We start from the raw sequence: 72,089 nt of genomic DNA, 5'->3' as shown, positions 1-72,089 counted from the left end.
TCATGTCCCTCGACTCTTATAACTGCCATCTGGTTTCTGTACAAATTGTAAATAGCCTTTCGCTCCCTGTATTTTACCCCTGCCACCTTTAGAATTTGAAAGAGAGTATTCCAGTCAACATTGTCAAAAGCTTTCTCTAAGTCTACAAATGCTAGAAACGTAGGTTTGCCTTTCCTTAATCTTTCTTCTAAGATAAGTCGTAAGGTCAGTATTGCCTCACATGTTCCAGTGTTTCTACGGAATCCAAACTGATCTTCCCCGAGGTTGGCTTCTACTAGTTTTTCCATTCGTCTGTAAAGAATTCGTGTTAGTATTTTGCAGCTGTGACTTATTAAGCTGATAGTTCGGTAATTTTCACATCTGTCAACACCTGCTTTCTTTGGGATTGGAATTATTATATTCTTCTTGAAGTCTGAGGGTATTTCGCCTGTTTCATACATCTTGCTCACCAGATGGTAGAGTTTTGTCAGGACTGGCTCTCCCACGGCCGTCAGTAGTTCCAATGGAATATTGTCTACTCCGGGGGCCTTGTTTCGACTCAGGTCTTTCAGTGCTCTGTCAAACTCTTCACGCAGTATCGTATCTCCCATTTCATCTTCATCTACATCCTCTTCCATTTCCATAATATTGTCCTCAAGTACATCGCCCTTGTATAGACCCTCTATATACTCCTTCCACCTTTCTGCTTTCCCTTCTTTGCTTAGCACTGGGTTTCCATCTGAGCTCTTGATATTCATACAAGTCGTTCTCTTATCTCCAAAGGTCTCTTTAATTTTCCTGTAGGCGGTATCTATCTTACCCCTAGTGAGATAGGCCTCTACATCCTTACATTTGTCCTCTAGCCATCCCTGCTTAGCCATTTTGCACTTCCTGTCAATCTCATTTTTGAGACGTTTGTATTCCTTTTTGCCTGTTTCACTTACTGCATTTTTATATTTTCTCCTTTCATCAATTAAATTCAATATTTCTTCTGTTACCCAAGGATTTCTACTAGCCCTCGTCTTTTTACCTACTTGATCCTCTGCTGCCTTCACTACTTCATCCCTCAAAGCTACCCATTCTTCTTCTACTGTATTTATTTCCCCCATTCCTGTCAATTGCTCCCTTATGCTCTCCCTGAATCTCTGTACAGCCTCTGGTTCTTTTAGTTTATCCAGGTCCCATCTCCTTAAATTCCCACCTTTTTGCAGTTTCTTCAGTTTTAATCTACAGGTCATAACCAATAGATTGTGGTCAGAGTCCACATCTGCCCCTGGAAATGTCTTACAATTTAAAACCTGGTTCCTAAATCTCTGTCTTACCATTATATAATCTATCTGATACCTTTTAGTATCTCCAGGGTTCTTCCATGTATACAACCTTCTTTCATGATTCTTAAACCAAGTGTTAGTTATGATTATGCTGTGCTCTGTGCAAAATTCTACCAGGCGGCTTCCTCTTTCATTTCTGTCCCCCAATCCATATTCACCTACTATGTTTCCTTCTCTCCCTTTTCCTACACTCGAATTCCAGTCACCCATGACTATTAAATTTTCGTCTCCCTTCACAATCTGAATAATTTCTTTTATTTCATCATACATTTCTTCAATTTCTTCGTCATCTGCAGAGCTAGTTGGCATATAAACTTGTACTACTGTAGTAGGTGTGGGCTTCGTATCTATCTTGGCCACAATAATGCGTTCACTATGCTGTTTGTAGTAGCTTACCCGCATTCCTATTTTCCTATTCATTATTAAACCTACTCCTGCATTACCCCTATTTGATTTTGTGTTTATAACCCTGTAGTCACCTGACCAGAAGTCTTGTTCCTCCTGCCACCGAACTTCACTAATTCCCACTATATCTAACTTCAACCTATCCATTTCCCTTTTTAAATTTTCTAACCTACCTGCCCGATTAAGGGATCTGACATTCCACGCTCCGATCCGTAGAACACCAGTTTTCTTTCTCCTGATAACGACATCCTCTTGAGTAGTCCCCGCCCGGAGATCCGAATGGGGGACTATTTTACCTCCGGAATATTTTACCCAAGAGGACGCCATCATCATGTAATCATACAGTAAAGCTGCATGCCCTCGGGAAAAATGCATAGTCACCCTTAAAAATTCCATCGTTGTTTGCGAACATGAAGTACACGAACGGCTGCAAATGGTCTCCAAGTAGCCGAAAGTAACCATTTTAAGTCATATGAACGGCTGCAAATGGTCTCCAAGTAGCCGAAAGTAACCATTTTAAGTCAATGACAGATTCAGATGGACCAGAGGATCCAGTCCATTCCATGAAAACACAGCCTACACCGTTATGGAGCAACAGCCATCTTGCACAGTGTCCTGTTGGCAACTTGAGTTCATGGCTTCGTGGGGTCTGTTCCACACCCGAACCCCAGCGTCAGCTCTTACCAACTGATATCAGGACTCATGTGACCGGGCCACGGTTTTCCATTCGTGTAGAGTCCAACCGATATCATCACGAGCCCCGGAGAGGCTCTGCAGGCACTCGCTTCGGTCGTCTACTACCACACACTATTAACGCCAAATTTCGCCGCACTGCCCTAATGATTGTTCGTCGTACGTACCACATTGATTTTTCCGGTTAGGCCACTGTGTTGTCCTTCGTGAGAAGTAGTGCCTGTAATCTGGCATTCTCAACAAACTGTTGACACCATGGATCTCGGATTACTGAATTCCCTAACGATTTCCGAAATGCAATGACCTATACGTCTAGCTCCAACTACCAATCCGCGTTCAAAGTCTGATAATTCCCGCCGCGCTCCCATAATCTTGCGTACGCGGTATTACCGCCATCTTTGTATGTGCTTATCGGTATCCCATGACTTCTGTCACATCAGTGCACTTTCTGTTGTGTTAATCTATATTGAGAAGATATTTAAGAATGTGGAACATATCCAGCTATGCCACAACTATTGCATCTTCCTTGCAAGGTACACGAGACAGTCGAAATAGCCTCTGACTTCAAGAAGAATGTAATAATTCCACTGCCAAAGAAGGTAGATCTTTGCCTTTCGCTGGCAAGTTGGTAGAGCACTTGCCCACGAAAGGCAATGGTCCCGAGTTCGAGTCTCGGCCCGGCACACAGTTTTAATCTACCAGGAAGTTTCATATTAGCGCTCACTCCACTGCAGAGTGAAAGTTTCATTCTGGAAGGTAGACACTGACAAGTGTGAGTATTACTAAACAGTTAGTTTAATAAGTCAAGAATGGAAAACGTGGTGCAAACCAACTTCGTTTAAGACCAGTTTGGGTTCCAGAGAAATGTAGGAACACACAAGGTCGTACTGAGCTTACTAGTTATCATGCATGCACAATGTCGGCACTAGTACAGTGTATATCCACCTTTCGCAGCAATGCAGGCTGCTATTCTCCCATGGAGACGATCGTAGAGATGCTGGATGTAGTCCTGTGGAACGGCTTGCCATGCCATTTCCACCTGGCGCCTCAGTTGGACCAGCGTTCGTGCTGGACGTGCAGACCGCGTGAGACGACGCTTCATCCAGTCCCAAACATGCTCAATGGGGGACAGATCTGGAGATCTTGCTGGCCAGGGTAGTTGACTTACACCTTCTAGAGCACGTTGGGTGGCACGGGATACATGCGGACGTGCATTGTCCTGTTGGAACAGCAAGTTCCCTTGCCGGTCTAGGAATGGTGGAACGATGGGTTCGATGACGGTTTGGATGTACCGTGCACTATTCAGTGTCCCCTCGACGATCACCAGTGGTGTACGGCCAGTGTAGGAGATCGCTCCCCACACCATGATGCCGGGTGTTGGCCCTGTGTGCCTCGGTCGTATGCAGTCCTGATTGTGGCGCTCACCTGCACGGCGCCAAACACGCATACGACCATCATTGGCACCAAGGCAGAAGCGACTCTCATCGCTGAAGACGACACGTCTCCATTCGTCCCATTCACGCCTGTCGCGACACCACTGGAGGCCGGCTTGCACGATGTTGGGGCGTGAGCGGAAGACGGCCTAACGGTGTGCGGGACCGTAGCCCAGCTTCATGGTGACGGTTGCGAATGGTCCTCGCCGATACCCCAGGAGCAACAGTGTCCCTAATTTGCTGGGAAGTGGCGGTGCGGTCCCCTACGGCACTGCGTAGGATCCTACGGTCTTGGCGGGCATCCGTGCGTCGCTGCGGTCCGGTCCCAGGTCGACGGGCACGTGCACCTTCCGCCGACCACTGGCGACAACATCGATGTACTGTGGAGACCTCACGCCCCACGTGTTGAGCAATTCGGCGGTACGTCCACCCGGCCTCTCGCATGCCCATTATACGCCCTCGCTCAAAGTCCGTCAACTGCACATACGGTTCACGTCCACGCTGTCGCGGCATGCTACCAGTGTTAAAGACTGCGATGGAGCTCCGTATGCCACGGCAAACTGGCTGACACTGACGGCGGCGGTGCACAAATGCTGCGCAGCTAGCGCCATTCGACGGCCAACACCGCGGTTCCTGGTGTGTCCGCTGTGCCGTGCGTGTGATCATTGCTTGTACAGCCCTCTCGCAGTGTCCGGAGCAAGTATGGTGGGTCTGACACACCGGTGTCAATGTGTTCTTTTTTCCATTTCCAGGAGTGTATTTATGTGTTGTGTCTGTTCCGTCGGATATTTCTTACAGAGGATACACTACACATGTATAGTATATCAGGAAGCTTGAATTCTATGACATCCTCAGTGGGGATGCAGAATAGGGTCCGAACCTCTTGCGGGAATACAGGAAATGCTGATAGCAAATGTGGTACATGGACAGGGATGCCATATCGTAGTGCGTGATGAGTTTGAAAATTTTGGTCAGGGAAAGCGTGCTCGGACATCCGAGGCGCTTAAGGTGACCGCTCGCATTAAGTGGGAAATCCGGGTTCGAGTCTCGGTCCAGCACAAATCCTCAACCTTCGTCGTTGAATTATTTCATTGCCAATTGCTGGTAACGTCGGTACATCTCTCGAAATATAGTTGATTCTTAGTTTCTGATAAATTAGATACTGCTCCCAACATGCTTAAAAGTATGTGCCTCTACTTAAATTTATTAACTCAACCGCAATGTATTAAGAATATCTACTCATATACATTTCTGGTCAATACATATCTTCAAAGCCACTTACTTTGCGATCAGTTCAAAAGACGTTATGTAGTAGTCCAAGCTGTGTTGTAATAACACAGAAGTCGTTTGACCTAAATCTGTGTCTCAGTTCTGTAACTGTCGTGTTGCTGAATACAATTTGTCCTTGATAAGGAATATTATACACGGTGCTTCAAATAGGTTTATCCGATCTCACAAGACTACATCTTCTTCATGAATGAAGTTGAAAATGAGGTGATGGTGTGGCATTATTGTCCGGGAGACCCCGTATGGCGTTGCTCTGCCGCCATATGCACATCTTCTGTATGTCCACTCTCTGGAACGACGGTCGTTTACTATCATGACGAAAAATAAAAACACCTGCAGCCGTCCTTATGATTTTATTTTATTTAATTTTGTCGCTACCAGCATCAAAAAGAGCCTGAAAACGACGCAATGAAACGTTGAAACTGATAGTGACAAAATAAAATAAAATCATAAGGACGGCTGTAGGTGTTTTTATTTTTTGTCACGATATGCTCATCTTTCTATATGACGACCACTTGGGCGACTTGCGCGTCTTTATAATGAAGATAGCATAAACAGCCAATCCACGAGCGGATAAAATCTGCGACTCAGTCGAGAATCGAATCTGGAACCTCGCGTTCTAGGGCCAGCAACCCTAGCCACTACACGTCGCCCTGCGAACGTCAGTGAAACTACTTGCAACCATATTAACTAGCAACATTCAACAGGCGTGTAGGTAAACTTTTAATTTCGATGTGTAATTTAAAATTCATCCTAAGTTTGTTTCATTCATAGAGACTTCGGATGAATTTAAGTTGCAAATCGAAATTAAAATTCATCCCAAGTTGTACCTTTATTCATAGAAACTTGGGATGAATTTTAAATTACAAGCCGAAATTAAAAGTTTACCTTCGCACCTGTGTAAGTTGCCGGGACTCAGTGCACCAGTTTGCAGGTCGCTCTCTGGTTCGCTAGTTTATTACCCGCACCTCCCACATCTCAGAGCATTCGAGGATGGCATCAGCAGTTTCAATAGACTGGTTGCGCAGCATTCCACATAAATGGACCTTAGCTTAGTCACTGGAAACACTAAACCTTAGAGGAAAATTTTTATCTTCCATCTCCACGTCTCGAATAAATTCAGATAAGTCTACACGATGTTGTCATCATCATGAAGGGCTTGTTCCAACTAAATGCTGTACGACCATTTGATTTTAAAATTCCAATTATATCCGTATTTGTAGATTAAGTGATGGGTATTCAGTGGCTCCTATTACGCAAAAAACTATTCATTTTAATGCCCAAACCTGTTTGGACACTTGGGCCTAAGAAGATTTTATATAATTTTAGTTTAGTCTCTAAACCTCAACGTGTTGTAACACCCCCTTTTCATTATTCTGTTACTTTCAGTTTAAGGTAGCAATACAGGAAATATACACGCTGCCTGACAAAAAGTGTGAAGCACCCAGCAGGGGAGGAAGAAACGAAATAGAACACGGATTGAGGAGATGTGTGTGATGTTGTTTCAGTGATAAGAAAATCGATCAAATTTACAAAGACATTGGCAATATGAACCTACTTATCACTATACTTTGCCCCTAGTTTGGCCTGCGTGTATGCTCTGATTCAGTTGGGGAGTGTGTCATAAAGTTGCTGTATCCTCTCCTGAGACAAACTGGACCACAACTCTTGCAACTGGACTTTCGTGTCGTGGACGCTGGCTCTGAAACGCAGTTGACGTCCCGCACGTGTTTTATCGAGGACAGGTCTCTGGGACTTGCTGGACACAGGAGGATCTCATCATGCAAATAGTTCTCAGAGAGATGTACCGTCTGTGGACGAGCACTGTCCTGCTAAAAAACGGCACGTCGATGCTGGCGCATGAGAGGTAAGACATGATGACGCAGGATGTCCATGACGTACCATTGTCCTGTCAGAGTTCTCTCAATCTCTGCCAGCGGTGACCTGAAATCATACACGACGGCTGGCCAGAACATGACGGAAGAGTAACTACGGTGGTTCTCCATAACATTGGAAGAATTGGACGTTAAGTCACTACTGTACTCACCGACGATAGTCAAGCGGAGTAGTGCGGAACTACGATTCATCACTGAACAGAATTCGACGCTATTCATCACCGGTCCATGCTGCCTTGTCGTGGTCCACTCCGACCGTGGCCGTTTGCGTTGTGATATTAACCGCAACCTGCACAAGGGACAGCAATTTCCTAGTCTGCCTACCGATCGTCTCCACCCAATGGTGTGAGCTAACACAGAATGTTGCAGGGAGTCCATTACTTGTTCTCGGACGGCAGGCGCAGATGTGAAGGGCTTACGATGCCCTTGGTGCACAACACAACGATACCTCCATGTGGTGGCCAGACGTGGTCGAGTGGAATCTTGACGACCAGTACGCCTCTTCTCACGCTCCCATGCAGCCCACGGGCCACTGTCACATCCCAATACCCCACAAATACACCACGAACACACCAGATGACCAAATGGACATGCCCAATGGGACCCCTTTCAACAGTCAGGTGCTGATAACGTTATCTCATACGAATACATGGCATCTCCGTATACTTCACAGTGTTCACCCCAACATCTGATTCTTTCCACGTCTCTTATACGCTCTTCTTGTCCTGTTAACAACGTTAAACACAAACAGAGATATGCACTCTGGTGGCCGTTCTAACTGTCACAGAGAATTGCAACACTAATTGTTAATACGAGTATAACCACAGATAGTGTGTGCATATACGAAGTTACACTGACATCGGGCCACGTCTTTTGGGTTCTTCATTTTTTATGCCAGGCAGTGCAGAAATACTTGTATATTACAGTAGCGGGTCTACTGATCTGCAGAAGTAATGTTGCTACCATTACAACAAATGTAAGATGGTTATTTTCTCAAGATATTATTGGATGTTTTAATATTCGTAAAGGAAAATGATATATTTGAAGAACTGTGGTCAGAGAAACAGTTGTTAGGCAATAGTATCTGTGTCTGCGATGGCAGTACTGTGGAGTCGTAGAACCTTTGACGGTCAGTAGCGGATAACTGCGATGAGCAGCAAGCTGGGTTCGTTGAGTGTACAGTGTAATGCGTGGACGCACTTTTGGAACTATGTGAGTTGCAGATTTATTAGGAATGATTGCTCAGAACAATGGCTGGGTAGCATACGGACATAAAAAAGATTTTGAAATGAAGAACAAGGTATTATTTGACGAGGTAAAATGTTTATTTTTATTTTTGTAGACGTGTATTGTCCACTTCACCCTCGCCACAGTCAACTTTTTGATAATGATTCTATTGATTGATCTTGTGAGTTAATTTACTGTAACATGGGAGTTATTAGATTAAATAAATTTTGATATTAGAGTGTATATTTGTTGTCTTTTATAAGTTCTTTCTTAACTGAAATTTCAATATTCATATGTTGAGTCAAGTGTTTCATTGGCATACTGTGTCAGGATTATGAACCCAGTTTCCCTCGATAAACTGTAGTTAGTTTTTAACAGCATTTTTTTAGTTGTTGCGGAGTCTTTCTGTGTTCCTGTTTGTGCCAGTACATTTTGCAGATGAGACGTATAATAAGTGATTGTTTCGTTTCCTTTGTTCACTGTAGGCTGTGTCAGTTTCTTTATTTTACTCGGGCCTTATGTCAGCGCAGAAATTTTCGTGTGTTTCAGGTTACATTCTCATACAGGTCGACATTGCAGTATTTTTATATAGTTACGTTTTTATCAGACATTTCACACTGACGAAGTCTACCGAGCGTGAAATTGTTGGTTTGCTTATGAGTGAGATCGGTTTTCACACACAGAATTCTTTTCAGATTCATGTAACTGATGTGACTTTGTGCTCACTAGGACATTAAATTTGTCAGTTCACATTCCTAGGTATGTATTTGCGATAACACACACACACACAGTTAAAGGCTACTCACTTACACAAAGCAAAAACTATCTAAAGTAGATGTTTAAACCGTGTACTTAAATTTACGGTGAAAACACAGAATAAAAATCTCAAGCTGTCACAATTTTTCCCACAATCAGCTTCTGATAAATTGCATGATAAATAAATTAAACGTTTTGCATTATCAATTCACACAGTTCCTTAAATTTAATCATAAGCGATACAGAGAAATGAAAACGTGAGTGCTGTTAAATACTAAGTATTTTACCTATACTCTACAGGGAATCTATAAAGGCGAATGTCTTTAGTGAACAAAATAAAAGACGAGTATTGAGGGTGATGGTATCCAGTACTCATTAATATCTTAAAAACGTCGATATTTCACAGTCAGATTTGAGTTACGAAAACAACATGTGTTTTCTATCAGCTTCTGACTCAGAATCATACTCATATTCGAGAGAACCGTAAATGTTTCATCTGATTGGATGGAAAGATAAAGAGGGATGGTTAAAGCGGAGTCGAATGATGGTGAAAATGTTGATCGGTTCAAATGAGCCCTCGTAAAAAACTGCTTTGTGGGAATTTGAGATTGTAATACTGCGTAATAATCGCCTTTCGCGTACTGTGAGGCGTTTCACATCTCTTCTCCATGGCACTTGACCTCACGTAAGTAGACTGTACACTGAAATTTCAAATCGCAGGTAAGTCCTCCGCTAAGACGTCAGCTTCCTCTTTACAGCGCGTGTCAGCGAGGGAATGCAGCCACAGCAGATGGATTGCTTGCTGCCTCGGTTTACTGTGAACTTGTCAGTTTTCGTGAGCGGAGCCGCTACTTCTCAATCAAGTAACTCCTCATTCGGCCTCAACAAGGGCTAAGTGCACCCCGCTTGCCAGCAGCGCTTGGTAGATCCGAACGGTCACCCCTCCAAGTGCTAGCCGAGCCCGACAATGCTTAACTTCGGTGGTCTGATGGGAACCGATGTTACAACTGTGACAAAGTATTACATCTCCGATGTTGAATACTTTCAAGGATACTCCGGGGACCGGACGCGACATCCGTGCTCAAAAGCAAGATACAAACTTGAGCGCTTCTAAAATTGTCAATGTGTCCGCCGTAAACGCTGAAGCGCCTTTGCGGAGTTTTAAGGCCATACTGGATTGGATTTGAGGTCACTGAAAAGCATATCCAGTATACTCCTCTCGCTCAATTTCGGAGTCGTCTGTATGCATACGGATATAACCAGTCCACTGAACTTCCAAGAGACGAGTAAATCTGCGATCATGTTGTATTAAAATACACTACCGTGATATGTGTTCGCTTTAGTACATGTTTTTAGAGGTTTCCGGCTCATTTAAGATTTACTGTAGCAACAGTGCACATGGAGTACACGAAATTATTATATTTACATATCAATAGCACAAGCTGTTCTGAGGTACCAGGTATCGACCCGTGCTGAGACACCCATATTAGTAAGTGGTGTAGCCTCCATAGACGGCAATTCAGGCGCTGACTCTGGCATCCAGTCGATCGTATGGACGGCGAATACTGTCCTGGGATTTGCTACGCCACGCCTGCTCGACCTGTTGACGTAGTTCTGTAAAAGGTGGTTGACGAGGCCCATGAGCTCGTCCGATCGTAGCCCCCATGTGTTCGATCGGAGAAGAGTCTGGAGATCATACTCGCCAGTAAAGTTGCTGCACTTCTTGCAGAGAACGTTGAGTTTCATGGTTAGTGTGGGGCGAGCATTATTCTGTTGCAACAACAAATCACCTTACTGTTGCAAGAACTACAAAAGAACGGGTCTAACAACATTCCGCCCCGTACCGAGCGCTGGATAGCGTCCCTTCCGGAAACACGGAGGGTGGACGAGAGTTGTAACTTACCGCACCCCAGACCATCAGGTCCGGGGTGGTGTCAGTGTGTCTTCGACGGATGATGCAGTCAACAAGACAGCGCTCACCAGGTGTACGTCGTATGAGCAGACGACCAGCACTTGCATGCAGGCACAACCGCTGAAGACCAAGGAACTCCATTCCATCGTCCAAGTGATCCTCTGACGGCACCAGTCGGGCCGTGCACGACGATGCTGTGGCTGAGTGGTATACAGGCTAGAGGTGTGTGTGCCCGTAGTCCCATTACTGATAGCCGATTCGCAACAGTTCTTGTTGACACGTCCGGGCTCACAAGCCTTCTTATCTGTGATGTGGTAGCTGTACGACCTGCCACTGCCGCCACTACAATACGACCATCCTGGCGGGCGTCTGTGCTGCGTGGATGTCCAGAACTCGTCTGTGGGTGTGAGAGTATTTAAGTGACCATTGATACCAGTATCGTTGCACAACTGATGCAACACATGCAACTTGTGTGGGAACTGTCCGAAAGGACCATGTTGCCAGATGGAAAGCGACGATTTGACCCCTTTCAAACTCGCTCAGCACGGTTGCCTGCGTTCTTCGCACTTTTGCACCACACTGAGTCTTCTGGCTGTGAACATTCCCTATTAAAGGGTAAACACATATGGCGCTCTAGTAGCTACACCACTAAGCTCTCTGTTGACGGACGACGTTGAAGCCATTATCAGCTCATCTCGTATTCCCAGGTGGCATATGTCGTCATCAGATCAGAATAGACGACGCGTTTCCAGGTGGACCAACTTTTTTCCGGCAGTGTAATAGATTGAAATCTGCAAGCTAACTGTGTCAAGATCTTATTCAAAAAAAGGTATAGAAGTACACTAGAGGTTAGGTTGGCAGTGTTTAAACCCGTTGAGACGAAGAGAAGGTAGGCTAAATACCACTGAATGATAATTAGTTGAAACCCTCAGCTGCCGACAGGTGTTGTTGATGTACCTCGATGGGGACAGCTGAAAATGTGTGCCCCGACCGGGACTCGAACCCGGAATCTCCTGCTTACATGGCAGACGCTCTATGCATCTGAGCCCCCGAGGACACAGATGAATAGCGTGACTGCAGGGACTTATCCCTTTCACGCTTCGAGTCCCTGGCGGGGCACACCTTTTCAGCTGTCCCCATCGAGGTATATCAAGAACACCTATCGGCAGCTGAGGGTTTCAACTAATTATAATTTATTCTGGAGAAGCTGCACGATCATCAATGGTATCTGTTCCTTCGAGAACAGTTACTATCTTCATATAAATATCACTGAGCGCGGGGTACATGACACCCGACTACTGGAGTCGCCCTTGCGGTGTTTTAATAGACGACAAACGACCTGGAGAGTGGGCTGAATGGCGGCTGCCTGTGGAATGACGCGGCTGGTCTCTCAATGGAGTCACTTGATCCCGGCGAGTGACTGCTGGCTGACGTGGCGTGACGTGATGTGACGTATGTAAGGCGAGCACGTCGCCCTGACGACCCGCGGCAGCGCGTGGGCGCCAACGCGAGCCATACGTTAGCAGCAGCCGGTCTCGCGTGCCTCGTCTAATGAGTGGGGTGCTCCTGTCTTAACGAGGAGACCCGGATTAGGAGTCCGAGGCAGCTGCTAGTTACGCGGAAACTGCTTTAATCATCTGAGGGTGCAAGCTAACCGCGAGAAATGCGATCTCCAAAAGAAGTAGATAAAGTTCCCAGGTGACACAGCTTTTCCAAGTAAAATTAAAAGGGATGTAGAAGAGCTGATAAGTGGAATAGAAAGGCAGCTAGAATTTCAGTAAAAATAAAACTCAGATCACATAGAAGTAAGAGAAAACAGCAGAAAGAGAATAGCATATATCTGCACCTACACTTCTTCGTATACACTTTACAAGCCACGTTATGTTGTCTGGTGGAGATTACTTTGTATTTTAGTGAAACTTACAGTCGCGAAATGTCAGTGGTTCTCGGGAAGAACGCTTGGTGATCAGCTACAGTCTGTGGTTACTGTACGAGTCTGTGACGATATGGGCTACTATTCTTTGGATCTATCTCTTTCCCCTATCTACTATCCTATCTTGTATGGATCCCTGAATTAGAAGACATATTGAAGTATCGGGCGCAAGAGTGTTTTATAGACTTTCTCCATGATGGATTGATGTCACTTCCCTAGGATTTTTGCAATGAATCTCTGCGTGCATCTGCTTTCCCTGCGATTAGGTTTACGGGGTCGCTTCGTCTGCATACTCACAGACATTTAAGGGTTGTGAGTGCTTTCAGAATTTGTCTGCTGTCATTTATTCATACGAAAATGGGTCATTAGGGCTATTTATGTTCATTACGATACATATAGTAGGATCATTTCTGCTGAAATCCAATAAAAGAAGTGAAAGAATGAAGATCACAAAGAACAATGTCGTTGGTCAGAGATTTTGTGACTAATCGAATCTAGTACGTATACAGAGGGATATAATGAATGAAAAAGTATGTAGTATAATATAGTGTTTTAAGGCGTCCCTCAGAGAAACTGAAAGAAATATTAGATAAAAGTTATACAATGACCTTTTATACACACAGTATTAGTGTTTATGCGTTTCGCAATTCATGTTACACACTTCCAGAGGTTGTAGAGGGGTCTTAGTGGATCAAGTTTTCCGTGGAAGCCCATGTCCGGAAACGTCATAAAACGACACTATACAGTGTCAAAGTTCATTTCTGGTGGGACCGTAAATGTATGGATATACACGGTGGTTCCGTGATGATGTTAGAAACTTTTTATGGTGATGAAGAAGGATAAATGTGTCAATTTGAGGTAAGAGTTCCTGTACCGGAAACGAACGAGTTGAAATTTACTAGCGAAACCGTTCTGATACCTCTGACAGTAGAATACATGCACTGGTACTGTTGTTGCTAAGACTGTAGGTTAGGCAACTTTCATAGGTGGCGATATGGACCAAAGCAAGAAAAGATGCTCAGTAAACATGGACTCTAAAATGCCTACCTAAAAAACTATAAATACTTGTTCAGCAGAGGAGACCAGTAGCGAAATGAACAATTGCTTATAGTTCCACAGGTATGCAATTTAGAGCTCATGTTTACTGAACATTTTTTTCCTTGTTTTGGTCCTTACTACCACATCTGAAAGTTGCCTATACTACAGTCTTAGGAATAAAAGTACCAGTACATGTATTTCACTGATACAGTTTTCGCTTATGAATTTTGATTCGTTCGCTTCAGGTACAGGGACCCTTACCTCAAACTGATACGTTTACCCATCATCATAAAAAGTTCATAACATCATAAGGGAATCACCCTGTATGTACATACAAATACAGACGCCGGCGCCTATAACTTTGACGCCTTGTAGCGTCGTTGGATGACGTCTATGGAAAACTTGATCTACTAAGTCCCCGCTATAACCTCTGATTGTCTGTAACATGAATTGTGAAACACAGGGGTATATTGTCCTTCCTGGAAAAATGCTGGTGGCGAGAAGCTTGAAAATAATTAGGATCGGCTTTTACCTCTGCATTTCCTATTATTTCAGTTCCTATGAGTTAACTGTGGTCTGCCCAACAAATCTTGTATTGTTTCACGGTAGCCTGGATTCAGAGATCGGACGTGACATTACGTTCCGCCGTGCTGCGACTTTTGTTCAGTAATAACTCTTCCTTCATAGTTTCATAGAGAAATAGGTAAAAATCTTTTGCTTTTAACAATGCCGACAATTATTTTTCCCATATAAAAAAAGCATTTTCATTACAGATCACTGGTATGTCTGCTCGGTGCAACGTGCTCTCTCTCAACGTCTCATCACCTACGGAAGAAGCTTATTACAAAAAACTGAATGTAGTCTTCTTGTCAACTATAATTTGCTCTTTCACAGATATTATGGTAATATCAGCTCTTAGTTTCTCAAGAAAACCTTGAATGAGAAGCGTCAGGGATATTTTTCCACTTTTCTGGTGGCGAGAAACTTGAAAATAATTAGGATCGACTGATGACCTCAGCAGTTAAGTCCCATCGTGCTCAGAGCCATTTGAATAGTCAGTCTCAATCTGGATTTCAACGGGTCACCCCGCAGAACACGCTATTTTTCTGTCCTAAAATCAGATTATATCAGCTTATAAAAATTTGAATAACAAAACATTGCCATATGGTCTCTTCTGTGACCTATCAAAATTATCTGAGTGTGCAGTTGACAAATTTTTTCCTAGAGAATCTCAAATTTTATGGTATCAAAGATGTTGCTGATAATGATTTTCATCTTATCTAACTAAAAGAATGCACAATGTTGTATTAAGAAGCTCCAGGAGTATGCACAATAAAACAGCACCTTCATAATGGAGAATAATCACTACAGGTGTTCCACAGGGATCAATATTGGGTCCTCTATTGTCATATATAAAAAATGTTCCATAATATACCCAAGAAGCGAAAGGTTCTCTTTGCTGACGATGTAAGCATTATAATCAAGCGTAATGGAGTAATTTCAACAACTGAGAATGTGAACAATATTTTGTTGAAAATTAGTAATTATTACTCTGCCAGTGGTATATTTGTGTGAAACGTAACACATGCAGTTCAGTATTGCACAAGACCTGACTACACCATTAGAAATCAATAAATAAAACAGAATACAGTAAATTCTTAAGTGTTTATATTCATAATAACCTAAAATGGAAGTCATATTCACATCTATATCTACATAACTACTCTGCAATTTAAACTTAAGTGGCTAGCAGAGGATTCATTGAACTACTTTGACACTATTTCTTTACCGTTCCACTCCTGAAAAGCCTGCAGGAACCAAGAACACTTAAATCTTCCCATGTGAGCTCTGATTTCCCTTATTTTACTACGATAATCATTTCTTTCTATGTGGATGGGCATCAAGAGAATATTTTTGCGTTTGGAAGAGAAAGTTGGTGATTGAAATTTCGTAAAAAGATCTGGCCACAACGAAAATGCGTTTGCTTCAATGATTTCCACCCCAATTCACTTATCATATCTATCACACTCTGTCCTCTATTTTGCAATAGCGCAAAACGAGCTGTCTCCTTTGAACTTTTCCGTTGACTTCCGCCAAACCTGTGTGGCAAGACTCCCATATTGCGTAGCAGTACTCCAGAACAGAACTGCCAAGCTAAGCATTGGCAGTCTCTTTAGTAGATTTATTGCATCTTATAATTGTTCTGCGAATTAAACACTGTTTGGTTCGCATTGTCCACAACATTATCTACGTTATCGTTCCAGTTTAAGTGGTTTGTGATTATAACCCGCAAGTATTTAATTGAATTGACAGCCTTTAGATATGAGCAATTTATTGTGTAATAGAAATTCAGCGGATTCTTTTTATTACTCATGTGGATGACCTTACTTTTTTAATTAGTTAGGGTTCATTTCCTCTTTTAGCACCATACATATATCTTGTCTAAATCAGTTTGAAATTGGTTTTGATCGTCTGATGAGTTTACTAGACGGTAAATGACAGGATCATCTGCAAAATACAAGTATTAAGGCAGCTGCTCAGGTTGTCTCCTAAATCATGTATAGAGATTAGGAGAGCAGATGCCCTGCAACACTCCCTTGTGGAACCCCAGTAGTTGCTTTTGTTTTACACGGTGTCTTTCCGACGAATAGTACAAACTGTGACCTATCTGACGGGAAATTACAAATCCAGTTGCATCAACTCAGATGCTACTTTACATGCACACAGTTTGATTAGAAGTGGCCCAGGACGTATCTTTTTGAATGTCTTAGCTCTGCAGCTTTTGGGTTGCGGGTATTAGCGGGTTTCGGAGATGAAAATGTAAAAAAGTTGACTTTCCCTATACTTTTTCACTAATGTCAGATACCATAATATTCTGACGTAACTCGCCACTGCGGAAAAAAGTTTTGCTATACAGAAGCAAGTAATAAGGATGATGTGTGGTGTATATCATGGTCGTTGATGTAACAGTTCTTCAAGCAACTGGGCATACTGCCCACAGCCTCACAAGAAGCTAACCTAATAAAGTTTGTTGTCAACAATCGATGTTTTAAAAGAACAATACTCTTAGCATTCAAAAATATAATACTAGAGAAGAAATTACTTAAACTATCATCCAGCCTTAGTGTAGCACAGAAAGGAGTGTGGTATTTTTTCATATTTGACGTTGAGAAAAGTACTATAATAGTAAAACTGATTTGTTCCATATCATAGCGAGTGGTTACAATTATGATCCATGATACATGCAGACAACTAACTAAGTATCTCAGTTTCCTCTCTCTGCCCTGGAATTCCACAAAGTTCTTTTGTTCTATCGGCCTGCTCAGTTTCTTTGTCCCAGTGCATTATCTGTTAGCAACGTTCGTTGCTCTTGAGTCATACCCTCATTTCCAATGCTTTCAGGCACGTGCCAAAACATTTTTGTTCTGTGAGCATTCCAGAATAATGCTAAATTTGATAATGTCCTTCCTAGAATATGTAAACTCCATGTAACTGGGATATCTTCAGAGCGGCTCGATGTACCGACACACTACAGCACCTTCCGTTACGTCTTTGTCTCCCTTTTTCCTTATCTATTAGAATGAAGCAAAAAACTTCATCCATTCATTAATCCATTTAATTTTCCTCACTGTGGTAATTACAGCTCCCACACATCTCCTGCCTGGTCAGTTTATTACTTTTTCTGGCTCTCATAGTAATAGCTGGGCACAAGACCGTTAATCCGATAATCATCAGTTAACAAAGTTAACTCTTCGAGTACCGGTTTACAGTTTAAGATAAATAAAAAATGTTTAAGTTTTCCCTTTCTTTAAGACTGTTAGTCGTTAATTAGGTACCTACTATTTATGACAAAAATGATGCAGCGCGGTCACGGAAATCATGTTCTGACAAGTTCGGATCATGCGGGTGTGTGGCTTCGCCGGGACGAGGGCGATTCGTGTAAACAACAATTGAGTGCGAGAGAGAATAACTAAGTATTGCCTGGTTATTGTTGTATTTTTACTGAGTACACGTTAAATACTGCTTTTCGTTGGTAGATTGACTATGGAAAGTAAATAATGGAATCGAATTCTAGCTCTGTAACTGAGCCAAGGCAATCAACAATTAGGACTCGCACTTAGATCCTTAAAAATTTGAAATAACACATAACGAGTGCGCGTGAATCGCAGTATGTAGTTTCATAAAACGGTGAAATCCAAAGGTTCATTCAACGATGTGGCAACATCATGGGGAACACGTTTTCATAAATTTATTTATTAAATATAATTAATATCTCTATCCTCGACAGTTCTGCAGTCGAACGATTTTTTCTATGGGTAAAGTCATTTGTCTCCTAAATGAGCCTCGCTCTCGGATGAAAACTTTAACATGAAGGAAATATGCATCTTGCTTCAGATACTACGTCATTCACCTGTATTTTAATTCTCCTGTGATTGACAATTATCAACTAAATTATTATAAAACTAAATTATTAAATGATTAAACTGTTTTTTATTTATCTACGATGTCCTACCTAAACTTCCCCAACCAAAACACTTTTACGTAAGCAATAGTAATACGTTTGATTCATTTGCTCATTTCACTGCTCTCACAACATAAAGTACACTATTAAGAGTTAACGATTAACTTCCGATAAATTTCCTGTAAAGAAGCACTTGAAAGTTTCACTAAGTTAACTTTTTTGGTAACGGCTTATCCATTAGCGAAGTGAACTTTTTATTATCTTTGCCCAGCTATGCTAGTAACTCCCAACATACTTCTCTACATTCCTCAATAAGATACCCTGAGGCCTTGTACAGTTAATCCAATAAAACCTCATGTATCTCTGCCATACGCCAGAACTGGTCACACACTGTGATTATAAACTTTTTGTTTTTGATAAACTGTATTCAGACTACCAAAACCACTCCAGGCAATTTATAGTATTTCTTTTACTATTCATTCAGTAGTTGTCTTCAGTTTCCCTTGATATAAAAACTCATCAGTTGTTTCTATGATTTCATTGTCAATTCGTACGAGTTTCTTTTCAGATCGGCGTTATGCATTTCTTCAGTCTTATTATAATGCTTTTAGGCATATTTTGGACTGTCTTCCACTAGGTGTTCTCTTCCACTGGTTACTGAAGCTTATTCGAAGTAGGTGAAAACTACTTTGACCCATGAGACGGAGGTGTTTCAGATATATTCAATTACGCCACGTTGCTTCTTCTTTCCCCCTTGTTTATGCAGGTATCTGAAAATTTCTGCTACGGGCCCGAGGTTAGTTCTGGTGAGATGAAATTCCTTTGTTCGACTCCTCATTCAGTTCTGAAGGGTTTGAGTTTAGTACAACTGAAACTAATATACACAAATGCGCTATTATTACTTTACTTTCAACTTTGTCATGAAGAATCTTTTTAAAACCTCCATTGTAACAGATTTTACGTTTTTTTTTTTTTTTTTTTTTTTTTTTAAGTGACGCCTCTGTTAAATGTGTAGGATACTTGACCACGTAACAATGACACAGGACAGTAATGAGATACTGAATTAATTGCGTTTGGACACAACTATTATTAACATTAACTGAATTTTCTATCTGTGCTTGGCAGATCGTGGTAATAGTATTCAACAGGAAAAAAATTATTAATGTTCTAAGAAGTTATATTTGTTTGGTAACCTGAAAATGGCCTAAGAACCGAAGCCGATTTGTGACCAAATAAATATAACTTTGAAGAACATTAGAAACTCTTTTTAAATACAACTATTATTTTTTAAAAAATTACTCTTCGTTATTTACAGCTGCTCTTTGAAAATGATATTACGAACGATATTGGAAGTTAGGGGAAAATAAATAACATTGTAGTCGAAAGTTGAAAATGTTATCATTTCAGAAATTTAGTATGACTGCGGTATCTGCTCTAAGAAAAATAATCTTCTAATTTACTTTCCTTGCACGTGTGTCCACAGCTCTCCGCGCCTTATGTACCCGACTTGCTTGCTGTGTGCGCCATAACAACTACAGCCACAATCCGTTTATGTTTTCCTCTCCCAAACGAGTGTGAATGCTAACTGGCGAGCAGAGCCAAGTACAGTGGAATACTAAAAGTCAGCTGCAGAAACTTTAGTTTCCACCGTCACGTTCTCCGCGGCATTGCTTGTGCAAAACTTCTCGAATAAACTGAAAACGTCGTTCTGCATCGTTATACACCGGTTTTTATTGTTGTGCATAAAACATCTTTCTGCCTGCAGCTACCGTGTTATTAAACTTCCTCTTGACGCGACGTGAATTATGAACCCAATATTTCGAGGATATATAGTGGCATCTAACGCCGCAATATTGCGTTTTCCGTTCACTAAAACACATTACTTATTGTCATTTCTGTCAGTAGGCAGTTCATCGGGGAAGCTATCTGATGCAAGTGAAAGCATTTTCCTGAGATGGGGCAGGATTTGCACAAACGGCCCTTTCAGAAATTAACGTTGGGACCGTTTACGAAGTCCTAACTCCGCACGAACAAACGCAGCAGCGAAAAATAGTGACGATAGGTGCGTAAAGAGTCTGTAAAGCCTTGCTTTCGATCTCCGGGTGTCAGTTCGATTTTTGTGATTGGTGTTTTTGTACAAATAAAGTAAATGGAAGCAGCGACTCCACAAGACAGTATTATAAGCGGCATTAAAAACGAGACGCTGTTTTCTTTTTATCCACTCAAGATCATTCCACGGTGTTTTCCGATACTGTCTTTCACGAATTTGCTTGTATGCACGTCTCTTAAGCGTGACCTCGGCAGCCAGACTGCAGTCGTATGTGTCTTAGTTGACTATGCGTGAGTATGTGTGTGTATGTTGTCTACTTCCGTCGAAGGCTTTCTTGGCCGAAAACTCACTTTCTGACAGTCTTTTTGTTGGGCCTACCTGCGACTCAGCATCTCTGCTGCATGGTAAGTAGTAACTATCCTTAGCGTAATACTGTTACAGTCCATCCTGAATTTTCCATTGATTATGTCTCTTAGCCTTTTTGTTATATTCGACGGAGTCCATAGTATAAATCTCCGGTAAAACAAAGAGTTCAGGAGATGCTTTTTGTACTATGAACCCAGCAAGTTGAAGTTCTACATGTCCGTGCGACTGCTGCAAGCAAGTGCATTCAGCGCGAAGCTGAATATATACAAACAGAAATGAACTGAGCTGTAGCGTGATACTTATGGAAGCATATTGGGCAAAAAATTACTCACCATCTGATTTTGCGGGCCAGTTAAGATGAGATCCGTCGAAATCAACATCCACGTATACGTGACTACTCTGTAATTTGTAAGTGTCTGGCACTGGATTCGTAGAACCACTTTCAGATTCTACCGTTCCACTCTCGGAGACTAAGTGGAAAAAATTAACAACTAACTCTTCCGGTTCGAGGTCTGATTGGTCCTCCTTTATCGCGATTACCATTTTACCCTATGTAGAGGGGAGTGAAGAAAATATTTTGGTATTCAGAAAGTTGGTGATTAATATCTGCTAGATAGGTGCCACAAGTCTTAAAGCAGAATCAGCAATGTATCATAATGGGAACGAATGAACAATGTTTGACACATTTTCAGAGTGATTAGCAAGATACTTTGCGCAAGTTTGTAACCATAGGTAAAGCTTCGGTACACGACTATACTCCAGAGGAAAACAACAGTCGAAGCAGTGAAAAACACTTGAGTCACCATAACTAAAGAAAGCAAAGGCAATAAATTCGCCGAGATGTGGTACTGCCAAAAATCTGGCTGAGCTGTTTAAATCACTCGTTGAGCACAGTCCATACCGTGTAAAGAACTTGGCGGAATTTGTGAAGTTACTCCAAGGATACCGCCTGGATGAGGAAGATATGTTAGTCACCTTCGATGTGACGTCATTATTCACATGGGTGCCGTTGGAGGATTCTTTACCATTACTCGAGGGACACTTCGATGAGGACATAGTCAAACTCTTTCGACATGTACTAACCACAACCTGCTTCGGATGTGGTGGAACGTTCTATGAGCAAATAGATGGGGTTGTTATGGGTTTCCCTCTAGCACCAGCCATTGGTAACTTGTGCTTGGAGCACTTCGAGGAGGTAGCCCAGAATACTTCTCGACTTAAACCGAAAGCATTCTACAGTTATGTAGACGACACCTTTGTGTTATGGCCACATAGCAGAGAAAATCTGCTAGAGCTCCTACAACATCTCAGTTTTACACATGAGAACATCAAGTTCACCATGGAAAGAAAGGAAAACGGAAGATTACCCTTCTTGGACATCCTGACTGCGAAAAACACAGGAGGTTTGCTGAAACATTCAGTGTACGGGAAGGAGGCACATACGGATCTTTACCTCAATGGTAGGAGTTGTCACCATACAGTGCAACGCAATTAGGTACTAAACACTGGTACAGAGGGCTAGGTCCATCTGTGACAAGAATAGTTTACCGGGTGAATTACAGCATCTAAAGGATACCTTCCGAAAAAACGGCTACAGCGAGACACAAATTAGCCTTGACAAAGGATTACAAGAGGAGAGGAGAAAAACCGGAAGAGGATGGCACCAAGAATTGTACGTTTCTGCCGCATAAGTGAACACCAGCGGCCAAGGTCGCAAGAATCCTGAATAAGTACCAAATGAAGACCGTCTTTCACGCAGCAAAGAAAATCAGAATACTCTTGGATCGACCGAAGACCCTCTAAGACTGATGACGTCTAGCGTCTACAGAATTGAGTGAGAATATGGGATGCAATACATAGGATAGACACAATACTGAATCTCACAGCGCCGCACAGAACATCTAAGAAACGTGCGTCGTGGGCAGGTAGACGACTCGCGGCATCAGCGAAGAACACACCTTCGAATTTGAGGAAACAAAGAAGTTGCGTAGCGCTAACAGATCTTGGGATTCGGTGATCGAGGAAGCGGTTGAGAATCGTCTACACGACAAAGTAATTAATCGAGGCAGTGGTTATGATCTCACTTCAGTATGGTATCCTGCAATAAGGCAAATTCGGCAGGAGCGCTCCGCTCTGAATGGGAACGCGGCCGAGACTGGAATGAACGGACACCGGAACTCGAAGCCCGCACTGAAGCAGCAATGCACGTCACACTACCCCATCCCCCCCCCCCTCCCTCCGCACCACCAAAGATTGGCGCCGAGCGCGTGAAGGAAAGTTGTAACAAACTGCCCAGTGTTGCGACAAAAATTTAACGATTTTCGCACCATTTCACAGCAAAACTTGTAATTAATTTCCCCATACATCGACATGTTCAGCCTAAACATAACAAACTGCCTCATATATTGCTTAGTCACAGCAAAATTGTAAAAAATTACCCTATACATAAACGTGTTACAGCCAAGGTAGATAGAACTGGGGAAATAATGGTCATTTCACAGGGTATAGCAATGATGGTCAGTTCACAAGGTGATCACTATACCTCTGGGGAGAGGGAGAAGCCATGGTCTACTGATAGAGTGACCACCATACCCCTGGGGGAGAGCGAGAAGTCATGGTCTGTTGATAAGGTGACCACCATTACGCCTGTGTGAATGATGATCAGTTTACTAGGTGACTGCTAGTACCCCTGGGCGGGCAATGATGTCCATTAACCTGTAAGCTCGATCACTAGTTCCATGCTACAAAGATATTGTCAATACCTTGAAAGGGGGTTATCTTAGTTTGAAACATGGGACGTCTCTATATTCCCAAAGCAGCAAATCCAAGTAGAATCACAACATGATGTGTCTTAGTTTGTCTTTAGGTACCACTGATGATAAAGTGCGCCTAACTGTACCACTTTCTCTCACTGACTGACATTCTTTCATTAGCGTTTTTGTCCCAAAAAACTGAGGGATGGGGGCGGGGATTCACTTGCCGTTTCTTATCTCGTGGGCAGATAAATTGTTCACTATATGTGAAAGGGATGTCTGGGTTTCCGACATGTTAAAGTAAAACATTTGAGCCCTACCCTGACTACTGATCTGACAAAGGAAAACAAACAAAGAAACACAAGGGAAACACTAAAATCTGGAAAAACAATGCAATGACGAAGCTATTTACTTTAATTCTGCGTGCATGTTCTTCCTTAGATTGCCGATATTATCTTCCTACTCTCTAAAGGAAGAGAGTATTGGAGTAATCTTAAATGAGATTTAACCTGAATTCAGATATCTGGTTATTTATTACAAACATTGGTGGCTGCAGAATGAACATATATAAATCATAGATATTCTTATACTGCTTTAGTGTCTTACATATACACAAAGCAGGTCTGCAATTTTTCAGTTTTGCTTGAGAATTCAGCACAAAAAGCCTCTCTTTATTCTTTGGATAATGATCTACTTTGGAATGGAACTAAGGGCAAAAGCTCACATAGGGAAGTCAGAGAGAGAGACACTAGCAAGAGGGGAAGACATGTCATTCCAAACTATAATACACTTTACGAAGTCGCAAATCATTCATTTGATACAATGAGTACCAGTGTGTGTTATACTTATGGACCTGTGTTCTCTCTACCAAGGAAAGAAAAACCACAAGACTCGCTCAACGCTAAATTTCGGATAAACGGAATTAATTTGAGGCTAGTGTATGGAGAACTATAATACACTTAATCACCGTTCTCATAGTACTACCATGCAAAGTAGTACAAACCAGTGCAACAACTTCAATAAAAGATCCATGCGAGTTAATTAATCTCCACACACAAAGGCAAAAACAAGTAAAGTGGATCACTCCCTACACCTGATGACACTGATACCTCTAGTTTTAAAGCTGACCCAACTTGCGAATCTCAACCAGAGTTAATAACTAACTCCATCTCCACTAGAATGAATTTACCCGCTGACTGCTAGAGTTCGAGAGCCTTACCATCGAAAATTCACAAACCTTCCCTGGACGCTGTGTCCAGAGTCAGTTCTTTATGGAGATGTGGCAAGTGACCAATCCATGGGGCTCACTAACAAGCGTGGGCTGCTAAGCCATCCACAGGGGTTTGGAAAGTGTGGGCGGCTGTTGGCCACAGAATTCTATAGGGCCAATCAAAGAACTCGATTTTCAGATATGCCAGTAAGTTTTGTTTCTGCTTCTGGGAGTTGCTCCTACCAGCCAGCCAACGAACTCTCCCATGGCTCCCAGGGAAACAAAGACACTACCTCTAACTTGAAGCTATGTCGTCTTGCTCTCAACTCCTGCAGATGACTACACTAGTACTTGGTATATGAAAAGGAATGAAGCTGCTGACATTAAACACTAAATGGAAAATAAGCTTAAGAGGGCTATCCTGAAAATAATTGACGTTTTGAAATAAAAATTTAATAATATGGAAATATCAAATTTTATTACATACATTTTAAAGGTACACTCTAAAGCTACTTTTCAACATAATGGCCAATCAAATTGTGGCACTTATCATAGCGTGCACAAGGTTTTTAATGCCGTCTCTTCCTACCGCCTGCGTTTGCAACTAGTTGTTTATATAGTCACGTACTTCACGTCAGTATCAAAGCGTTGTGTAGCGAGCCATATCTTTGTTGTGGGAAAGGGCCGTTGTCTCTAGGCGCCGAATTTGGACTGCTCGGTGGATAATCAAACATTTCCCATCGAAAACCCTGTAGGAGCTCTCGTATACGATTGGCCGTGTGTGTACGTGCGTTGTCGTAAAAAAACAAAGCTTTCGTGCTGAGTCTTCCGTACCGCTTGTTTTGTATTTACCGCCTTAACTTTGTTGGTGTTTAACAATGACTCTGTGTTAACGTTGTGCCACGTTCAAGGAATTCAACGAGAATAACTCCCTTAGACTCCCAGAACACGGTACCTGATTATTCTTGCTGACAGAGTTTGCAAACGGTTTCTTGGTTTCTTGGGAAAATTTGTGCGTCCGCTTTCTGTCGACTGCCTTTTTGTTTCACAATTGACATGCTTCACCCCAGTCTCTTTACCAGTTACAATGCGGTCGATAGCTTTGTTACCATTTTTCTTGTAATCTTCGAGGAAGGTCAGTGTTCCAGCCAATCTGTTTTTTGTGGTCTTCCATTAATATTTTGGGAACCTCGTAGCACAAAATTTGTGGTAACCAAGCTTCTCCGCCACTCCATGAATTTTGGAGAAAATGTTGCGAAAGTTTTGTAATTGTGGAACGACGATTTTCACGAATTTTTTTCGTGGATTTTCATCACCAATGCTAGGCCTGCCTCTGAGGTCCTTACCGTACACATTGTTACAGCCATTTTTAAAACCGTTGCACCATTATCTCACTAGACTGACACTCATTATTCCTTTTCTGTACACATACAAAGGTCGCGATAAATCTCAATAGCTTTGCAGTTTTTTGCCAAAACGACCTAATCAAAGAATACACAACACAAGTGGTGGGTTTTTCTGTTGCAGCTCACATTTCAACACGTCACAGAAAGCAAAGTAGCAGAGACCCAGACCACATGCTACCACCGCTGGATGCATACTGAGTATGGGAACGTTATGACACCAAGTGGCGCATGTAGCCCTGCTGACAGCCGCAATAGACCAAATGTCTGTTACTTTCTGGACAGACCTCTGAAAATAAATTATCCAGCAAAAAATTCTCCATGCATGGGCAAGTGACAGACACATACACTGGCGTCCAAAATTACAGCAACAAACGGAAATTTTGCAAGTTTGCACTTATTTTGCTACAAAACAGTATAAACAGGTGACACTACAGTGGAAACAATGTATAGGATACAAAACATGAACAGCTGCAACATGCATAACGATAGACAACAGTGCTATTCGTTTTTTTCCAAATTATCGGATTTGCAGACACACTCCGACAACTGGTTACTGTGCTCAATATGGTTTGTGACCATCTCTGGCTGCAATACAGGCCTGACAACGATGGGGAATGTTGTGAATGATATCATTAATCTCATGTTGAGGCAATAACGCCCATTCTTCCTTCAGGGCTGCTCGCAAGTCCTGGAGATTGCTTGGTGGATACTGAAGTGATGCAACCTGTCTCCCTAGTACGTCCGGGACATCCTCTGCGGGATTCAAGGCGGGAGAGCTAGCAGGTCACGACACGCATACAATATCTTCCATTTCTAAGAAAACATCAACCACGCGTGCTCTTTGATGTCGTGCACTACCGTCCACCAATACGAAGCTCGGGACCACAGCACCTCGCAACAACCGCACATTAGGCCCCACGATCTCATCAAGACACCTGACAGCAGTTAAACCTTGCCGATTCAGCCGTACAATTTCATGAAGAGGTGTTCGAGTGGTCAACACAATCCCTACTTACACCGTTACGGATTCCAATCGACATCGGTCTCTTTCCACCATGTTTGTTTCCCGAAACTGTGTTCCGCTTTCCGTCTAGATGCGAATATGTCGAGAATCATTGTCCAGACCTCATCGGGACTCATCTGTGAAAAGAACATTGACCCACTGTTCGGCCGTCCAGGTGGCATGTTGACGACTCCACTCTATACCTTCCCTTCTGCAAAGACGCGTCAGAGGTACACATACTGCAGGTCTCCGACAATAAAGGCCACTCTGCTGAAGCCTTCTGTACACCGTTTGCCTCGATACAACACGTCCAGTGAATTCTGTGAGGTTAGATCCCAGTTGCCGTGCTGTAATAAGGTGGTACTGTCGTGTCCATACAGCCAAACAACGGCCCCTTCTTTCTAATGTCACATGTAGTTGGCCCTGCCCTGGTCGTCGGTATACAGTTTCAGTCTTTATGAATCCGCGAAACAACAGAACGATTCACATTAAGCCATCGGGCCACATCAGGTTCTTCAAATAGTCTCTCACCGCACAGAGTATGGTAGGCGTCTTCTCCATGCCATGCTGCACCGTCTGTGACGGTGTACAAGCGACTGTGGATGTGGGATTACGCGGCAAAAACTACGCTGTTTGGTAGGTGTCCTGACGTTGTCGTTCCCGTGGTTGTCCGTTGACCGGAATGCTGTCGTCCGTGCAGAACACGATCGTACGGACATGTGTTGACGCTTTGTATGATTATGTCGTGAATTAGATACAGGACGAGGAAGTAGCGGTTTGTTGCTTTAATTTTGGACACCAGTGTATATACTTGACGAAAATATCGAATAAAACAATAGTAGGGCAGAGAAAGATAAAATTATGAAGTGGATATGCAAAAAGCGTACCCCTATCACGCTTTAAGAATTTTAATAAATAATGAGGTACTTAGGACACTGCGTCAATTTATGCGAAATTTAAATGAAGCTTACAAATTTTTTACGTGGAAATACTGCAGTACGTCAGTACCATTACATACTTTTGATCACAACGCAAATTTCAGATCGTTATTTGGATACCTATTTACTTTTCAACATGGCGTCCTAATGGCTGCTAGCACAAGTGAGCTAGGTTTTCCATCTTGGATATTTTTCGTTTGTTTGTATTATTTAACTTAGTTTAATTTCCAGCCACCACAATCTTGGTTTGTTTTTCAATTTCCCACCTGTGCTTCTTGGATTTTTAAATTTTCTCTCCACTTCATTTTGGCATCCAAGTTTCTGTATTGATTGATTCACTGAATACGTGCACTTCATGTCCCACTGTGAACTACGGCCTTATGATGGTATTAGACTCCAAATGTCAATTACATGGTGTGTTACTGAAAATGTTTGCTTGGAAACTGAGATGGCTCTGCGTTCAGTGACCGCAGAAAATCTTGTCAAGTTTGACTGTCAATGACAAGGCGTGACACACGTCTCTGGCCACTGTCAGTTAAGATCTTCCTACAGCCACTGTTCTTATGCTGTGTTATATGGTTGTGGATTCCCTATAGACGCGTCACTCTGTCATGTCTCCATGTTCACCTTTCTTACTCACTCATTGGACTTGCACGTACATACACCACTTCACTACCGTGACTTGCTTCAGCAGTAGAACGCCACGTGACCACCTGGAGTCCTTTGGGCACATAGTGTTGAGGACCAGAAAGAAACCCAATTTATACCCGTATGCCTGCCAGGGGGCCTCATCCAAGATTTGAAGAAGGCCTTGCCTGTGGCTATCGAGTGTGCGAGGTGCAGCCATCTGCAAGTTGTGACTCACGTCAGTACCAACGTCGTCTGTCGCTTGGGTTCTGGATCTATCCTGTTTACACAAGTGGCTGGCAGAGGCCGTGAAGGATGCTGTCCTTGTGTGCAGGACACTAGCAGAGTTCGCAATTTTGTTTCCAGAGTCGATTAAGATCCTTTGGTTTGGAGCCGTGTGGAGGGTATCAGCCAAGGGATTCGTCGACTCTGTGATGGTCTTGGCTGCAGATTTCTGGCCCTGTGTTATGAGGTGGAGAATTGTAGGACTCACCTCCATAGGTCAGCGGTCCACTATACAATGGAAGCAGCTACTCAGGGTAGCAGAGTACTTGAGGACAGCTCATGGGCTTTTTTTTTAGCATAGGTCGTTGGCTGCGGTTCTCTGATGAACACTCGCCAGACAACTCGCAGATAGTGAAATCAGACCACGTTCAGAGTCGGCCGTTGTGGCCGAGATGTTCCAGGCGCTTCAGTCCGGAAGCGCGCTGCTGCTGCAGTCGCAGGTTCGAATCCTGCCTCGGGCGTGGATGTGTGTGATGTCCTTAGGCTAGTTATGTTTAAGTAGTTCTAAGTGTAGGGGACTGATGGCCTCAGATGTTAAGTCCCATATTGCTTAGAGCCATTTGAACCATTTTGAACCTCGTTCAGAGTATACTTCGATTGTTAAAATTGTATCAGTAAATTGTCGAAGGATCAGTAACAAAGTTCTCGAATTTAGCGCCCTCCAGGAAACTTCTCACGCTCAAGTTATTCCCTGGACCACCCGATTCCGCTATGTCCGTTTTAGAGTCACTGACAGGAAGTCTACAGCCAGTATTGAGGCAATATCCAGATTGGAAGCGTCTTTAACCTACCTAGTGTAAACTGGAACGTTTATGGATTCGTTGCAGGCGGTGCAGACAGACAGTCTTGCGAAGTTCTTTTGAGTACGTTTTCAGAAAGTTATCTCGAACAGTTAGTTCTACAGCCCACACGCAATGGAAATATTTTAGCCCTCGTAGCTACAAATGGGCCTGAACGAATCGACTGTATCAGTACACAGACAGGGATTAGTGACCATGTTGTCATCATAGCGACTTCGGTTACTAAAGGTAACAAATCAATCAGAAAGACTAGGAGGGTATTTCTGCTAGAAAGAGCAGATAGACAATAGGCAATGAATTGACATTATTCAGTTCCAGTACGATGAAAGTACAGGAATTGTGTGTAGAGTTTAAACGGATTGTAAAATCAATCCCCAGATACGTATGTGCCGATTAAATGGGTTAAGGACGGGAAAGATCCACAGTGATTAAACAACGAAATTCGAAAAATGCTGAGGAAGCAAGCGCTGTTGCACTCTCGGTTCAGAAGGAAACACGCAAATGACCACAGGCGAAAGTTAATAGAAATTCTTACGCTTGTGAAAAGATCGATGCGCGAAACTTACAATTACCACCGTCATACGTTAGCAATAGATCTTACAAAGAACTCGAGAAAATTCTGATCGTACGTAAAATCGCTAAGTAGGTCTAAGGCTTCTTTCCAGTTACTCATTACCAATCTGGTGTAGCCGTATAAGATAGCAAAAGTAAATACGATGTTTTAGGTTCCGTATTTAATAAATCGTTCACGCAGGAGAATAGTAAAAACATACTGTTATTCGACCATCGCACAGACTTCCGTATGGAGGACTAGTAGTAAGAATCCTCGACATAGAGAAACAACTGAAGGTGTAGAAAATAAATACGTCGACGAGACCTGATGGAATCCCAATAATCCCAATTCGGTTTTAGAAAGAGTACTCTACAGATTGGGCCCTTACTTCGCTTGCATTTATCTCTCGCACATCGCAACGACCCAAGCGACTGAAAAAGTGCAGATGACTCCTGTATATAAGAAAGGTAAAAGAACGAACCCCCAAAATTACAGACCAATAACTGTAACATCGGTTTGCTCTAGAATCGTTGAACGTATACTCAGTTCGAATATAATAAATTTCCCTGAGAGGGAAAAGCATCTGTCCAAAAATCAGTATGGCTTTAGAAGGCATTGCTCGAGCTAACCCCAGCTTGCCCTTTTCTCACATGAGATCCTGCGAATCATGGTGAACGGCAACAGGCGGATTCCATATTCTTACATTTGAAGAAGAACCGAAAGACATGTACAGATCTGTCAGGCACATGCTAGCAAAACGGGGCTTTTGATTAACCAAGAGAAAACAGAATATATGGAAATAGGTCGAGTCATAAACCCAAATCCTTACTTTGAAATTGAACAAAATTCTAAATTCAGGAAAGTTCTTCAGTTTAAATACCTTGGATCACATTTCAAGAGCAAAAATGTCATAACAATGGATATAAACGAAAGAATAGCTTCAGGGTCAAGATGTCTGTACTCACTAAGCAACCCACTCAAAAGTAAAGCTTCGTCAATCACCACAAAGTTGAAGATATACAACACTATCATCTGCCCCATAGTACTGTACGGTTCAGAAAGCTGGACGCTTACAAAGAATGAAAGAGAAAAACTGAATGTTTTCGAAAGAAAAGTAATGAGAAAAATCTGGGGATCTGAGTTGGCGAATGGCGTATGGGGAATTCGAAAGAACAATGAAATTTATCAGCTAAAAATGGTTCAAATGGCTCTGAGCACTATGGGACTTAACATCTATGGTCATCAGTCCCCTAGAACTTAGAACTACTTAAACCTAACTAACCTAAGGACAGCACACAACACCCAGTCATCACGAGACAGAGATAATCCCTGACCCCGCCGGGAATCGAACTCGGGAACCCGGGCGTGGGATATCAGCTAATAAAGCAACCCACTGTCATCTAGAAATTAAAAAGTAGGAATCTGAAATGGGCTGGACATATGGCTAGAATGGAAAACAACAGAATCACCAGAAAAGCATTTGAAGGAACTCTCCAGTCGACAAGACCATTGGGCCGACCTAGTACAAGGTGGAAAGATGACACAGAGGACATCGCAGCATTAGGAATTTCCTCACTGTGGAGAGAGACTGCGAGAAATAGAAGGCGGTGGAAGCAGATAGTTGATGCAGCGCTTGGTCTACAGGGCCTGTGATCGCTGAGGAGAAGAAGAAAAGATTTGACATATTTGACATGGTGTTCCACTGTTAACGAAGGTACAAGGATACGGAATAGTTTGCCTGGTCTGTGAGTGGCACGAGGACTTCTTAAATATGAGAACCCAGTTCGTTGTCCTTAACGGCGAGTGTTCATTAATCAGGAGCGCCCTAGGGAAGTGTGATAGGACAGGCGCTATTTCCTGTACACATAAATGATCTAGCAGACAAGACAGTGAGCAATTTGCGGTTGTTTGCTGATGATACTGTGATGTACGGGAAGGTGTCGTCGTTGAGTGACTGTAGGAGGATACAGGATGACTTAGACAGAATTTCTAGTGGATGCGCTGAACGACAAGTAGCTCCAAACGTAGAAAAATGTAAGTTAATGCATTTGAGAGGAAAAAAAACCATAATATTCGAATACAGTATTAGTAGTGTGCTGATTGACACAGTGCCGTCGATTAAATGTTTAGGCCTAACGTTGCAAGGCAATATGAAATGGAATCAGTATGTAAGAACTGTAGTTAGGACAGGCGAATCGTCGCTTTCTGTTTATTGGAGAATTTTGGTAAAGTTTGGTTCATCTGTAAAGGAGTCCGCCTATAGAATACTAATGCAACCCATTTTTGAGTACTGTTCGATTTTTTTGAGAACGGCACCAAGTAGCAGTAAGGGAAGACATCGAAACAGTTCCGAGGCGGACTGCTAGATTTGTTACCGGTTGATTCGAACAACACGCAAGTATTACAGATATGCTTCGGGAACTCAAACGGGAATCACTGGAGGAAAGGATACGTTTTTTCCAGAAGCACTATTGAGAAAATTTAGAGAACCGCCATTTGAGGACTGCAGAAGTGTTCTACAGCATCCAACGAGTATTTCGCATGTTGTTGTTGTGGTCTTCAGTCCTGAGACTGGTTTGATGCAGCTCTCCATGCTACCCTATCCTGTGCAAGTTTCTTCATCTCCCAGTACCTACTGCAACAGTATTTCGCATAAGGGCAATTAAAATAAGATTAGAGAGACTAGGACTCTTACGGAGGCACATGGACAATCGTATTTCTCTCGCTCTATTCGAATGGAACAGAAAAGGGAATGACTAGTAGTGGTAAACGCACCAAACGGTGGCTTCCGAAGTATGTACGTGGATGCAGATCTAAAATGCTTCAGATTGACCATTGTGTTCTTTTAAAATGCTGCCTAATATCTTGCCCATTGAACTAATGTACATGTAGATGTAACTTCCTACTATACCCGAGCGTAATTATATCGGTAAAAAGGAAAACTACTCCCAATCTGTGTGTATTCTTTGTTGATCAATCATGACACGTTTGAAGTGTGTGCAGGATCCTGTGTCATAGCATTAATTTGCACTGCCAGCATTGCTCCTCCATTTGAGTCAGCATAGCACGCTTGTGAAACCAGTTTGTTTATTCTATGTAAAAATGTCTACGTGCGTCTTCTCCCCGTCTCCTAACGCACAGACTGAGAAAACCGGTGATGCTGGTACCAGCACGCATATATATTTGAATTTCTAAATATCCTTCTGTCTGTGGTTAAATCGCTGTTCACCGTATTCTTTCTCTTGTAGTGCTGTACCTGTGAGTAACGAAAAGGGTGTAGCTAAACAATTCACAGGACAGTACTCTAGACTGCAACTCCATCCTAATTCTTTCATGGAAAACGATCTGCAATGTCAGACACGTGAGTGTGTCTTACTAAACCGCTCGAAAGTTGAAACTGTTGCTAGTGCTCTCTCTCTCCCCGCATTTCTGTCTCTTCATTCTGAACATGACAGCCCTGAAATTCAATACAACAAAAGGTAAAAAGAACAGTACAAACGATCTATATATTTTCCAACCACGACAACTGCAATGCCTAACTGTTAATATAAGCTTTTTGTTGTTTTGCTGCGAAATGTCCTGATAGTTTCTATTGGAGATAATTTAAATCTGTTCCTTGTGATGTCCCAACAAAGATGGTCAGTAGTTGTTACTGCTGCCTGAGCTCTCGTTTCCACCATGCAAGTCGTTTCGTCAAAGGGCAGACCCTCTAAGTCTAAGCGCAATCTAACTGTCAAACGAGCTCACGACAGTCGCGTCCGAAGTCAACCGTACATCTCCCCTACTCTATTAATGCTGGGCTCTGACACGTCTTAAATGTTCTAAACTTATCATGTACACGATTATCCATTCGAAAATGGTTCAAATGGCTCTGAGCACTATGGGACTCAACTGCTGAGGTCATTAGTCCCCTAGAACTTAGAACTAGTTAAACCTAACTAACCTAAGGACATCACAAACATCCATGCCCGAGGCAGGATTCGAACCTGCGACCATAGCGGTCTTGCGGTTCCAGACTGCAGCGCCTTTAACCGCACGGCCACTTCGGCCGGCTATCCATTCGAGAACTGCTGTAGCTTGATAACATGAATAGATGAGTGACTGTTTAGAATGCTGAGAAGAGAACTAACAGTGGATAAGATTTTAGATGTAGTCTGCAAAGCGACGGACCAATTATATCGAAGGACAGGGATCTAGAGTTTCACTCCATCGTGCGGAACAGACTCCGCAAATACTTTAGCGTAATGCGTACGGTGCGACAATCTTCCCTTCTGGTCTAGTACGTTGTTTTGCTTGTTATCCCGAAACACTAGTCGATTTGGCTTAACTGAAGACACAGAGATGATCCAAAGAAGAGCTGCACGATTCGTACATGTCTTGCTCAGCCAGCGACAGAGTGTCACAGAAATGCTCGACAAACTACAACGAAAGATTCTCCAAGAAAGGCGCTGTGTATGGCGGAGAGTGTTGCTTTCAAAACACGGCTGGCCTGTGTACCAATGCTCTGGAAGAAAGATTAAATTATCCTACTTACACATATGAGCCGAAACATTTTGACTACTAGCTGAACATCGTTTTGATTCACTTCTGGAAAGCCATGCAACAGCTACTCTGAGCGCCATGGATTCGACAAATCCTTGATAGGTTTATAGAGGTATGCGACACCAGATGCCGAGCACAGCTCACATAAACTACGAGACAGTGGTTTGTGTCCCATATCTGTTCATAGGGTTTAGAATAAGCGAATTTGGGGTGGCCACAACTTGAGTTCACTATCATGCTCCTCGAACCACTGTACATGATTCTGGCCTTGTGACACGGATAGTTTTTCTGTGGGGGGGATGCTTGCCCACTTTGCGACAGGGTATAATGCTTGTGCTTTGTATGAATACTGCTTTATATGAATACTAGCTATGCAGCCGACGTTGGTCGGGAGTGTATTTATTACAGTCGCCTGTTAGTCCATCACTTCCTTCCGCCTCGCTGTCCGTCCAACTCCTCCTTCCCCCTTCTCTCTCCGCGTTATCATGCTCACTCCAATAGGAAGTTGCTTGTTCTTACCTCTTCAGCACTGATTTTAAAATTGCTACTAATATGTGTACCAAATTTGGTCGAAAGCGTTCCAGGGGTTTAGCACGAGATTGTTACCTGCGTACAAACATTTCAAATATATTTCACAGATATTTAGCATGTTTCCCGAATGAAATTTTCACTCTGCAGCGCAGTGTGCGCTGATATGAAACTTCCTGGCAGATTAAAACTGTGTGCCGGTCCGAGACTCGAACTCGGGACCTTTGCCTTTCGCGGGAAAGTGCTCTACCAGCTGAGCTACTTGCCTGAGAAAGGCAAAGGTCCCGATCTCGAGTCTAGGTCCGGCAAACAGTTTTAATCTGCCAGGAAGTTTCATATCAACGCATACTCCGCTGCAGAGTGAAAATTTCATTCCGGAAATATCCCCCAGGCTGTGGCAAAGCCATGTCTCCGCAATAACTTTTCTTTCAGGAGTACTAGTTCTGCAAGTTCTTGGGTAGCTCAGCTGGTAGAGCACTTGTCCGTGAAAGGCGAAGGTCCCGAGTTCGAGTCTCGGTCCGGCAACAGTTTTAATCTGCCAGGAAGTTTCATATTTCACATGTATTTGTGCACATATTTCAGCTGCATCTCTAGCAACTTTCCCACTGCTGTTTCATTTTCACATAGCTCAATGTTTATGACGTCGTATCTCTTGAACCAAGTGCTGTACAATAAAATATTTTTCTATATAAATTCAGTGGCATATGTCGATACAGTTTGCGTAATGCATTGCGAATAGAAATAGTAGTTAATAAGTAATAAATTAAAACCTCATGCTTCATGCGGCAGTTTTACGGGAAGAACATAGAAACTATAGTAAGCGATTCTTCCATCCATTTATCATTTGTCGGGTGGTGTCAGCGGGAAGAAGTTTCGTAAAGTTTCGAAATCATGCGTAAGGTATGAGTTGCAAGTCTCTAAGTGCGCTCATTTTCAGTTACTGGATGGCTAAAGTATGGGTATTCGCGCATCGTGGGCTCCACTGCTTTTCCACCTTCCCCCCTTCCCCACCCCGCCCCTTTGATAAGTGGTTCTTACCTCCACAGCGATAATTTCCAGACAATAAGTTATACGTTCACAAAGTTAGGTTGAAATCGGCTCAGTAGTTTAGGGTTGGGTTGTTTGGGGAAGGAGACCAGACAGAGAGGTCATCGGTCTCATCGTATTAGGGAAGGACGGAGAAGGAAGTCGGCCGTGTCCTTTCAAAGGAACCATCGCGGCATTTGCCTGGACCGATTTAGGGAAATCACGGAAAACGTAAATCAGGATGGCCGGACGCGGGATTGAACCGTCGTCCTCCCGAATGCGAGTCCAGTGTCTAACCACTGCGCCACCTCGCTCGGTAGTAGTTTAGGAAGAGAAGTGGAAGTACATAGATACAAACTTACATACATGCATAGGTACGTATATGCGCACATCCATTTTTATAAGCTACAAGGATTTCTTCAAGGCCACATTTTCCAAGGAATTGTTTTGAAGCATTTACTGTTTCATCATCAAAAGAAGAACGGAGATTGTTAAAACGCCATGTGTGTGAATTTCGATTTCAGTTTTATGGCGTTATGCATTTTACATTTAATTATTAGAGGATTATTAGCGCCTGCCAGATACTTAATGTTCGATTTGCGGATGCAAGGGTGCAACCAGATGAGATAGAAGACCTCCCTAGTCGATGATCAACTTCAGTAGACTCATAACGACTCTTAATCGGGGAAATCATTCGTAACACTGTTTTCGATGGAGAGGGTCATCTTCGTAAAATTTCCTCATAGTTCTAAAATTTTTCTCCCTTTTACGCTTAATATCTCGCGGCATAATAGCTTCCATACATTATAGTTGCAAAAATTGCCAGGAATGCCACAAACACTGCCCATCTTTCTTTCAAATAACAACATCCGAAGACTAAACGATATTAACAATGCAAATTGACGTCTCTACTCAGAAGGGTGTGAGAAGCCCTTAGGACACTTCATTGGTGTGTAGAAAAAGGGTCCGGTTACTTTTTTTTAACAGAAATCGTGTATCGACGGCTGCAATGAATTTGAGACAGGCGAGGAGAATTCACGTGTAATTTCGCGTGCAGCTGACAGCGTCGAGCACAATTCAGCGCGCATTTTAGCGTGTCACTGTCAGAAGTTTGCAAACGGTATTTTGAACAGAATAGTACCGCCTGCAGCTCTGCGAATTTCACCAGGATTGTTTTCGCGACATACAGCTAGGGAGGGTAACAAAAAAGCAGAAGGAAATACGTGGTCGAATTTCATCCCTCGTCGCAAAAGTTCCTGCAAGAGCTGCCAAGTTTCTCTACGAGCGTCATTCAGTGGAAACAGCTGCTACGTGGAGCGCGAGAGATAAGAGAAATAACTGCCAGGGTTTCAGTGACAAATTGCCCTCTTCTCCCAACTTTGTCTGCACGATACGAAGGAACATATCAAATAATTAATTATAAGTGAACAGTGACGGACGCAAGTCGCGTCACTAAAAGCTGTCAAGTCTTTTAATCTGAATTCATAGAGAAAAAAATAGTGATATTGCGAACAGCATCTTAATCAAGAAAATTTATTGCTAGAAAATTGAGGCATTTGAGTACTACGTTTTATTGCTTGTAGTCCACCTTTATTACGAAGCAAAAATATCAAAAAACTGTGACGTTTTTGATCAGTTGTGGTAAGTTCTTAGGTACTAGAGTGAATCAGAAAGTCTTTTCTCATTTTTTTCTAGCCAAATCACAGCTGTAAATGCGAAATCAACATAAGCATTCTGCCAGTAGCTCCGCGGCACTGCGCTGCTGTCAGTTGTTGAAGATGGAGGTAGTGGTTACACGTTCACGATGAACGAGTAACGAAGTGTTCAAAAATGTTCAAATGTGTGTGAAATCTTATGGGACTTAACTGCTAAGGTCATTAGTCCCTAAGCTTACACGCTACTTAACCTAAATTATCCTAAGGACAAACACACACACCCATGCCCGAGGGAGGACTCGAACCTCTGCTGGGACCAGTCGCACATTCCATAACTAGAGCCCCATAGACCGCTCGGCTAATTCCGCGTGGCTAACGAAGTGTGATTCGTTTTCTATGGAACAAGTGACGAACAACTATCGACATCGACAGGGAAATGCAGCCCATGTATGGGGCAAAACGTCGCGCTTTCAGAAGTGTGAGTAGTAGTAGTAGTAGTAGTAGTAGTAGCAGTAGTAGGAGGAGGAGGAGGAGGAGGAGGAGATAGATGCAGTGAGCGTTCGGGAAGGCCGCTTTCATCGGTGACTGACAACGTTTCCCGCGTGGATACGAAGGTGAAAGAGGATGGTCGTGTGCACCTCAATTCCTGGGAGCGTCGGCTGGAAGTGGTGTCGTCCGTGCGCTAGAGGTAACGTTTTTGACTAGTAATGAAAACGTCCTGGATCCCGGGTTCGAACCTCGCCTCTGCTTAAATTTTGAATAAAAATCATCAGTAATGACGGCCGACGGCTTCTGGCATAAGAAGTCACTCTAATTCTGCAACGCCCTTGTCCAAGACGGCGGAATGGCGGACGAAGGTCCAGAGCACTCCCTTGCTCTTTGGACTATAAACTGCCCTAAAAGGTGGAAGAATCACCAAAGACCAACGGCATGAGGATGCTGAAGACAATGGAAACTTCTGCATTAAAAACGATAACGTATATCCACAGGACATCAGATCTGCAATTGAAAAAGTGTCATGATGATCTCTCCATTGGCAAAAGATTCCGGACTAGCCCCCATTCGAATTTTCGGGAGGCGTTTGCCAATGAGGAGGAGACCACGAGGAAAAGATTGAATAAACAATGAAAGACAGAGTTATACGAATCGGGACGCGGAATGTTTCAAGTTTGAACTTGGTAGGGACGCTAGAAAAATTGAAAAGGGAAATGCACGGGCTCAATTTTAGATATATTGGGAATCAGTGAAGTGAAATGGTAAGAAGACAAATATTTCTGGTCAAATGAGCATAGGGTAATATTAACAGCAGGAGAAAATGGTATAACGGGAGTAGAATTCGTTATAAATATGAATATAAGGCAGAGAGTAAGTTTTTATATAAAGGCAGAAAACACCTCGGTGGCTGTAAATTACTTTACTAAAACACCTGCCGGTTTCACACCAATTTAGCGCACCCTCCGGTTATATATATTGTGGCTATAGCATCTTTTTACCCTGTCCTGAAGCCTCAAAGTTCTGCATCTTGGTTACGGAAGCACTCACCATACAAGCAACAACAATTACCCACATTAAAATTCATTTGGGTGCGACAGAATGCACTCACATCTACAAAGAACAGTGTCCTGACCGCGACTGACACTTTCAACAGATTGGGAACGTCGCACAGATGCCGTTCGTGGTCACATACAAGACCGCTACCTACATGCTTGGCTAGCATCGGAATTTACGAGGGCTATTCGGAAAGTGAGGAACGATCGGATCTGAAATGGAAACCATTGCGAAAATCCGACGAGGCTTTTCACAGACGTTTTGGCCAGTGTCTCTAGTACGCCCGTCGATCGCATCAAGACGCTCTTTTCACTTGTGAGCGAGTAAAGGTGCCTAGAACAACAATGTCTCTGGCCAAGTGGGAGGGCCCGCTGAGAGGCTTCGCCTTAATGAATGCAGCCCACCTAACACAACTTCCACGCGCTTCCTTCTGCATGGCAATTCTCAGGCGCACTCTGCAGGGGCAGTAAAGACCCTCCTGCAGCCTTTTCCATGGGAAGTGTTCGACCATCCACAATACAGCCCTAATTGGCTCGTCCTGAATATCATCTCAGTTTACATGAAACGCTGACTACGAAGACAACACTTTGGAGCCGGCTACGCCCTGTAAGCCAGCATAGAGAATTATCGGAAAGCACAGGCGGCTGCATTCTATGACGATGGTGTTGGAAATTTGGTATAACGCTCCGATTAATGTCTAAGTCGGAGCAGCGACTATGTAGAGAAGTACCTGGAAGGTGTAGCTAAATGTGCAAAGAAAACAGTTTTGATTTTCACTGTGGTTTCCATTTCGCGACCGATCGTTACTTTCCGTACAACCCTCGTATATTCGAATACGCGTTTCTTACGGTGTTTCCGTATTTTGTCCAAACCCTGCACGTGTAATCAGTATTGTACTAGTCTTATGCAGTTCGTTAAAAATAAAACACTTATAAATTATGTGTCCATTTGGAAGTCAGATCTGGAAGCTGGAGAGATGTAGAGATGTGGAGAGGTTGAATAAGAGTCGCTGACCGTTCTTTCCACCAACCTGTCGTCTTGTAAAGTTGTGTCCCCAGCGCAGAAGACAGCTCGTCGGTCGTGGGATCTTCTTCGGCGGAGGCTGCTACGATGTCAGTTATAACCATTGATTGTGCGTTTTGCGGGATGCCACTTGCTCACGTTAGTGTCTGCACCTACAGAGGGCAAGATCTGGACAGAGATGGCAGGCTGACAATGGTGGTAGGCGACACTTCTCATTACTGTGACCTGTTTGGTTATTATTCAAATATTCACACATTTCCACTGTCTTTTATAACACTCGACATAACTTTCCTAATTGTGTGGTAACTTTTCCTTCCAACTTCCGAAATATGATACACATATCCGGCTCTCCTGTACGTACTAGGCAAAGTGAGTATTACATGTAGACAACTACGTTGCGCCCGATATAGAGTACAACATGTCCGGCTCTGAAGAACACCCGAAACAGAGTGACTATTACATATTCACATCTAAGTAACGCATGATACTGAGAAACGTGTCAGACCCACCAGAACGCCCGAAACAGAGATATGTGTCTGGGCTTCCAGAACGCCCGAAACAGAGTGACTAGCGCAGTCGAAGTACTTCGTCTCCCAGTGCGCAAAGCGACCGGAAGGTGCCCGAAGCACTTCGGTTGCAATATCGTTTCTCCTATGTTTATCAAAACTAGTGAAATTCAATAAACATAAACGATAGACTCGTAGGGTAACCATGAGAGACTGTCATACTAAAAATTGGATTAAAAAAATGAAAAGTATATAAATAATTAATAAGAGTAGTTAGGCGTTTTGGCACCTAGCACCCGAACGTGCCGACCAATCAGAAGTAAGTTCAGTACAATTGCTCGACTCTCCCACGGGACTGGTGTATACTGTACCATCTGTTGCTTGTACCTCACTCCACTTTTGTACCATATGCTACTTCACGTGTACCCAAGCTGCATCGAGGCGAGCTTCTAGCAAAATAAAATACTGGCGACCACAGCCAGGAATATCACACACTCCATCCAGCTCTCTGGAAACGGCATACTTCTCAGTCGACATAACAATCAACTTCCGAGGACGGAATGAAGATATCATAGTGCAATTGTGGGTGGACACTAGCAACAGTGTCTAGTAAGGGCTACATTGCAGTTCGCTGTCTGGCAGCGTCACATATCTTTCCAGATAATATACGTCTGTGCGATACGATCATATCTTCTTCCAGCACGTCTCACAGATATCGTCCGCAAAGATTCCATCCGGAACTCGTTTCTACACCTGCAACGGGATGTACTCCTACAAATAAGACGAAACGTGAGTTTTGTTCATCATTGGAATATAGCACACTCCATTCTCAACGATCGAATTGGATTGCATGATGTCTATTGTGACAGGCGAATAGGTAATGGGCGACCAGATTCTTGGTGCGCAAATTCCACCGAGGTTAATCCTGTTGGTTATTTTCTGTGGGACAACTTAAAACACCTGTTCAATGCAGCAGACATTCCAAACGCAAAAGCACATCATCGATGAGTGAACGTGTCGTGGAAGACTACTCAGGGAGTGTCTGAAAGGATGCGATTGTCCGTGATCTGATGAGCATCTGCATGTATAGAAGCAATCACATCAGTTTCTTGATTTAGAAAATTCTAAAACTCACTTTCATTTGTTCCTTCGCGGGTGTTTCTACAGCATCGACGTAAATTCTGACTGCTGAATCTACTTTTTATGTCCACTGAAGGTTTCTAGAATTTTTTTTTACATTACTAGCCACAGGCCAAATTGGCCAGCAATATAACACAAGATACAATGATGTTCAATTACGAAAAAATAAAAAATAAAAAATAAAAAAAAAACGTCTGACAACCTACGGTGGATAAAAAATTGTTTTAGCATTCAGGAAGTACTTTCATTAAAACCTCTAAAACAAGAGTTTTGCAGCGTATGTTCATATGGAAGTCTGATTGTTTTGATGTGAAGAATACGCCTCCAAAGTTTGCAAAAACCGTTTCTGCCACACTCTGTACCTACACGCCCACTAATATAGGGACACATGTTCTCATCAACAATTTAGCTTGAAGTCATACATACACCATCATCTTGAAATATTTCATACTTTAGCATAGTTTATGTGGAGCAATCTGCAGTTTATCGTATGGTGAAGACCAGTTTGTAGCCTTTCACTGTTAGATATGTCACATCTTTCTCATTTTTGCTTTTGTTGTTGTTGTTGTCGTTTTCAGTCCGAAGACTTGTTTGATGCAACTCTCTATGCTATTAAATCCCGTGTTAACCTCTTCATCTCCGAATTCCTACTGCGATCTACTTCCATTTGAATCTGCTTACTATATTCAAGTCTACGTCTCCATCTACAGTTTTACCTCCCACGCTTCCCTCCACTACCAGATTGACTATTCCTTGATGCATCAGAATGCGATCTATCAATTGATCCCTTCTTTTAACGGAATTGTGTCCTACATTTACTTTTCCCCTCTTCCATTCAGCACCTCTTCGTTAGTTATTAGACCTAGGCATCTAGTCGTGAGCATTATTCTGTAGCTCCACATTTCAAAAGGTTCTATTTTTTTTGTCTGAGCTGCCTATCGTTCAAGATTCACTTTCGTACAAGACTACACTCCACACAAATATTTTCAAAAAAGACTTCCAAACTCTTAAATTTATACTATATGTTAAAAAATTTCTGTTTTTTTCAGAAACGCTTTTCTTGATATTGTTGTTTATTTCCTCTCTACTTCAGCTACTTCTACTTTTGCTGTCCAAATAGCAAAACACATCGACTAATTTTAAGTCTCGTTTCGTAATATAATTCCCTCAGCTTTTCTCGATTCAATCACGCTTATTTTACTTGTTGATATTCATCTTCTCAGAACACTATCAATTCCGTTCACCTACTCTTCCAAGTCCTTTGCCTCCTCTGACAGAATCACAACACCATCAGCAGGCCTCAAAGTTTTTATTTATCCTCCTTTAAATTCAATTTACTTTCCAAATTCCTCCTTGGTTTCAATCACTGCCTATTCAGACCCAACAACTTTTGGGATCGTCTACAATCCTGTGGCAGTCCCTTCTCAACCACTGCTTCCCTTTGATGTCCTTTGACTCTCTGTGGTTTCTATAGAAGTTGTTAGTGAGCTTTCGCCTCCATGCATTTTACCCCTGCCACGAGAACAGTTTAAAAGAGTGTAGTCCAGTCAATATTGTCAAAAACTCTCTTTAAATATGCAGCTATAATTAGCACAGGTTTTTCTTTCCTCAACCTATCTTCTAAGATAAGTCTCAGATTGACCATTACTTCGTATGTTTCTACATTTCTCGGGAAAGCAAAACGATAATTCCTGAGGTCGCCTTCTGCCAGTTTTTCCATTCTTCTGTACATAATTGGTGTCAATATGTAGCTACCATGGCTTATAAAACTGATGATTCGGTAATATTCACACCATTAAGCAACTGCCATCTTTTGAAGTCTCATATGTTCGCAAAATTTCATAAAAATGAAAAATCAAATCTGCAAAAGCACGGTTGCACACATTAGGTGGGGGGAAGGATTGGGGTGCAGTTGTCGTGTGTCTGGCGCCCTCAACCGCCTGTTGTCTCGTAATAATCCACCCCTCCCTCCTACCCCATCCCTTGCCTCTCCTGCCACCCATCCCACCCCCTGTCAGTGGGATAAACGTCCCGCGGTGCCTACCGAACTCTCATTAATTATAAACGTCCATTATAAAACTCATCACTCATAAACCGTTGAAAACTGCGTCCATTAAATTTTATGAAGCAGTAAGCGCCGCTGGCGGAAATTGAAGTGATCTGCTGGGGAAGAATCTTATGCAGCTTCCGAAGGCGGTGACATATTTTTACAATAACTCCCCTCTCGGTAATTTCGCTGAATTTATGACGATGACTCTGAGGTTCCTGTTCCCAGTGACAGTCAATATTTTCGGGCTTTATAAGTCCGTTTGATGTGCTCAGAAGATCGTACTTCATATCTAACGTTATTTCACTGGTAGTAACTTAGATATTTAATTTCGCTGTCTAAGATAGAGTAATTATTCAACTAAGCACTGTGTGTCACTTTTCACTAGGCAATACGAAAAATTGTTAACTAGGAAAGTACAGAACTGTGCTTTATTCCGAGAAGTGGCCTGAAAAATGTTGCATTCGTTTAATGAAGAAAAAATATTGACAAAACAATCAGAGTTATCACTAAGACACGGGATTTGAACTCAATCACTATTCTAACTACTTGTGTAGAACACTTCACAACATCCGAGTGACTGAAATTGTGAGTCAGGAGTCAAGGGCGCAAGGTGAAACGTGGAAAGGGAATTAACGTTCAAGGACAAGAAGTAAAGTTTTTGAGATTTGATGGAGACATTATAAATCTGTTAGATGGCAAACGGCTTGGAAGTTTGACCGAAGGGAATGCATAATATCTAGAAAAGAAATTATAAGATTAATGTCAACAACGTTAAAACAAGAGTCCTCCAGCCATAATGACCATCTCAGAGCAGCATGATCGGTCACCACTTTAAACTTCTTCCGATGAAGGAAACATCGAAAATACACCATATACCAAGCTAAGCATTTCTCTCTCCATGGGAACATGATTTCTCTTTGACCTATCAAGTAGTTTCGACGTAAAATCAATATAGTGTCCCTAGCTCTTGATCACCTGACTCACAAATGCCCGACAGCATGATTAAATGCATAGCAGGATAGTATAAATTCCCTCTGAAAACCCAGTAACACCAACACTGAACTCAATGTTATAACTCTCTCCAGCTTTTTGAATGTTCCGTGAGTTCCTTTCATCCACACAAATTTTGCACACCCATTAAATAGTTGCATCAGTGGTCACAATACATCAGCATACCCTCTTACAAACTTCTTAGACCCGAGCGGTCTCAGGCGCTGCATTCATGGACTGTGCGGCTGGTCCCGGCGGAGGTTCGAGTCCTCCCTCGGGCATAGGTGTGTGTGTTTGTCCTGAGGGTAATTTAGGTTAAGTAGTGTGTAAGCTTAGGAACTGATGACCTTAGCAGTTACGTCTCATAAGATTTCACACACATTTAAACATTTTTCTCTCAAACGTTGCCTATGTTCTTCCATGTCCCTTGAGAGTACAGTTATATCATCCAGGTAAACTAGACACTGATAAGGCTTCAACCCCTTCAACACTGACCAACTAATGCTGAAAAGTCATAGGAACATTCTTCACATCGAACGGCATACTCCAGTACTGGTAATGGCCTTAGGGTAACGGAAAGGCTATCTTCCATCATTCCTCCAAGAACACCTCCAATTGATGATATCCACTTGTTAAATCTATGGTAGAGAAATACCAGCACTGCCGCAAGTTATCAATGGCCTCAGCGATGTTGGGTGTTGGGTATGCGTCGCAATCTTATTAATAAGATGGCAATAATCACAGCAAAATCTGTATTTCTTGGATCCGTCTTTAGATTGGCTGACAGAATAACTAGTCCTACTTCCCATGGACGATTACACTTTCCTATCATCCCATCATCCAACTGCTGGTTAATAAATACTTCGAGATGCATTTGCAAATACTAGTGTATTCTACATGGTTTCTGGTACACTAATGTTACAATGAGGATAATGGAATGTAGTCAAATTATATCGGGTGATGCTGAGGGAATTAGATTAGAACATGAGACGCTTAAAGTAGTAAATGAGTTTTGCTATTTGCGGAGCAAAATAACTGATGATGGTCGAAATAGAGAGGATATAAAATGTAGACTGGCAATGACAAGGAAAGCATTTCTGAAGAAGAGAAATTTGTTAACATCGAGTATAGATTTAAGTGTCAGGAAGTCGTTTCTGAAAGTATTTGTATGGAGTGTAATCATGATGGAAGTGAAATGTGGAAGATAAATAGTTCAGACAAGAAGAGAATAGAAGCTTTCGAAATGTGTTGCTACGGAAGAATGCTGAAGATTAGATGGGTAGATCACATAACGAATGAGGAGGTATTGAATAGAATTGGGGAGAAGAGAAATTTGTGGCACAACTCGAGCAGAAGAAGGGATTGGTTGATCGGACACATTCTGAGGTATCAAGGGATCACCAATTTAGTATTGGAGGGCAGCATGGAGGTTAAAAATCGTAGAGGGAGACCAAGAGATGAATACACCAAACAGATTCAGAAGGATGTAGTTGCAGTAGGTATTGGGAGATGAAGAAGCTTGCACAGGATAGAGTAGCATGGAGAGCTGCATCAAACCAGTCTCAGGACTGAAGACCACAACAACAACAACAACACTGTTACGTTCCCTGTCGGAATTCTTTGTTGCATAAGGAAGGTCGCAGGCAACACACCCTGAGGAAAAATCAAATTCTCAAATTATACCAATAGCTCCTCAATCTATGTTTTCTACACTCCCTTTAGACGCATCACCTTCTTACGCAATGCAGTCTCAGTGGCGTCCTGTGGCTGTTTATGGCTTACACCTTCTGTGCAGCAATCCTGCTCCTCCAGAACGTCCAGTCTCGCCAACAACATCCGCTTTGTCACCCTTACTTCTTCATCATCAGAACTGTCAGTACTGATGGGTACTACGTTCCTGTTATCTTCTCCTGTAGGCATATGACCCTCCTTGTAACCAAACAACTCGCTGAATCTGATACATCATTCCCTTCCAGCATTTTTACCATCTACAACGTGTGAACTGGTATGCTTGGCTTCACACTCACCCAGAGCGACATCCCTGTGCCACTTGCCACACAGTCATGAAAATCAGGTCTTAAAGTGTTTGTACACAGTTTATCGGATTGACCACTATAATGGACGAACCTCATGAGAGATCTGCTTCCCTAGTTGGAGTGTCTTCCCACTAGGTCACATCACACATTGCCGAAATTCAGTTACGGCATGATGCTGATGCAAAACGTCTAACACCAGAATCGTGCTGCAGCCCTAGCTAACATGAGGCAACACTTCCATGTATTGCTTAAACCCAACAGCCTCCACCCAAAAATCTGTTTCCGCCAACCCTAATGGCCTTATATTATTATCAGCCACTGCACACAATCGTAACATGGTGGGTTCAGTCACCTCCAACCAGCCTGTCCCTGCTGGCTACCGACACATGCACTCCTGCCTATAATAGAAACTTAAGATTCCTAGCGTTCATTCACCCACCATTGCACATGCCATCTCTGCGTACATACTCGTCGCATCTAATTTTAATGGGAACGCCTTACAACAGACTGCAGTTTCCTCTTGCATTTAATGGCTGCTTGCTTCCTTTCTGTCCACCGCTACTACAGTTACCATAATTTTGTTTATGGCCATACAACTCCTATTCCACTGAGGTTGGCAGAAGTTCTCCTGCACGTGCCCTGTGCGCCCACAATTGTAACACTTCACATTTTCAGAGAATAATCTCAGACTGGTAGATATAACGATGTCCTCACACTCCACAGCTAATCTCATAGCTGAATGCAGATTCTGTGCACATCCTCCTCGAACTATTTGATGGCCATCCACTTAGGAAAGCATAGAGTGCCCTCTGCTCGGCTTACTGCAGCAAAACTTTATTCGCTTCATCACTTTGAGTCATTTCATACGCTCCTACATTCACTTTCCTTACTCTGTCAGCAAAATCTTCCACGTTTTCCCCTTGCCTCTTCATAATAGTGCTCGATTGCTCCCAAAAGAATCTCGTGTTAATCTGCTTCTTATACCTCTGCAGAAGCTCCTGATTCAACTGCTCATGCCGGCCGCTGTGGCCGAGCGGTTCTAGGCTCTTCAGTCCGGAACCACCCGGCTGCTCCGGTCACAGGTTCTAATCCTGCCTCGGGCATGGATGTGTGTGATGTCCTTAGGTTAATTAGGTTTACGTAGTTCTAAGTCTAGGGGATTGATGACCTCAGATGTTAAGTCCCATAGTGCTTAGAGCCATATGAACCAACAACTGCTCATACATCTCCGCAATATTCAAACTTCTGGGCCTCTCCCATTAAAGGTCACTTCACTACCTGCAACAACTGGTCTTCGGACCGTCCCCAATATTCGTTGACCTTATTAGGCACTCCATTAACGACATCACATCTTCAGCGGCAGATAGATACATTACAAGGCTCAGTGCCTTGATCAACACTAACTCATTGTCTCTGCTGCAAGCTTATTACGCTACTTCATTAATACATCTACATCTACATCTACATAGATGCTCAGCAAATCACATTTAAATGCCTGACAGAGGGTTCATCGAACCACCTTCACAATCCTCTATTGCTCTAATCTCGTACAGCGCTGGAAAAAACGGACACCAATATCTTTCCGTGCGGACTCTAAATGGTTCAAATGGCTCTGAGCACTATGGGACTTAAGATCTGAGGTCATCAGTCCCCTAGAACTTAGACCTACTTAAACCTAACTAACCTAAGGACATCACACACATCCATGCCCGAGGCAGGATTCGAACATGCGACCGTAGCGGTCGCGCGGTTCCAGTCTGACGCGCCTAGAACCGCTCGGCGTGCGGACTCTGATTTTCCTTATTTTATTATGGTGATCGTTTCTCCCTGTGTAGGTCGGCATCAACAAAATATTTTCGCATTAGGAGGAGAAAGTTGGTAATTGAAATTTCGTGAAAAATTCCGCCGCAACGAAAAACGCCTTTGTTTTAATGATGTCCATCACAAATCCTGCATTATTTCGGTGACACTCTCTCCCCTATTTCACGATAATACAAAAGGTGCGACCCTTCTTCGAACTTTCTCGATGTACTCCGTCAATCCTATCTGGTAAGGACACCACACCGCGCAGCAGTATTCTAAAAGAGGACAAGCGTAGTGTAGGCTGTCTCTTTGGTAGATCTGCTACATTTTCTAATCGTCCTGCCAACGAAACGCAGTCTTCGGTTTGCCTTCCCCTCAACATTTCCTATGCGTTCCTTCTAATTTATGTTGCTCGTAATTGTAATTCCTAAGTGTTTAGTTGAATTTACGCCTTTAGATTTGACTGACTTATCGTGTAACTGGAGATTAACGGATTCCTTTTAGGACTCATTTTGATGGCTTAACAATTTTCGTTATTTAGGGTTAATTGCCAATTTTCGCTCCATACAGATATCTTTTCTAAATCGTATTGAAATTTATTTTGATTTTCTGATGACTTTACTAACCGATAAACGACAGCGTTATCTGCACACAACATAAGACTGTTGCTCAGATTGTCTCTCAAATCGTTTATATAGATAATGAACAGCAAAGTGCCTATAACACTACCTTGGGGAACGCTAGAAATCACTTCTGTTTTACTCGAGGACTTCCGTCAATTACTACGAACTTTGACCTCTCTGACAGTAAATCAGGAATCCAGTCACATCAAAAATGGTTCAAATGGCTCTGAGCACTATGGGACTCAACTGCTGAGGTCATTAGTCCCCTAGAACTTAGAACTAGTTAAACCTAACTAATCTAAGGACATCACAAACATCCATGCCCGAGGCAGGATTCGAACCTGCGACCGTAGCGGTCTTGCGGTTCCAGACTGCAGCGCCTTTAACCGCACGGCCACTTCGGCCGGCTTCCAGTCACATAACTGAGACGATATTCCATAAGCACGCAATTTCACTACAAGCCGCTTGTGTCGTATTGTGTCAAACGCTTTCCGGAAATCCAGAAATACAGAATCAATCTGAAATCCCTTGTCAATAGCACTCAACACTTCATGTGAATAAAGATCTAGCTGTGTTTCACAAGAACGATGTTTTCTAGATCCATGTTGCTGTGTGTCAATAGACCGTTTTCTTAGAGGTAATTCATAATGTTCGAACACAATGTGTTCCGAAATCCTGCTGCATATCGACGTTAATGATATGGGCCTGTAATTTTGTGGATTATTCCTACTACCTTTCTTGAGTATTGGAGTGACCTGTGCAACTTTCCAGTCTTCGGGTACGGATCTTTCGTCGAGCGAACGTTTGTATATGATTGTTACGTGTGGAGCTATTGTATCAGCATACTCTCAAAGGAGCCTAACTGGTGTATAATATTGACCGGAAGACTTTTGTTAAGTGATTTAAGTTGCTTCACTACTCCGTGGATGTCTGCTTCTACGTTACTGATGTTGGCAGCTGTTCTTGATTCGAATTCTGGAATATTTACTTCGTCATCTAATGCGTGAACTGCTTGTAGCACTTTTGGCATTCTGTGTCTGTGACGCTGCCATTGCGACGCCTTCATCCTTCATTCATACACAATGCAAATACGGAACAATAACCAACTGACAAAAAGAAAACAGTTAAACCTTGTACATTATCATCAACATCTAGATTTTCTACCCTGCTTCACAACATGGCCAAACTGATGACATGTAAAACAAGTTACAGATACAGATTCAGCTGAAAAGACTCAAGCAGCTTACACTACGAGTACCCCACACGTTCTAAATACTGCTCTTTACTGTTGTCACGAAATTTACACACAACAGGCGACTCTTCTGGTCCAAACAAAGTAACGCTCAAGTTACGATGAGACTTCCTGTTAGATCCCATGCATGTCACTTGTATAAAAAGTAGTGAACAATTGTTCCACTCATCCCACGATGTTGATATTGCAAGTCCGGACGTCGTGCTGTGTGGATGACGCCTCCTCTGCTGCTCACTGAAGACGATCTCAGTACTTCTGGCACCACGTTATAGCTGATTATGGAGGTGGATACATTATCAGAAATTTTTGAAAACATACTCAGCGATCTTAAAATTTGTTAAAGTTTAAAACAGTCTTGTTCGCCATTTTTTTTAATTGGAGTGATCTACCGGTTTCGACTCTTCGCCCGTGTAACTGTTTGAGCAGTTACACGATTGTCGAGGGTCGACGAAACTCGTCTGGCAGTGTCCATCCACCGCTCTGGAGACTGAAGATGACTCCATGAAAGAGTCGAAACCGGTCAATCACTCCAATAAATAAATAAAAATTGTGATCAAGACTGTTTTAAACTTTAATTTTAACATTATCAGAAGGCTGGATGGCCAGGGAGTAAGACTGGATGGCAGACCAGTGAGGCACAGGCAGAAGTGTCTGTCAAAATTAATACATTTCCAACCCATACATTTTATATGCGGCATGGTGAGAAGGCTACCACATCCCTCCCCCATGGGAGTGGGCTAGCATCCATCCAACTGGCGGCAACCTCTGCTGACGTATGTGCTCAGCACTGGGCCCTCAGCTATATCTGTGAGCCCCAGCACCAACGTTAGTGGTGTGTACGAGAATCTTGCAGAGGCAGCCCTTCTTCGATAAATGACCACACTCACGCAGCCAAGGCGAGCGGCAAGAGCTTTGCGCACCGCATTGTCAGAAGGCAGCTACTGTGCAGGAGTTTGGCTACTGTCGGAGTGTACCGGCAGGTTCGCTGTGCTGTGTCACCGAGTCCAGAGACTGATTTAGAACATTAAGCACGTATGCCAGCAGGGACTCGGACCTGCGGCTGCAACTAGTGGCTCCATATAGTCTCTTAATTTGGCGTGGTCCCTGCATCCTGCTGGTCCTGCTCGACCGTGAATGAATCTGCTGCAAAATCAACGGTTATTTATACCAGATAACAGCACAATTATGTCAAAGCACTCAACACCACCGAAATATCTATGATCGAGACATTACCTTGCCTCGCCTTCACTGTGCATTACCAAGCACAGCTTGTCCGTCTTGTAATTATTTCACACGCTTGTTTTCTTACCGAAATGTCGACACACTGCTCTCATTGGGCCACGGGTGGTTAATGCAGTATTCCACAGCATTTTCTCACAAAGTTCACTCTTAACTTGGTAGCATCGCTACAAAACAGTCATGGCTACTACATTTGAAATAATTAACAGTTTACTTACTTTTTTCCATGTGTCTCGTTTTCATTTTGGTGCCCCTTGTATGTAGATGAGGACTGTAAACAGAGGTCTACAGACTGTGCCTAGCGAGCTCGTAATTGAGGGGAATGCTGTTTCCTCCAGTCGTTTCCAGCTACTTTCAGTAGGTCAGTTACCAGTCATCCCATCTCTTTTTTTGATAATGAGACTGTTTTCCTTTTTGTCTTCCCTTACTCTAGGTCCAGTGGTTTGCCAATTGTCGCTTTTGTGAAATCACGAATCAGACATTTTGTTCAAAATGGTTCAAATGGCTCTGAGCACTATGGGACTTAAAATCGGTCATCGGGCCCCTAGAACTTAGAACTACGTAAACCTAACTAACCTAAGGACATCACAGGCATCCATGCCCAAAGCAGGATTCGAACCTACGACCGTAGCAGTCGCGCGGTTGCGGACTGAAGAGCCTAAAACCGCTCGGCCACCGCGGCCGGCAGACATGTTGTTGACAAGAGTTACAGACATCTAATGAATGTGTGCATTTACCTATTGGGAATGTTATCGGTCACGCTTTAAGCACATTCTCGTGGTCAGGCCCTCACCTAATCAGCTGGAAAATTGCCTATATTAAGCATAGCTTGCAGGTTCTAGAATCCCTTGCCATTTCTAGTTTCTTATTTTCTGTACTGTTTTATTCTCCAAAGGTTATGCGTGAAATTAAAAAAAAATATAGACGCTTTTACTAAAATGCTCCGAGGGGTGGAAGGCTAATCCCTTCCTCTCCTGGGTCTACGCCTGTTAGTAACCAAAGCTCCACTGCCAACCGTCGTGGCAATGCTTAAGTGCCACGTAACAAACAAGAGGCAAGAGGTAGTGTTGCTCAGCAAGATGGGAGAATAGTGCGGACAGAGAGCCGTGCCACGCAGCAGATGAGAGCTGCAGACACAGGGAGAGGGGGCAGGCGCTGCTTGGGGCGCCCTGGCCCCCAGCCCCCGGCCTGCCAGCCCCTCTACCGCCGACGGCTACGGCGCGGCGCGGTGCGGCGACTGCTCCCGTGGGCTCACTTCCGGCCCGGAATTAGCCGCTCCCGGCCGCCGATAAATCCTGCCAGCCAGCAGCGGTCCCGCTTTTATCGTTCTTCCAAGGTGCGCGGCGCGCGTCTTCACCGGCCGAGGAAATCTGCTCGCACCCGCGGGGCTTCTTTCCCGCAGTACGTAGTTAATCGCCGTGTTTCCCCGCGGTAGAGGTCGATCCTCTGCTCGTTTGATAGCAGCACAAAGAGGAGATCCGTAGGTGTACGTATACGGCTTGTGCCAGGTGTAACAATATGAATATTTCTGGTTTTATCAATACAGGAGGGGTGGTCAATAAGTGATGCAACACATTTTTTTCATCCAATTTCCATTAAAGAAATGCGGAATTTCTTGTGGGACATCCTGAAATATTCCCTTTATAGTTTCATGAAGTTACGGTAGGTGGTGGCGCTATATGTAGCCTTCAAAATGGCGTCTGCAAAGAAGGTACGTTCCAAGCAGAGAGCTGTCACTGAGTTTTCATGGCGGAAAACCAGAGTATTACAGATATTCGAAGCCGCTTACAGTGTGTCTACGGAGACCTGCCAGTGAACAAGAGCACGATGAGTCGTTGGGCGAAGCGTCTGTCATCATCGCAACAAGATCGCGTAAACCTGTCTGATCTCTTGCTCGCCAGCTGGCCGCACACAACTGTGGCTCCCCCACAGTTGTGTGCGGCCAGCTGGCGAGCAAGAGATCAGACAGGTTTACGCGATCTTGTTGCGGTGATGGAACGTGCTGGCGCTCTCACTCAAGGTGATAACGCAAGGCCTTAAAAGTGTGCTCATCTGAGAAAAGCTCAAAAAACTTCCATCTGTTTGGCCCAATGAAGGATGCACTCCATAGGGAAGGTTATTGAGGCAGCAAGGTGTTGGTTTTGCAGCCAAAAGAGTGGGGAATAAGATTGTGTATTGGAATCCTGATTACAGCCAGACTGCTGTGTTGCATTACTTATTGAACGCCCCTCGTTGTAATTAGTTTATCTGGCAAAGACTACAGTTTTTACTTTGTATTTGTCGGTGTCACAGGCAATTATGGCTCTGTGTGTGGTACGGCAGGATTAAGCAGCAGCATAGGCTGAGGAGTAAAGGTGCTTAAAGGGGCGTTTATGTCTCGAACCACAATATACAATTTTTTAACAACACAGTCGTCAAGAACATTTGAAAGAAGTGACTAACCACCTATTAAAACGTGCACAGTAGTGATACACAATGTATTTAGCAGCATCTTTAGCCAGAGAAAAGTCTATTCGAGAACAACATGCATGATTTGCTAAATAAGTGCAGAATGACTGGTAGATACCGTCTCCAGTAAAATTAAAAGGCGTTTGTAGAAGAGAACAGCTGTATGAATATCAAGAACTCAGAGGGAAAACCAGTTCTAAGCAAAGAAAGGAATACTGAAAGATGAAAGGAGTATATGGAAGGTCTATACAAGGGAGATGAAATTGAAGACTATTTTGCAGAACTGGAAGAGGACGTAGATGAAGATGAGATGAGAGATATGATACTGCGAGAAGAGTGTAGCAGAGCATGAGCCCGGCAGCAGACGACATTCCATCAGAACTAGCGATAACTCTGAGAAATTTAACCTTGACTAAGCTCTTCTATCTGATGCGCAAGATGTACGACACAGGCGAAATACCGTCATACTTCAAGAAGAATGTAATTTTTCCAATTACAAAGAAAGCTGCTGTTGGCAGACGTAAATATTACCGGTCAGTTTAATAAGCCATGGCTGCAAAATATTAAAAAACTGTTTACAGCAGAATGGAAAGGCTGGTATAGGCTGGCCTCGGAGATCAGTTTGGAGTCTGGAGAAATGTACGTACACGCGAGGCAGTACTGCTCCTACCATTTATTTCAGAAGACAGATTAGTAGAGGAAAGGCAAATCTACGTTTATAGCATTTCCAGACTCGAAGAAAGCCTTTGACAAGTACTCTCTTTGAAATTCTGAAGGCAGCAAGGGTAAAATACAGAGAGGGAAAGGCTATTTACAACTTGTACAGAAATCAGGGAACAGTTATAAAAGACGAGGTGCATGGAAGGGAAGCAGTGGTTGAGAACGGGGTGAGACATAATTGTAGCCTATACCCGATGTTATTCTATATGTACAATGAGCAAGCAGTAAAGGAAACCAAAGAAAAATTTGAAGTAGGAATAAAAGTTCAGGGAGAAGAAATAAAAACTATGAGTTCTGCGGACGACATTGTGATTCTGTAAGACAGCATAGGACTTGGAAGATCAATTGAACGGAATGGACACTGTCTTGATAGGAGGATATGAGATGAACATCAGCAAAATCTAAACAATGGTAATGGAATCTAGTCGAATTAAATCAGGTGGAGGTGAGAGATTTAGATTAGGAAAAGAGACACTTAAAGTAGTAGACGAGTTTCATTATTTGGGCAGCAAAGTAACTGATGAGGGCTGAAATAGACAGGATATAAAATGTAGACTGGCAATGGCAAGAAAATCGTTTCTTAAGAAGAGAAATTTGTTAACATCGAATATAGATATAAATGCTAGGAATCCTTTCTGACATTATTTATATGGAATGTAGACAATATGGAAGTGAAACGTGAACAAGAAGAGAATAGAAGCTTTTGAAATGTGGTACCACAGAAGAATGTTGACGATTAACTAATGAAAATGTTCTGAAAGAAATCAGGAGAAAAGAAATTTGTGGCTCAACCTGAGTAGAAGAAGGGACCGGTTAACAGGATATATTTTGACAGATCAAGGCCTCACCAATGTTGTATTTGAAGAAAGTCAGAAGGATAAAAATCGTAGAGGGAGACCAAGAGATGAATACAGTAAGCAGATTCAGAAGACTGGAGGTTGCAATAGTTATTCGGAGATGAAGTACAATTTTTATGAATAGCAAGGGTAAATACCCATTAGTGACATAATGGCAATCACAGTACACAATGGACAGAATAAAACGTTGTTAGCGAAAGGTCAGTACTAGTGATACCAAAAATAGCAGAATTAAATTACACAAGGCCAGACCAATGCCTAGATTCCACACAACAATGATTAAAATTCTTAGTGTAGTGAATGAAATTTAGGAATATAAAGATGTGCTCTATGTGATCAAAACTATCCTGACACTCCCAAAAACATACGTTTTTCATATTAGGTGAATTGCGTTGCCACCTACTGCCAGGTACTCCGTGTCAGCGACCTCAATAGTTATAGACATCGTGAGAGAGCAGAATGGGGCACTTCGTGGAACTCACGGACTTCGAACGTAGTTAGGTGACTGGGTGTCACTTTTGTCATACGTCTGTACGCGAATTTTCCACATTTCTTAACACCCCTACGTCCACTGTTTCCGATGTGATATTGAAGTGGAAACTTGAAGAGACACGTGCAGCACAAAGGCGTACAGGTAGACCTTGTCTGTTGACTGATAGAGACCGTCGACGTTTGAAGAGGGTCGTAATGTGTAATAGGTAGACATCCATCCAGACCATCACACAGGAATTCCAAACTGCATCATGATCCACTGCAAGTATTATGATAGCTAGGCGGGAGGTGAGAAAACTTGGATTTCATGGTCGAGCTGCCGCTCGTAAGTCAAACACCGCGTCGGTAAATGCCAAACGACGCCTCGCTTGGTGTAAGAAGCGTAAGCATTTGACAATTGAACAGTGTAAAAACGTTGTGTGGAGTGACGAATGACGGTACGGTGGCAATCCGATGGCAGGGTTAGGTAAGGCGAATGTCCGGTGAATGTCATCTGCCATCGTGTGTAGTGCCAACAGTAAAATGCGGAGGTGGTGGTGTTATGGTGTTGTCGTATTTTACATGGAGGGGGCTTGCACCCTTTGTTGTTTTGCGTGGCACTATCACTGCACAGGCCTACATTGATATTTTAAGCACCTTCTTGCTTCCCACTGTTGAAGAGCAATTCGGGGAAGGTGACTGCATCTTTCAACACGATCGAGCACCTTTCATAGCGCACCGCCTGTGGCGGAGCTGTGACACGACAATAATATCCCTTTACAATGAAATGAACACCCTTAGCTGCTTACAGGCGTTGACATACCTCAACGGGGACAGATGCAAATGTGTGCCCCGACCGGGACTCGAACCCGGGATCTCCTGCTTACATGGCAGACGCTCTATCCATCTGAGCCACCGAGGACACAGAGGACAGCGCGATTGCAGGGATTTATCCCGGGCACGCCTCCCTCGAAACCCACATTCTCAACGTATTGTCCCGCACTACATTCTTAGTGACCCCGCCGATTATACTCATTACTCGCGGCGCGTTGCCGATTCCCGTAAGAGTTCGGGCACTGTTTGTGCATTCGAACGGAAGAAGAAGATGGTCAAGTGGCCGGTGAGCCTTAACTATATGTATACTAAGATGGTATCTGTTCTTTCGGACATGTGCGAAAGAACAGTTTTTTTTTCCTTGATTATGATTTTGATCACCTTACACAAGGCGGGCTGTCAGCAGCAGAGTACGCCGCTCTTCAGCCTTGAGTTTTACAATAAGTAATACATGTAGGTGGCACAGAGAATACAATCAAAACGGTGGGCAAAAAATGTAGACTCTTAAAAAACAAAAAACATGGAGCCGTTCACGCTGGACGAGAAAACATCACTAACACTAGTTGACACGGCGCACATAACAGGGATGATGGCGACGGTACACGTGAACAGTGGTGGGGTGACGGCGAACAAACACTAAACACAAACGAAGGCACACACACGAGACACTGATGGCGATGATCTCAGGCGCGCGAAAGTCCACGTAGCGTGTGCGGGTCCGGGGACCTGCCAAGAGAGGAGGAGGGGGGTTGGGGTGGGAGAGGGAGAGGGGAGAGCAGAAATGCCATGGGCAGAGGAGATAAAGGAGGAAAGGGGAGGGGAAGCCCGGGGGAAGAGAGATGGAGGAAGAGGGATGGGGGGAAAAAGAGAGAGAAGGGAGGGAGGGTGCCTAAAGGAAAGGACACCGGAAGTGGGGGGGGGCAGGATCAAAGTTGATAGGAGGGGTAGATGGAGGGGAGGAGGACACCATCAGGGAGGGGGAGCTGGCGGAAGCCACCGTGGGAGAGGGTAAGGAGAGTGGAGAGATGGAGACCGGGTGGGACGTGGGAATACAGGTGCGGCAGCGGGCGGGGGTGGGAGAGGATGAGCGAGACAAGCGGGTGAGGAGGATCGAGTTTGCGGGAGGTGTACAGGATCCGTATCCTCTCAAGGAAAAGGAGGAGGTGGAGGAACGGAATGAGATCGTACAGGATCCGCGTGGGGGAGGGGAGACGGATGCGATAGGCGAGGCGGAGAGCATGGCGTTCAAGGATTTGAAGAGATTTATGAAAGGAATGGGGGGCGGAGATCCGGGCCAGATGGGCGTAGCAAAGGATAGGGCGGATGAGGGATATATAGGTGTGGAGGATGGTGGAGGGGTCAAGACCCCACGTACGGCCGGAAAGGAGCTTGAGGAGACGGAAGCGGGAGCGTGCCTTGGCTTGGATTGTCTGGAGATGGGGAGTCCAGGAGAGGCGACGGTCGAGGGTGACGCCAAGATACTTAAGGGTGGGAGTGAGGGCGATTGGACGGCCATAGATGGTGAGATAGAAATCAAGGAGGCAGAAGGAAGGGGTGGTTTTGCCTACAATGATCGCCTGGGTTTTGGAGGGATTGACCTTGAGCAACCACTGGTTGCACCAAGTGGTGAACCGGTCAAGATGGGATTGGAGAAGGTGTTGGGAGCGCTGCAGGGTGGGGGCAATGGCAAGGAAGGCGGTGTCATCGGCAAACTGGAGGGGAAAATGCGAAAGAACAGATACCATCTTAGTATATAAATAATATCCCTGTAATGGACTGTCCTGCACAGAGTCCTGACCTGAATCCTACTGAACACCTTTGGGATGTTTACGAACGCCGAATTCGTGGCAGGCTCACAGACGGACATCGATACCTCTCCTCAGTGCAGCACTCCGTGAAGAATGGGCTGCCACTCACCAAGAAACCTCTCAGCACCTTATTGAACGTATGCCTGCGAGAGTGGAAGCCGTCATCAAGGCTAAGGCTGAGCCGACACGATACTGAATTCCAGCATTACCGATGGAGGGCGCCACGAACTTGTAAGTCATTTTCAGCCAGGTGTCCGGATACTTGTGATCACATAGTGTATTTCATGACTCCAAAAACAGCAGAATAAATAATGTTGGACCATGGACAACATAATCCATTGAAATCGCACTCTAGCTTCGAGTACTCAAAAATTCGTCGGAGAAAACGTGAAACAGTTAAATAATAACTTGACTCAAAAGCACAGGCCTCATGTTCGCCTAATAACGTGTAAGTAACTACAAATACGGGCACCTTTGGATGAGTCACTTGACAGCGCTTCTCAGCAGCGCTGCCGATGACTGATGTTGCAGGTACAGTACGTGAGCGGTTTCACGCGCAGCCACAGCCACTGAACGGTGGTGCGCTGCCAGTCGTCCCGGTGGTGTCCTCTGCCGCGAGTGGCGGCCACAGAAGTGGCTCCACTGGTGACTATGCAAGGAACGAAATAGCAGCGTTCAGATTGCGCCACAGCCGTAGCTGCATCAAAGAGGAGACAATAGCGTTGGATACGGAAACACAGAGACCCAAACATCAATACGCAAGTTTGCCACTGGGACTGAAAAGCGGCCTGTCATATGGGATCTGAAATACGACGATTACAGCAACGAGATCGCAAAGAGGGATGCGCGGTAGTCCATCAAAGGGAAATTCGAAACAAATTTCACTGGCATGTCCACAACAAAGAAAAACTTAATCGTAAGAAAAGCAATGTTTATTCTCACCATATATCAGTAACACGTGAAGTACTCTAGTAGCTAAAATAGTTAACAAATTCATTGCATGCAGAGTTATATTTCAAGCAAAATCTCAGCTGGATGTTAAGCTGGTTTCAAATTTTATGTACCTTTAACTCATTTCGATGCCCCATTCATTAATAAAGTAATCAGTAAATGTTACTGGTTGCCTGTAGCAGCGTTTCCAGATTCACATGGATCCCCTTGAATGCGAGGTCGCGAGGTCAATCTTTAGTAAGCTTCATTTGAAAGTGTTATATTAAGAATTACGACAGGAAAAATATTAGCTGCTATTGATTCACCACCTGCATCAGGAAGGCGACAGAAATTAAGCGTCCGGGAGGTGCAGAGATAAATATTTTACGGGGTGTATTACACTGCACAAAATGGACATCGTCGGCATTCAAGTAATGTTCAAAACAAGCGGTTAACTTGTACCATGAACACCGACTAAAAATGACCCGCCACAATGATTACAAAGGTTCGCACCACCAAGTTCGAACTCTTTAGGAGATATAAGCCGTGCAGGACTTTCAGCTATGCATCCACTACGAAAAAATGAGTATACTATCATATTGGTGTAACAGGATAATGAGAACTGATCGCCGGCCGGAGTGGCCGTGCGGTTCTAGGCGCTGCAGTCTGGAACCGAGCGACCGCTACGGTCGCAGGTTCGAATCCTGCCTCGGGCATGGTCGTGTGTGATGTCCTTATGTTAGTTAGGTTTAATTAGTTCTAAGTTCTAGGCGACTGATGACCTCAGAAGTTAAGTCGCATATTGCTCAGAGCCATTTGAGAACTGATCGAATTTGATGGCGCGCAACTGAATGCGAAATAGTCTGTTGTGGAGATTATCGTGAAATTGGCTGTCCTTTAAGGCGTACCACCAGATTTAGTGATAATATACTCAATCGCCAAAAAAATTGGTATACGCATGTGTATTCAAATACAGAGATATGTAAAAAGGAAGAATACGCCGCTGCGGTCGGCAACAACTATAGAAGACAACATCTGGCGTAGTTGTTAGATCGGTTACTGCTGTTAAATTGACAGGTTATCAAGATTTAAGTGAGTTTGAACGTGATGTTATAGTCGGCGCACGAGTAATGGGACACAGCATCCCCGACGTAGCGATGAAGTGGGGATATTCCCGTACGACCATTTCAGGTGTGTGCTATGAATATCAGGAATCCCGAAAACATCAGATCTCCGACATCACTACGGCGGAAAAAGATTCTGTAAGAACGGGACCAATGACCACTGAAGAGAATCGTTCAACGTGACTGAAGTGCAAGCCGTCCGCAGATTGATGCAGTCTTCAATGCTGGGCCATCAACAAGTGTCAGCGTGCGAACCATTCAACGAAACATCGATATGGGCTTTCGGAGCCGAATGTCCACTCGTGTACCCTTGACGACTGTACGACACAAAGCTTTACGCCTCGCCTAGGCCCATCAACACTAACATTTGACTGTTTATGAGTGCCGGCGGGAGTGGCCGAGCGGTTCTAGGCGCTACAGTCTGGAACCGCTCGCCCCGCTACGGTCGAAGGTTCGAATCCAGCCTCGGGCGTGGATGTGTGTGATGTCCTTAGGTTAGTTATGTTTAATTAGTTTTAAGTTCTAGGGGACTGATGACCACAGCAGTTAAGTCCCATAGTGCTCAGAGCCATTTGAACCATTTTTTTGTTTATGAGTGGAAACATGTTGCCTGATCGGACAAGTCTTGTTTCAAATTGTATCAAGCGGATGAATGGTTCAAATGGTTCTAAGCACTATGAGTCTTAACATCTGAGGTCATCAGTCAAATGGTTCAAATGGCTCTGAGCACTATGGGACTTAACTGCTGTGGTCATCAGTCTCCTAGAACTTAGAACTACTTAAACCTAACTAACCTAAGGACGTCACACACATCCATGCCCGAGGCAAGATTCGAACCTGCGACCGTAGCGGTCGCGCGGTTCCAGACTGTAGCGCCTAGAACCGCTCGGCCACACGGGCCGGGTATCGTTTCAAATTGTGTCGAGCGGATGGACGTGTACGGATATGGAGACAACCTCGTGAATCCATGGACCCTGCATGTCAGCAGGACACTGTTCAAGCTGGTGGAGGCTCTGTAATGGTGTCGGGCTTGTGAATCTGGAGTGAGAGGGGACCTCTAACGTGTCTAGGCACGACTCTGACAGGTGACACGTACATAAGCATCCTGCCTGATCACCTGCATCCATTCGTGTCCATTATGTATTCCTACGGACTTGAGCGATTACAGCAGGACAATGTGACATCTCACACAGCCATAATCGCTACAGAGTGGCTCCAAGAACACTCTTCTGTGTGTAAACACTTCCGATGGCCACCAAATTCCCCCGACATAAACATTATTGAGCACATCTGGGATGGCTTGCAACGTGCTCTTCAGATGAGATCTCCAGCCCCTCGTACTCTTGCGGATTTATGTACAGCCCTGCAGGATTCATGGTGTCAATTGCCTCCAGCAGTACTTCAGACATTAGTCAAGTACATGTCACGTCGTGTTCGGCACTCCTGCGTGCTCACGTAGGTCCTACAAGATATTAGGCAGATGTACCAGTTTCTCTGGCAGTTTGGTGTATGTTTTATAGGCAAGGAAACAATAAACATTCAAAGGCTGAATTTGATCAGTTTTTCCAGGTGGTATGTATTGCAATGTCACACATTTCAGCAAAGAACATTTGCTCTAAAGGAGTATGATTTTTATTCGCAGACCAGGATTCGTGCAAATGCAAGTTATTTTGAACAGTTATCGGCCAAAAGCTGTGCTCTTCCACAGTTGTAATTCTCTTAGCCCATTTCCCCATTATTACTTGCTGTATTCCCTGCTGCCTTTACAAGATAACTCACACGACAAATAATCTTAGGGGTCAGAGTACCCCCAACTACTTACAAAACTCCATCCAATTTATCATCCAGATTAACAGTGGGCACAATTGGATGCGGATGCGTTAAGGCACTGATGTTACACTACAGGCCATTAAAATTGCTACACCGCGAAGATGACGTGCTACAGATGCGAAATTTAACCGACAGGAAGAAGATGCTGTGATATGCAAATGATTAGCTTTTCAGAACATTCACACAAGGTTGGCGCCGGTGGCGACACCTACAACGTGCTGACACGAGGAAAGTTTCCAACCGACTTCTCATACACAAACAGCAGTTCACCGCCGTTGCCTGGTGAAACGTTGTTGTGATGCCTCGTGTAAGTCCCCTAGAACTTAGAACTACCTAAACCTAACTAACCTAAGGAAATCACACACATCCATGCCCGAGGCAGGATTCGAACATGCGTACGAAGCGGTCGCGCGGGTCCAGACTGAAGCGCCTATAACCAAAAATGTAATCACATGTCAGTTCTAGTATAACATATTTGTCCAATGAATACCCGTTTATCATCTGTATTTCTTCTTGGTGTAGCTATTTTAATGGCCAGTAGTGTAGTTGATCTTGATACAACTATCTTGGTACCTCTAGTTTCCATGGTGTCTTTCATATGCACTTCCTATTCAAATCCTTACTGAACGATGAAACAAGGTTGTTCATCTCAGATACAAATTTTCAGACCGATTCCACAGTTTGCTGTGCATCGTCAAGTTGATGCTTTGGAATTTCGTTATGTTACGTCTTGCAATTCTGTAGCACTGTCTGAAGTTATGCAACTATTTACTGCTTCCCTTGAAATCACTATAATCTAAGTTGCGCATAATTTACTGTGCATAACGCACTAGGTCACTATCATGCACATCCTGTAAATCGTATCGAGCGTGCTTGAAACGTGCAAACACCAGTTTTTGCAGCAAGTGCATATTGTCCTCGCTTGAATATCTTACGCACTACACAGTCATATTGCTGCGGACTTACTCTAAATCTGTTCATAATTGTTTTCTGTATGCTAAGGATGTTTAGTACCCTCTCCTTGGACAACCACTGCCGTTTACTACGTTTACTGAAGACGGAATTTGTGGCTCCCTGTCCGACAAGGATGACAAACTACATGGCTTGACACCCGTTTCAGTATCACTTGCACCTATTGGGCACGTATCGTCATCATTGTACTCCTCACTCGAGCGTACACGACACCACACATTTAACGACTCATTTTGCAGGAACGCTAATGCTTCATCTGCCACTTGTTTTTCCCTGTGCGAAATTCCTTGTGCTCCTTTCTGAGAAAATGTCAACTTCGGCAACTGTTGTTGTCGATATTATGCAATGTTTGCCTTGTTTGTCGTTGTAATTTTTCTGCTTTGTATCAACACCACTAGCGCAGTAGCATTTTCGTGAGTTACTCGTCGACTAAGCCGTTCAAATACGCCCCGTAGCCTCATGCTGTGCTCACCTCCAGTTCCACTCTCTGTGGTAAACAATATGAGGGGTGTAAAATGTAAACATCGTTGGCCTTTTGCGACCTCGCACTCAAAGCGTTCCTTGTGAGCCGCCTACGGCCAGCTTGTAGCAAATCGTTTTTGATGGTTTTGCTGCGTCTTTTACCTCCTTGGCTGGTTAGACTACTGTCTCGAAATTTAGCGCCAGAGGGTTACTTGTGCAGAACGGGAGGCTATTTTGGGGGCGTGCGCGTTGCCCTTGGGGAGAGGCACACCGCTAGGTGCCGCAAGTGACGAGGGGTGTGGTGACAGGAGCCGGAGCAGTGGGCTGTGGTGTGTTCAATATGGCTGTCACGTGAGTTATAGCGTGGGCCGGTTCGCGACTGCTAGAGGCACGTGTGTCTCGAAGGGCTCTGTCAACATCCTGAAGAACAAGCTAAAGGGCCGCGTGGAATTCTGGTACTCTGGGGCACAGTCTTGTGGAGCCCGCAATAAGTTGGAGGCATTGTGACGGACTGTTACGGGAGTCTTGTCAGTTGTTCTCGCCTCTGGTAGTGTGTGACCGCGATGTTATTTCTAGTTGACCTTGAGAGCTTAACAATTGAGCGGGGCTCTCTTCTTCCGTGTTCTCCAGAAATCGGTGAGAGTTATTGTGCTTATTGTACTGTTCCCGCTCCTTGGTTACTTCTGAAACTACCGTAATGTGTTTACTACGTTGTCAAGTTTTGAATAATGTTATGATCTCAAGTTGCTCATGTATTGTTAATTTTGAGATCAGTAGCTGTTGTGTGTAACAGATACCACTAATTCGGCCCTTGTTTAGCATAAGTGTGTCTCTCTTTTTGTTTTATATATGTGGATAACTTGTGCTAACAGATTTATATTTCAGGTGTTGCTGTCTGTATGTTCTATTCTGTTTAATGCACTGTGAACGCCACATTGATGACTGATGTTTTAAAAAGCGCACGGAGCAGTCATCTGACAGTGGGGCTTTGTATCTGTGTGTTATTATTTGTAAGCAGGCTCTCAAGTTAAGTAATCTGGCTTTTTAATTTGCCATCCCGTTTTAAATTAATCGATCGTAATTATTACTTCGCTATTCAAGTTCTGTGTATTGTGGGGTCTTAGTTACAGAAAGTTGTTATTTAGTTCCAAGTTGTTATTACTCGTTTTTGAATTGTCCGATGTGATTGCCTTGTAAGAGAATAAATCGGCTCCTATAGGTAGATACCATTCTGAATAGGCTGTGTGCTTTAACTATTAAGAGTTGTTCACTCATTGAAGTTATGAAACTAGTGTTATTTTTTTATTTTAAATCTGTTTGTTATATTGCTAGAGAAGGCCGAAATGCACGCTATAAGCTCACGCAGGATGGCGTGAGGTCTGAAACAGGATACGTAATGAATTCTATAAAGAAAAGTACGTAGCTTCTGGAATACTTAACTTTAATCCATCATTTGTATACATCGTTCTTGATGAGACATGCTTCATACGATAACTATCAATTGCTATGGCGCCTTGCTAGGTCGTAGCCATTGACTTAGCTGAAGGCTATTCTATCTTCTCTGCAAATAAACGAGGCTTCGTCAGTGTTGCGTCGCTAGCTAAGTCGTCCGTACAACTGGGGCGAGTGCTAGTCAGTCCCTCGAGACCTACCGTGTGGTGGCGCTCGGTCTGCGATCACTGACAGTGGCGACACGCGGGTCCGACATGTACTAATGGACCGCGACCGATTTGCAGCTACCACCTAGCAAGTGTGGTGTCTGGCGGTGACACCACACTGTTCACTGCTCTGAACTTTGCATAACGCCATTTACAAGGTTTAATAACTAGCATTATAGTTGCAAGTTCATAAAGCACAGTTACTTTGCTCAACTCAGAGTTTCACTTTATACCAAGTGGATCTGTCGTTTCTTCCTTGTTATCTAAAGTCTTTGAATCTCGCTTGAGTTTTGACACCTTCTCTTTCGCCGAGCTATATTCGCTGTGTAAAATTTGTGGTTACAACTTCTTTTTATGTGGATCACCATCAGACTGTTAAACTGTCATTTCTTGTAGCATGACGTTAACAGAAATCGTGATACGAAGTACAGAGCATGTGTTGTTCATTCTGCGAAATTTGAATTTCTGTGTAATAAATTATTTTAAGCAAAATGTATAACATAATTTCGTCCCAGGACCTTGTAACTTCCTCCCTGCAGCTATCACTTATCGGGTAGAGTATGATCTACTAGCATTTCATCCTATAGTCCAGCAACATGAAGTGTATCCTTGAACTTATACCCACCTCTTTCTCTGATGAAGTTATGCAGAAAGCGTTGAGTTTCTATTTTAATTTCTGCCAAACCTTGTTGAACATTTGATGAAACATCGTCAAACTACCGTTCAGTATATTACACACAGATGCCCCTTTGGAGCGCCACTCACGCGTGGTAGCAGCGCCAGCGGAAGCGCTGCTTGCGAACCACTGCAAAGAGGCCACGTGTGAAGCCGGCCTGGAAGTCTGCTAAAGGCAGTACTGACACTTGGTCAGTTGACACAGAATCACCGCCCACGCACGCCTGTAGCACTAGTGGCGGTTCAATTTCCTGTCAGTACACAGTCGACCATGTAGTTGGCAGACTTAGAAACAATCTTCCGCCGGCCATTTGAAATCGCTGTGCACCAGACTCCACACACAGCACACGTCAGTGTCCGTGCTCTCGCCGTAGAGACTCTCAAGTTGCCAAGACAACTCATGCCGGCCTGTCGTGCTCTCCTTTGGCTCCCCTCCTGTGTCGTCGACTGCCAACCACCACTCGGCTCCGCAGGTGCACGCTGCAAGCGCAGGCTGTTCGTGTGATCCCTTACGGACTGACTTGCGTCACCGTGGCCGCTAGCTTGTTGATTCTGGATCACTCTGGAACGGCCCCGCACTTGATACCAGCGTTCTACTGGGAAAGCAAGAATACTGCTGCAGCCTTGCCACTACCTACCAAGGTGGGATGGAACTAGCTCTGCGTCGCGAAACAGAGATCTTGCGAAACTCAGCTCGCTGTGTCCCTCCATGAAATCCACAGCGCTGTAGTCATCGGCGATCAGGTTGACGTCGTGTTCTTTGACTTGAGGAAGGCAGCTGACACTGTCCCGCACTGCCGTCTAGTGGAAAAAATACGAGCTTACCGAGTATCGGATCGGATTTGCTACTGTATTCAGGACTTTCTTGCAGACAGAACTCAACAATTCGCTCTTAATGGAACAAAGTCGTCAGATGTCAAGGTATTTTCCAGAGAAACCCAAAGAAGTGTGATAGGACCGTTACTGTTTACAAAGTACGCTATTGGCCATTAAAATTGCTACACCACGAAGATGACGTGCTAAGAAAGGAATTTAACTGACAGGAAGAAATGCTGTGATATGCAAATGAGTAGCGTTTCAGAGTATTCACACAAGGTTGACGCCGGTGGCGACACCTACAACGTGCTGCCATGAGGAAAGTTTCCAACCAATTTCTCATACACAAACAGCAGCTGACCGGCGTTGACTGGTGAAACGTTGTTGAGATGCCTCGTGTAAGGAGGTGAAATGTGTACCATAACGTTTCCGACTTCGGTAAAGGTTGGATTGTAGCCTATCGCGATTGCGGTTTATCGTATCACGACATTGCTGCTCGCGTTGGTCGAGATCTAATGACTGTTAGCAGAATGTGCAATCGATGGGTTCAGGAGGGTAATACGGAACGCCGTGCTGGATACCAACGGCCTCGTATCGCTAGCAGTCGAGATGACAGGCATCTTATCCGCATGGCTGTAACGGATCGTACAACCATGTCTCGATCCGTGAGTCAACAGATGGGGACGTTTGCAAGACAACAACCATCTGTACGAACAGTTCGACGACGTTTGCAGCAGCATGGACTATCAGCTCGGAGACCACGGCTGCGGTTACCCTTGACGCTCCATCACAGGAAGGAGCGCCTGCCATGGTGTACCCAACGAGGAACCTGGGTGCACGAATGGCAAAACGTCATTTTTTCGGATGAATCCAGGTTCTGTTTACAGCATCATGATGGTCGCATCCGTGTTTGGCGACATCGCAATGAACGCACATTGGAAGCGTGTATTCGTCATCGCCATACTGGCGTATCACCCGGCATGATGGTGTAGGGTGCCATTGGTTACACGTCTCGGTCACCTCTTGTTCGCATTGACGGCACTTTGAACAGTGGACGTTACATTTCAGATGTGTTACGACCCCTGACTCTACCCTTCATTCGATCCCTGTGAAACCCTACATTTCAGCAGGATAATGCACGACCGCATGCTGCAGGTCCTGTAGGTGCCTTTCTGGATACAGAAAATGTTCGACTGCTGCCTGGACAGCACATTCTCCAGATATCTCACCAATTGAAAACGTCTGGTCATTGGTGGCCAAGCATCTGGCTCGTGACAATACGCCAGTCACTACTCTTGATGAATTGTTGTATCGTGTTGAAGCTTGAAACACGTATGTAACATAGCAGCGATGGCGAGGCATTGTAGCATCTGTGACCAGAGAGTTTGCGCTTGACCGCGCGAGTGTTGCGAGCGGTTCTCAGTACTCTGTCGGCAGTCGTTGCGAGTCTGTAGCTCTGTGTAGTCGTGCAGTGCTGTACGCTAGTAGTCGTCATGCAGAGCGGTCGGTCAGTAGTAGCAGCCCAGTGCGGTTGTGTGATGTAGGCGGTCGGCAACACTGGTCAAGATGCTGAATGAGGTATAGTGTTAATTAATATAATCATTAGACAATGTAAAACTTATTTATTGTAATCAATCTCTAACAAGTCCCCCAATAATAATTTTGATTTCAAAAGCATTTTTCAAAAAATTTTATTTTTTATTGAACTAAAGATTTCGTTGCACTTCCCATTTCATTCCACTTCTTTTGAAGAAAAATTTCAGTAAATTCACAGAAAAAAGGAATAATATTATTTGCAATGCAGTTCCTCCAAGCCGTGCGCAGAAATAAGAGCAGAAATGTGACATCCATTTATTCTGAGGTAAGACTTTAATTCTGATTGTTCTACACAGGGCCAAAGACCGATGTTTCGGTTTAATTGAATTTTCTTATCACTGAATAGACTTTAATTTTTTGTGAGGAATTTATATTTGAGTCAGATTGCGAATTTCACATTTTTGTTGCCATTGTCAGTACATTTCATTGTGGGCAGGTTACGCATAGAGCAATGACCATTAGCATTCTTAAATAATATTGTCATTCATGTAAAATTTTGTGGGGAGGTTGCACTCGGCTCCCATTTCTATTAAGTATTGTCTTTCTTTTTCCTTTTAAAAATTTTGTGGGGAGGTTACACTTGGCGACACCCAGTCCAGGATCGTATTTCGTTGAGAGTCTTTTGAGCGACAGTCAGATATCTGCTCTTATTTGCTTACATATAATTAGGATTTGGCGCAACGCTTTTACTAATCTTGTGACTTTCCTTCTACAGGTCAACGGCAATTTGTTGCTTTGTTGTATTTGTGTGTTGCTTTTGCATTGTGTTTATTTGTTTTGTGAAAAATTTTGACTATTGTAAAAATGCCGCGAAAGACTGTGAATAGTGTATCGCGAGGTATTACGAACGAAATTACCGGCTCAAATGACTTTACCGATAGTAATTGTGATACGCAGCGTAATGATGACAATCCTGCGTTCACTAACAATCAGTGCATTCCAACCACTAATGATGACTTTTACCCTCATAATGAACAAACGAACTCAATTGTCTCGTCTGTTAATTTGACGACAATTGATGGCGCGGAGCGGTCTATAGTAATGAGCGCTGCCGAGCCTAACACACCCGATTTAGAAAATCCAAGTAATGTACAGACAAATTTGTCTAATGAAAATGAACAGGATACACAAAGTACGACGGATTTATTTAATTCCGAAATAGTGAGTGACAGTGTAGGTCCGACTGATAATCCTTTTTGTAAGTTACGGAATGACCAAATGGTCACACAGAACGTGACAATTGCATGTACTCCATCACAGAGCACTGAGAATGCAACTGCTACTTTTGATGTGAATCAATTTATGGCAATAATGCTACAGTTTAAGAACGACCTTACTGCAAATTACAAACAACAGAGTGAAGATTTCAAACAACAGTTTAGTGAACAGAACGAAAATTTTAGACAACTTAATGAACAGGTCAAACAACAGAGTGTAGATAACAAACAAGATAATGAAAATCTCAAACAACAACTTGATGAAATTTTCGACAACCATTCCAAACAACTTAGCGAAGCAATTGATAAAAGTTTCGAACTCACAAATGAAAAACAAGACGATCTTAAAGAACAGAACAAACAAGTTAGTGAACAGAATACAGCTATTACCGTGCAATGTCGGGACAATAAAGTAGAATTACGTGTAGATACTAAGACTTGTGCTAATAACAGTAATGAAGAAGTTGGCACTGTTGCACAAGAATTAAGTAGCACACGTGTAGACACAACAGAATCACATAAAGACGAGATTATTGGAGTCACCGAACAATGTTCAGCAAACGAAACACAGGTACACGAAATTAATGCAATCACTGAACAATGCCCTAAAAACGCAGTACAGATTTGCGACGAAGTTAATTTAGAGTCAGTGGAAGTTTCACACACTGCGAATACGGAAGTCAATTATAAGAGTGAACGACAGAACAACCAAAATATCGAAAGTGTTACAGTAACAGAGTTGAAAACTACTTCAGTCACCAATACGTCACAGAATCCGCCACGTTTCGAGCATTTGCCTGACTCACGCAGCGTGTATAATGTGAGCAATTTACAGAGACTGCGAGATGTAAAATCCGAAAAGCCACGCGACTTAAAATATGAAAAGCTACACAACTTGAAGTACGAAATGACACAGACGAACAGATTCACACACAAACCCGAACGTGTTCTCAAATTCAGTGACGAGAGCGTTGATAATAAGCAATTTGTATTTGTAAGAAAATGTAAGGAATTTAATAATGGCAGAACACAGATACACGATTTGCACTGTATACGACAATTTATCTTTGTGCATTCACCGCTATTACCTGTAATGCAGAAACTAGCTTTGAACCTGATGCAACAATTTGCTATTGTATTTTCATCAGCATTACGTATTATGCAGAAACTGGAGTTAGCAAGAATACAGCGATTTACTTTTGGAATTTTACCGCTATTGCCTGTAACGCAAAAACTAAAATTTATTTGCAGTGCGTAAATGACCTCAGGGGATTCATTACGCTTTAATGAATATGTGCCGTAGCGAGCATAGGGCCCCGAGCTGTAGTAGTGCTGTTTCATCTTTAGTTTTCTGCACTGCTGCCTTTT

General features: G+C 43.5%; 1 non-coding gene across 1 annotated transcript; it reads right to left on the bottom strand.

Annotated features, from left to right (window-relative positions):
- Nucleotides 1-57,647: 57,647 nt before the first annotated feature.
- Trnat-ugu (transfer RNA threonine (anticodon UGU)) lies at nt 57,648-57,721 on the bottom strand. The gene has a single exon. It is a non-coding gene; the product is annotated as a tRNA-Thr (tRNA).
- Nucleotides 57,722-72,089: the final 14,368 nt, after the last annotated feature.

Source organism: Schistocerca serialis, chromosome 5, assembly GCF_023864345.2.
Source record: "Schistocerca serialis cubense isolate TAMUIC-IGC-003099 chromosome 5, iqSchSeri2.2, whole genome shotgun sequence".
NCBI lineage: Eukaryota > Metazoa > Arthropoda > Insecta > Orthoptera > Acrididae > Schistocerca > Schistocerca serialis.
The sequence above is the reverse complement of the archived record's forward strand: the minus strand, read 5'-3'. Positions and strand labels throughout refer to the sequence as shown.